We start from the raw sequence: 72,089 nt of genomic DNA on the forward strand, positions 1-72,089 counted from the left end.
TAAGACGCTAAAGATTTGAACTCACTTGTGAACCTAGTTTATTTCACCACACACGTCTACGTGTCACCGACCTTTAACCGGATGACTCCATTTTTAAATAAGCGTCTTCATTCCCACAACAGTAAAGGGGCTACCCGTTTCGAAGATATGATTACATGCTCTAAATGTATCGCGATTAAAACGAATTGCCTACAGATCAGCGATCCGACAATAAACAAACCACATACTGGCGGACATACTCCAACTTCTATCCAAGGAAGGTGTGGAGCATTCTACTAAATTGTGAAAACACACTTTAATGTATTCATACGATAATCGATAGCTTTTTATACACACATATGAGAACGTGTCAATTACCAGTCAACGACTAGCGACTGCTCATATTTTACGTGAGTGTTCAATGCATTGAATTACAACAACATCAAGTGAAACATTTTGAAACATAAAACGTTCCAATCTATTTGGTAATTTGAATATATGCAGAACATGTATCTGCAGTAATTTGAGAATAATTGTCTTATATGACTGTTTTGTAAACAGGACCGTATGAGAAAATATAAGTATATGCTCCTTAATAATGCATAGGGTATTAACGTGTGAACCTTTCATTTGCATCTCGTGTTTAGGATAGGTGAAGGTTCAGTATATGTTAACATGGTGGAATATTTGGGAGAGTCGCTTTGAAATGGGATACGTACTCATCAAAATATGCACGCAATATACATCTCCGCTTCATTATGCTTCTTACATTGAAATGTACCTTTTTAACTTTATTGTAATTCATTTCTTTCAGCGTATTTCGTTCGTATTGAGGTTAAAATAACAAATAGCACGCCGTTTTCGGTATTTCCTTGCAAGATAAACATGCTTCCTCGTGTCTTTAGATGTCGGAACGCAATCAACCTATTTTTCTTATGCGCGTTGTACGACTACACATATGGAATACTATTCTCGTTCTGCACCAAAGTGTACATGAGAAGCTTGCACTACACATGTGCAAAAATCGCCATACAGTGTATTGGTTGTGCGTTATTAACTTCACGCATGCATTACCATGATTATTATTTGAATCAATTTTAAAATGATTATCTACCTAAATTTTATAAATGTTCTCTTCAATTTCCACTTTCCTCTCCAATTTGTATGTGTGTATACGTGCTAAGGAGTGAACGACAAATGCGCATCATAACGCAAGTACATGCATTGTTTGAGTATATTTATAAAAAGACACACTTTTTCTAGTGTTGAATACTCGTTAAATGTCTGCGATATCACGTTTAAAAATGTTTTGTACGTGTGGGAATTCAAGAAAGAACACGTGGGATGTAAATACATGTACACACATTTATGGTTTTATCATTCAGGTAAACGAGTATAGGTTTTTTTAGTTAGGGTGAGTTTTTTAATTGACATATTGACCCTATCCTATTGAAAGGAAACATTCATAACGCACGAAAAATACATTAGACTAAATGCACCAGAATGTGGTACCTATTCACGAAATTTGGTCGCTTTTGTCGTAAATTTGGTTCGATGGAAAAACTATTATATCATGTGAACGATAATATTCATCACTGTACCACTTGTAAGGGGCGTTATGACTTATATTTTATATATACAATATTAACAAAACGTAATCAACAAAGTCGCAGATATGCTATATTAATAAATCTAAAATTGTAAGAGCCGCTGTTAAACACAGGATTTATACTGAAAGGGAATGACGAACCAAATATGGTAAAACATTTTCACACAGCTTACAATTGCGTAAGTTCGATGTTATACCAAAACCATTCCTTTACTAGCGTGCGGTTAGAGCGGCTGCCTTTGAATTAAAATGCTTAATGTATCCGATTTGTTCAACCACTTGATAAATAACATAGAGTCGTAATAAAAACCTACTATCATATTAAAAGACGTTTGAATAGTTAAATGATAATGCAGTTTTTGTTGTTATTTTGATATAAAGTTGTACACATTAGAAACAACTTATATGTTATAAGTATGACCTAAGCGACACAGTGTTTTAGTTATTGGACATGATTTATTTCAAGTATATTAGATAAAAGTGAACACGTATCCACTAAATGTAGGTGCATACGTGGGTTAAAACTGTTAAATGTAGGCTATACTCAATATTTTAATAGCATTTTGTAAAAATAAGTGCATTTAAAAGCAATGAAAATACATATATCAGATTTCTTACCTATGAACCGAGGGGTTAATGGTACAACGTTAATTATGGCTAGAGAACCGGATTTGGTGCTCACGTTAATCTCTTGCATATTCTGGGTTCTTTGCACAAAATTACCATATAGAAGATGCAATACGTACTAGAACATTTCATTTAATTTGCAAATTCGTTTTAACTTCATTTGTTGAATGATATTCGTGGTAACCCTAACCCCAGTTAAATAGCTTTGTGTAACTGTACGTAGATCATGTGTTGTTTGTATCATACCACTGTATGTTGTAGTAACCTAATTACATAGTTGTTAGAGCAATATTCGTGGTAAAGACGCAACCAATCGAACAAGCATGGAAACATATTCACGATTTACCTGTTTGAAATAATTATACCAAATGCATGCGTTATCAATCTTAATTTAATTAAACAGACAGAAACATACATGTGTCGTTCCTCTGACTTTTATCGCTCTCAATGCTCCGACTTAAGAATGGACAAAACACAAGCAACCATACATACACATACTCTTTTAACAACCGACTATCGTAATAGTCTATATCAAAAGTTACTTATTCATTGTTCTGTTAAAATAAGAAAACAGCCAGACTTATGCTATAACATTTTAAAGATGTAAAAAGCGGGATCAACTGTAGATGATTGTATATACCTAAAATGCATTCATCTGAACACATTATTTGCTATTTTAATACTTTCCGTTGTGACACTAATTATTTGGCAAACCGCAGTGTTTGACGGTTAATATATACTCTACTTAGCTAACCACATCAAGCGATTTAAATTTACAGAGCATGCTTTGCAAATCAGTATGTGCTTAGCTAGCTTAGCTACGCTCAGGACTGTAACTCACTATCCTAGGAACGATTACCGCTGCCTGTCTGCACTGCAGACGACGAATGCTTAGGAGCGTCTGCTATACTACTGCAGTGGGTGTATTTACCTGCTTGTAAGTCGACATTGGCCAGTCTAGTGTTTATCATTGAAATCTGTACATATTGGCTGCTTTCAGAGAATAAAATGGTCTTAATGCATGTCAAATAGATTAGCCTGTGCACACTGATTAGCCTGTGCAATGCGCACAAGCTAATCAAGGACGACAACAGCGAACAACTTCAGTGCCTTCAGCGCTTTGATTTGATTAAGCAACCGTTGGGGATCCATTCTTTACGTTCTTTACGGTTAGATATACAAATATCCCAAGTTGAATTGTCTATCGCGTTTTCAAACGGTTTGGTGAACGTTTATCAATACATTTCATATATAACAATACAATAACCGTTTTTGGCAAAATGTTATACGACGTATATATGTAATTATATACAATCTGAATGACATGAACAACTGATTGTTGCTATTTGTATTTAGCTCATGGAAACTAATGTTTTTAGAATTGTGATTGCACTTGCAGAACAACACGCCACACAATCATGTAATCAAATGATGTGTAACATGCATCCGAAATGGTCCTGGTTCATTACATATACGATCGTATGTGTGAGTGAAAAATTGCAATACAAAATATTGCTTTTTAGAAGCATAACACAAATACAAACCTTAGATTGAACAAAAAATGCCTCTAAATATACGCTAATGAGGATTTTAATATATGTGTTAATAGGCAACCGCCCCAATTAAGCGACACACAATGTTTATGCAGAAATACTGCAAAGTTATCTAATATCTTATAATGTATACCACAGTCGTATAACGATTAATGAAACCAACTGAAGCCACGTGCGTGTAAAGTAGATTATGCTTACTAAAGAATGTAACTAGATCGAGTTCTTAACAACTTATCAACAGTCAGGTAACGGTCCCGCGCTATGTCTTTTTATTCAGTATTTCCGTAATAAAAATAACACACAATATTGTCAATACATAATATATGTTGCATAATTATTTAAACAACAAACGCTCCTTAAAGTTTTTAATAAATATGTTCCAGTCAAACATATAGTTCGGTGTGTTTGCCGTGAAATACTTTTAAATGTTATATTGAGTGACCATGAATACCATGACACAAATTCGAACCGCAAAACGTACTCAAAAAGTAAACGTAAACAGTAAATCATTCGTGTAAGTTTGCATTAGCTTAAACATATCAATTTCTACTATTATAATTTCATTCATATTTCCGTTGCAAATAATAACGAATAAAATCATATACAACTTAGAGACCGGTAAGCCTGTAAGGAAAACAGGTTATGAAAATGTATCATACAAACAGCGATTGTATAAACTTGGAAAATTTAATTCGAAGATAATAATGACACTCAAGGATACACGGGGGGGGGGGGGGGCGAATTAACGTTTCTCGAGTGCGTAACCATTATTTTAGAAACCATTCTTCGCCGAAGAGATATACAACATGCATGAGAAGTGACTGCTATTTGCGAGACATGTACTGTGGGCGTATCTCAACAGGTTTACATGTGATTTTAAACGCAAAGGTATCAGCACATTCTCGTATAGTAAACGTATTTGTATGTTCTCATTCTTCAGGACATGGCAAAACTGTGCGCGCAAAGGTCTCTGCAATAAACACATTTATTCTAGGCTTAACATACGCAGTTTTGAAGTTTCTTATACTTTTTCGATTTTAAAGTCAATTGCAATCAATATTCTATCCTTTATATCATTTGATGTTTGCGGATACTGTAAATCAGTTAAACAATTGCGAAAATCTGCTGGCACATCCATAACATACAAGTATGAGACATCGGTTATTCAAAATTTGATTTTCTTACGGCATATTTGTTTACTCTAGTCAAACGTCGGAAAAGCTTATTCGCTTTCATCGTTCCATAGCATAACGAATCAGTAAATCTACCGATTAACGTTATGTAAAAGTTGTTGAAAAAACTGACACTAAAGAAAAATATATCGGCAGTAATAGTATCATCTGCGGTTTTTGTTTTATTTAAGGAAAATGAATAATTGTATGTGCAAATAAAAGTATACAATGACAAATTACATGTCATCATTCGATTAAATCTGGGATCATTTATTTTGACAGACCAATACAATGTATGTTTTGTTTTAACGTGTTAAATCGGAGAATTTAAACAGCAATATTTGGTTTTAAAATATGCTCCAATACCGTGTCCACAAACAACATCACTGATTTTGTAAGACAATGCATCGGGCAGCACTCGGTTATATATTTTATTAGAATTGTATTATATAATTGTGAATGTTTGCTCTTTTCATTTTACAAAGTTAAGTGCACGAACCATTATACCTTACACGTATTGCATGCTTTTTATATGACTAACATGAAAACATGCGACTGCGTTGTTAATGAATTAATACAATAATAATTTCGTCTAGGCGGTACATAGCATTGATATACGCGTTATGATAAATCATTTCATGTGGTCTTCTTTATAATTGCTTCATCTGTTATCATATTGAGACTTGAATGGTCTGTCAACGGGATTCAAATCGTGTGAATACCTTACTACTTTCAACATTGTCGTGCAAAAGTATTAAGTAGGCGTTCAAAGTTTCTTTGACAGTAACATCAACCTCTGAATGCCATTAAACATACAGACGCAAACCCGATTCATCATTTTAATATGATATAAATTATGCATTTTTATAACGGTCTGGCTAAATATTTACACATGGTTTTCGTAACTGTATCTATGTTGTTTGAAGTAGGAACCCACTTGATGACCTTTTTTAATTCAATATAAGACATACAATGTATACATGTATATGATCTTAAAACAAAGTGATACCATGTAGGAGCAATAATATTCAAAAACATGTTATACAATATATGCTAATATATAGTTTTTTGACCTTGTGGTTTCCTTTTGATTAAAAAAGGGTTAATATGTATTTTTTCTTTTGTTGTTTGTTATAGGTGTTAAAAAAAGGAGAAACACATAATAGTTTTGAATAAGGATGAGTTTCATAAAGAAGGTAGAAAGCATACTGGACTTGTTTATGAAAGTTTAATGTGTTTCCATTTTTGTTCGAATATATGAAGTGTATTATTGTGTAGGGCTTTCAATTTGAATCTGCGGTTTTAAATAATTGATAAAACAGTTCATTGTTGGTGTTTGTTTTCTGTATTTCATGCTGAAAATAAAACAAATCATTAATATAATTATGTTATTCACAGCGTTATTAACCTATCTAATCCCTAAACTGATGTCTGAGACAGATAGTTTAACATTCAATTATTGTTTTTCTAGAAAGGTTGTCAATTGATTCCATAGAAATTGAATATGTTAACACTTCCAGAAAAGGTGTTCAATTGTTTCAATATGTTCACTACACATATCACATAGATTTGTGTTGGATAGGTTGCACTCAAAAATATATTTATTGGTAGCTATGATTCTATGGATGTATTTATATTGAAAATTTCTCAGTGTGCTATCAGTAGTTGATTTATATGGCATGACAAATATTTGTTTCCAATTAATTTTTTGGTCTCCAAGAAGGTTTTGCCATTTAGTTTAAGCTTTAGAGATTTCGGCAGGGTTTTTAATTTGAAGTGTGTCAAATATTTTGTTCATTTTTTTTGCAATTATGTTTTCTACGAATGTTTTTTAAGGGCATGGAGTGTTATTTGTATTTGTAACAGCTTTAATATATATGAGTATACTTTTGATCAATGTGTATTACATCAGGAAATTACTTGTAGGTATTCCGAATATGTAGCATAAGTTATCAAGAGAATAGAAGTCGTTTATTCTGTAGTCATACAATTGATCAACATATTTTATGTTTTGTTCGAACCAGTTTTTATAGAAAAACGTTTTATTGTTAATAGTTATGTCTTTATTGTTCCATTAAATGATTTTACTGTTTATTTTGGTTTCTAAATTATGAGTTACTCTACACCATGCCGATAGAACATTCATTTTTGGATGAAATTTCATCTATAATATTATTGTCGATATTACATTCTAAAAGTAAGGAGTCATCATATGTTTTAAGAATTTTCTGGTAGAATTATTTCCATTTACTGGTATTGGTTATATCTAAATATCTTTTAACCCAACTGCATTTGATTGTATTCAGGAATGAATCTATATCCGTTAATTTGATACATCCATATTCTACTGGTTGAATAAATTGAGTTCGCTTAATTTTATCAGGTTTACCGTCCCATATGAAATTACATATTTCTGATTTTATCTCTTCAATAATATCATTTGGTGGGTTTGGAAGAACTGTTAGTGTATACATTATTTTAAGGAGTGCAAACGTTTTCAACACGGTATTTTTACCGATTAGTGTAAGTTGACGATGAGGCCATGATTTTAAACAATTTTTTAATTTGTGTAGTTTAGGCAATATGTTTTATAGAATTATTTCATTTTCATTGTTTGTAAAGGTTATTCCTAACGTGTTGCTTCATCTGATGTCCAGTTGAATTAAAACTTTTTTTAAATTGACCTTTGCGTAGCACAGTGCTTATACTTTTGATTAGTTTAAGACCCGATGCCATTCCAAAAAGAGTTAGCGATTCTATAAGATTATTGAATGAGTCACTACTGTCATTTAAAAAAGAAGTTGCATCGTCAGCAAAAAAGGGACTGTTTAATTTCTTCGTCAGGTTCTAGCGATATTCCCTGTATATGTTTATTGCATTGGATATAGTGTGATAGATACTCGATGCATATAATAAATAGCGTGGATGAAAGTGGACATCCTTGTCTTACCCCTCGTTGAAAAAGCCATTGTTAATAATTATACTGTTAATATCGGTATACAATAGTTCAACCCATTTAATTAGACTTTCACCGAAATTCATATTTTCTAAGCAAGATAACATAAACGAACGGTCTAGTGAATCGAAAGCTTTTTCGAAGTCTGCAAAGAAAACTAGGCCAGAATTGTTTGGTCGGTTGACATAATTTATGCATTCTTGTATCAGACGTACGTTTTCACCAATGTAGCAACCTTTAATGAAACCAGATTCCGATCTTGAGATGATTGATGGTAATATGTTTTTAATTCTGTTTGATATGCTTTTAGTTAGTTGCAATTTGATAATCATTGTTCAGTAAACTAATCGAGCGCCAGTTTGATAAGGATTCCAATTTTTTTCCAGGCTTTGGAATGAGTGATATTATACCTTGTTATTGTAGCGTAGTTAAGTTTTCGTTGTTAAATAAATAGTTAAGTGAATTAATTAAATGTGTTTTAATATCATTCCAGAATATTTTATAAATTCGATTGTGATGCCATCAGATCCTGGGCTTTTGTTATTTTGCATTTCTTTAAGTGCTAATCCACATTCATATTCATTAAGTAATCCGTCGCACAGTAGTTTTTCTTCTTGATTTAAAGCATGATTTGTATGTTTAAAAAGGGTATTATTTTCAACATGTTTTCGTTTATAGAGGGCTTCGAAAAATAAACGTTGTTCTTCTAGTATTTGAGTTCTGTTTGTTATATCTTCGCCATTGACTACCAATGTGTGTACAGTTTGTGTTCACTTCTACGTTTTTCGATGTTTGCGAAGTATTTTGTATTTGTTTCATTGTGTTCAACATGCTGTGCAAGTGCTCGTAGTATTATTCCATTGAGATGCGTATGATAAATTCCTTCTAATACTAGTTTTTTATGTTATTTCATTTTCAATGGCTTTGGTATCGTTTGTGTTTGTTTTATGTAATTGTTTTTAAAGTGTTTCAATTATTTTGATGGTTTCAGTTTCAAGTTTGTGTGTTTCTTATTGTTTAAATGATGTGTATCTAATTGTTGTGTTACGTATATTTCCTTTAATCACTTCCCATAAGGTGGTTGGGTTCGCATCTTTATTATTTTGAACTGTATTGACTATTTCTTGTTTTATTTGCGTTTTATATTGTGTATGTTATAAGATGCTGTTATGAATTTTAAAGTATCCTGGGCCTCTTTCAGGTTGTATTTTGTGCAGTTTAAGTTCAACTAGAGAGTGGTCAGTCATTAATCCTGGTTTTATGCTACATGTGTCAATAATGTTGCATAATGACTCAGATATTTAAAAAAAGTATAATCTGCAAAATATTGCTGGTTTTATTTTTATCATTTATTTTATTAGATATAATTATTATTTGTACGCAATTACAGATTGTTCAGTTTTATTGAAAAAGTACATGTTATATAATGGTGAATGAAATCAAAACAAGGCCAGTGACCCTATGTTTTTATTTTATTTTTCATATAGTATTTGTATATATATCTCAAATGTAAATTTTGGACAAAATCATTTAGATTGAAAAAAAAATAGCTAAACTGCAGCAACACCCCTAAACAATAAATTATTCAAATAATCTGCTTTCGGACCATTAGCCAAATAACACGATTTTCAAACATGTACGATTAACCGGCATCTGCCGTTTGCTTGTAAATTCTTAAAGTATTTTTTTGGCTATTTTTTTTATAACGGTTCTTTTATAAATGTTTAAAAAGATAGTTTTTATTAGGTCATTTGAAATATAAAATACTCAAATTATAAAAATAATTTGTATATACATATTTTAATTTTCAGAACTCTACCGAAGGAATTTATAAATAATGAGGAAAAACAATTATTTAATCAGAGCATATTTAATAAATCTGAGTTTTCTAACAGGAAATGCTTTTTAAAACCACGAGTGACTTCACCACTTCAGAATAAATGCACCATATACCGATAATAGTGAGTATTACATTTTTGAAGCATTTGTCACAATAGCTTTATTGTAAATTATCAATAAACACACACATAGGAATATCGTCATAGCGTTTCATTCATAAAATGCATTAGTAAAAATACAACAGAGCTCTAAATGTCAATTAATTGTATTCTCAGCGTTTTTAGCATTCCTTTTGAATTTTACCATATTGTTGATGTACGACAAGACCAATTCGTTTTTGACCAATCTTCTTTGCGTTGTTCAGTTTTGTTTCCTTTTATTTGAATATCCAGATTCGACTGTCTCGGTCTACACTGGTATTAAACATGTGTAATTCGTGTTATATATATATTTAAGAAATAGTAAACCCCACTAAGGTCCATATGGCATTATAGTGACCAGCCAGGCAGCCACAAACCGTATATGGACCGAAGCCGTAGACCGAAGTGGAATTTACTATTTCTTATATTACACCGAAGAGTGTCCCCTGTATCAATGTACAGTGCCAACGTTAATCCAATGTTTATAACAATAAAGTCGAAACGATATTCACTTCCATGTTCTATTCTTCCATTTATCGAAACTTATTTTAAATCACACAATTGTATTGTATTCCTATCGAAGTTTACATTATGTATGATAAACACACAATCCGAAATACGTTTTGCATTCGTTCGATGCCTTTAACAAATAACTAACTGTTAAACAACACCACGTCCGACATTTCTTTAACATACAGAGAATTTAGCTCCAACTGGAATGTTTCGTCAGAGAAACTACGCCACACGATATACGTCATCGATTGCGCATTCAGTTGCACGAAAATTAAAAGTACGGAAAGCCGGAACAACACTGTAAAATCCAATATAAAGGTACATTGTTTCGTAATTTCCCTGCTCTTTTTGGAGATGCATAACTGTTATACCACAACAAAGAGATAAATACGGATTGAGTTAAAGTTATACTGAAGATACCTAGAGGTATCGTATATATCTGGTGTTTAGTGCAAATAGTGCTTGTAATTTTTATTTTCTAAGTGACCCCAAGATTTTAAACATGAATCATCATATCAAGAAAGCAATCTAAATATGCATGAACGCCTGATGAAATTATCTGCAAAACTCACAAACAGAATAATTATTCAACAACAAGCCTGTCAATAAGTATTAAACAAGATAGACAGCATGCCTACTGGCAATGTGTATAATGATATTCAATTCGACACATACCATATGCCACTCGTCTTGCCTTCTTGCAAAACATGAACGACACAAATGATTTCGAATCCAGAATCCAAAGCTGCATGCATTTAGCTGGTTTGTTCCGTAGTCGCTTTGCAAATCATAGTGCATCACCAACAAAATAAATCAAGAACCTACAAATAAAACGAATGAGTTTAATGATCGAGCACAAGCCAGTTATCTTTTTCCATCAATTATTATCCGTACAATATCAGCTCCATGATTCATGAAAAAGCAGAAATTCGATTGACAATCCACAGTTCGTAAGTTCAATGTTCAAGTTTAAACGAGATCGTACACCTTGACATTGTTTAATAGACGCGTTTTTTAATAATGAGTGCCATTATTACTAAATGCGGTTCTATTTGACACATTAAATGGTGCATTATCGAGCTGTCAAATATTGCGGTCGTCGCTCACTGAATTGAGCAATCATCAACGCGTTACTGAATGACATTTTAATAGTGTTAAACATGAACTATTGACCCGTTGATTGTTTGTAGTTCATGCATCGGAAATATAATGCACCGTTATCAATAGCGCCTACACAGGTAGTTCATAAAAATGGATAATGATGAAAATTTTCACAATCAATAGACGTTTTCTACTGTATACTTTGTGCGTGATTATAAACAGGTTGTCTTGCTGTGGCATTCATTGAATAATTCATGCTGTTGTCTAATTAGATAATACACGTTGTTTCAAATTGTCACACATGTGTTTAGTAAGGTTTTTGTCACAATTTGCGCAAACTTATGTATAAAGAGGCATACTCTATTATGTATCCGTGTAAAACCTGACGGACTTGGGCAAACTTATGATCAACCGTTCTTTATATTGGTAGATTTTGTTCATGCGAGACGTATACTACTGTATGGTAAAGTTAATATCGGGTACCTAGTGTGTTTTTGTTTTATAGATAAGTTTTCAAATTTATGTTTACCAACACTAAACTGGTGAAGGATAGTATATAATCACAAATACTTACTTGAAAGGGAGAGTCATTACTTTATTTTTGAAGTATTGATATTACTTACACTATCGAATAGTTTTGCCTACCGAAGATATATACATATCACCCATAGAAACTTAGTACGGTGTAGACATAAATGTCAACTACATGTCTTAAATTGAGAACACACGTGCGGTTTTGTGCATGCAATTGTGCACATCAATTTTTGTAATTACATACACATTATTAAATAATATCTCCGATTTCACAAATCAGTTACACAATATTGATCAGCAACATAAGACATCAGCTGTGAACAGCTTGCATTCGAACTTGGCTTACATGACAAAATATCAACAGCACAGATTTTAAAATCATAAAGCAATTTATAAAGTCCAGTTTGTCAAATTATATGCGCACTCTACAAACATATGTGCCAAACGTGACCACTAAAAGTGTATGACCTTACTCATGTTTCGTACTAGTCTTATCATATAATGCCGTTTTAACACTGTAGCCATTCCTGTACCAGCCGGCGATATTACTATGACTTGACCGCAATAATGACACTATGGCGTTTAAACCGAGCATGCAACACTTTAAAGTCGAACTATTGTAACAATAATAGGGTCCAATTTCAAAGCACTCGGACAAAAACATTTTACATTTGAGGTCGAGTAGATACAATTCGTACATATGCTTTACTGAATGTCATTACATTTCACTTAAACTCACTTCTTGCAGCAGTTTAGCAATTGAGCAAATGTGGTAGTCATGCTGACTCAGCTGAACAAAAATGCTACTTGTTGTGTTTTTAATTTGTTCATACACACCGTTTCCAGTGTTCTTATAAACATATTACACATAGAGAAACAACAACAACACGAACGTGGATTGCGTGGGCAAATATCGAATAGCTTCTATCGAAACATGTTCTACGTCGTGTTAACTGTAAATGTGTTCATTATGGTTGCTGTATTAGATATGTTGATTCAAACATTGTCAAATAAATGACTAATCTAACAATAGGACAATGTCAAACGTTCTTATACATATCTAGGAGCATTACACAAAACATTAGGTTACAGCATTTATAGTACCAAAACACGTTTAACATATTAATTATTTAAATAAGATGCAAATAATGAAATTGTTAACATCATCAACGTCTTTAAATATCAACATTCTTCAAAACAACATACATTTCAAACTTTATCAGATAATCACGACACAAAACATAGTTCAGTTACGGGGATTATTTATGGAGTTCTATGTGCAGCGATTCACAGCATCATTGTCTTGTTTTTTTAAGTACATAATTACCTTAAAATGAATGCACAGTCCTACCTTATACTTATTATTAGGACAATAACAATTACAAATACACACATGACGCATTTTATAGAAAATCAGTATTTGTAAATTAAAATGAAATAAATTTAATAACAGTTTTCTTGAACCCTTGTGTATTCTTATAATTGAATGCAACTATTCTTTCACTGGTGGAACTCATCACACAATTTAGGTAAAAACAAGCTGAACACTTGAGGCTTCTTAATCGAAGCATACGACACCATACTAGCCTAATTAGTATCAATAGTTTATGTCCAGGGATGTACAGTTTTAGATATTATTCATTGTTCGAAAGCAATCAATTTAATATAACGTAGCATAAAGAAACAACGTATCATCGTATCGTATATACACATTTTGTATTATGTCGCTAAAATGCAACGAAGTAATAGTAAGAGGTAACTCGAAAAGTATGGACGTCGTTTAAATAAACCGTGAGATAAGTGTATTCGCAAAGGTCATAGTCGATGATGTATAATTAAACTATGTGATTGCCCCAATCATGATGGCGTATTGAAGTGGGAATTTCTCATCGTGTGCACACTCATTCACAGCCACACCAATCATAGCTTCTTAATGGATCACGTGGGTTTGGAGGTAAGTGTATATCTGTTTCAATAGCAACACGCTCTTCACTCTTCAGTCGCAAGTTCAAATGCAACAAGCTGTTACAACGGCCACCGGAAAAACTTTGCGAAGCCGAAATTTCGCAAACTTAAGTACCCTTTTTCTTGAAGGTTTGCTTATTTGTGATAAAGTATAAGATAAAAGTCTAACTTGTGATTAATAATTGGTTATTTTTGCTTGTTAAATGCGTTTTCTTCACTATGAACTTTATTTGCAAAGTTGGGGTTCCCATGGGATTTTTGTAATAACCCATGGGATTTTTCATTATCCCATGGGAATTTTGGTTTCTCCCATGGGATTTTTCTCCAGCTTTTTTTATGGGAGAAAAAATCCCATGGGATTTTCAAAAACATAAAACACGTTTGTGTGTGCTTAGTTATCGATTTTAAGCATTGTTAAAGCATTTGTGCTTATTTTCGTTCAATTTACTTTGATAGAAAAAAAATCCCATTTTTTATGGGAAAAAAAAATCCCATGGGATTTTTTTCTGATTTTTAGAGATTTATTCATGTAACCTTCAGAAACACTACCTTTTAACAAATGATGAGCATTTCTCGCGATTTCAACGCGTTATATCGTGTTTTAATATAATAAAAAAATCCCATGGGATTTTTTTGTCCCATGGGATTTTTTGTCCCATGGGATTTTTTTTCTAATGGGATTTTTTTAAGGTATAAGTTTCTAAAAGCTATATAATAATAATAATTATTATAATAATAATAATAATAATAATAATAATAATAATAATAATAATAATAATAATCGTGCTCAATATGATGAATTTGTACTTTTAAGCGACTAACATTTTTATTCGAGCCGATCGTCGAGTCCGAATGGTGAGTATAAGAGCAATTTACCAGTACAAATAAATCTCACTTGTGAAGAGAACGCTACCGTACTATAAAATAATCTTGATAATAAGTCATATCATTTCTCGACAGAAAATGAAAACAGTATCCATATTGATGTCAGCAATGTCCCCTGCTATGATAAATATTGACAAAATGAAAAACCTTGACAATAATTCCGTGTCGAATACGCATTAGATTATAGCAATCAAATTCATATAAGCATTGATAAGATAATTTGCGAAAATTGGTCTTATGTCAAATACGGCAAGCGTAGCTCCATTCCATAATGTCCGGTATAAGGTCACGTCAAGTTTCGTGGTCGAATTATAGCATAATAATCATTTTCACATTACGCGAATCATATGAGTTTCCCTACATATATTGTGTTAAAATTTATGTTACACTAATGTGCGATGATGAAAAGGGGATTTCGGTAATTCTACATTCGCCCGCCTAGTACCGAAATCCCCATATTTACGCCTTAAAGGGTCAATAGGTCATCGGTATGAATGGTTTTTGACTTCACATGAATGTTAAGGTGCAAAAAAATGATATTAATTTTAATTATTAAGCACTCTTGACAGCATTAAGTTGCCTCTCAGTGGGGATTTCGGTAATTCTACACTAGAACTTAAACGCGCGCCGGTACCGAAATCCTGCTGTACAAACCTTCAAGTGTCAACAAAATTATTATAGTGTTTTTTTTCATTAGCAACCAGTGACATGTATTATCTCCCATTCGGTTACTTCTTTTGGAAAATAATTAGCGGGGATTTCGGTACTGCTACATTCGTACGCCCAGAGCCGAAATCACCCATGTTTACGCCAATCCCCCATATTACGCCTTAAAGGGTCTATATGTCATTATGTTTGGGTTTTGGCTTTGCATTAATGTTGATTTGTACACAATCATATTAGTGTTAATCATTTAAACACTCTTATCAGAATATTTTTTCCATTATTAAATAGTTTATTAATGTGAAAAATGTGTAAACGAATGTAAAAAAGGTAAAATGTACATTTAAAACATTGGTTACACAAAAGTATATGTAAATATAACATGACATAGTAATAATAAGTCTTCAGAAAGTAATTTCCAAACAAATCTGATGAAACAAATGATATCGTACTACCTTATTTACAATATGCTATACACTTTTGCAATTTAGTTATCAATGTTTAATCAAAGCATAAATCAGGATAATATGTTGCCTCTTAGCGGGGATTTCGGTAATTCTTAACAAGCACATAAACCCGCGCCGGTACCGAAATCCCCGCTGTACAAACCTTCAAGTGTAAAAAAATACTGATTTAGGTTTAAATAAAGGGAACAATAGTATTTTTGGCCACCAAAAAGCACTTCCGCGTCAACAAAACGATTGAAATTATGTCAGAAACCCAGCTTTTCATTGTATATATTGCAATACACCATCGGCCGCCGAGAGCGGAATACTGCGCCTGGCCGCTAAACAATGTGGATTGCATCAAATTAAATGTCAATTTTCGATTTTATTACAAAAATAAACACTGCCTTTTTATAAATATGTCAAGCACGTACACTTAACAAAAAAATCGATATATCTTTATGTAATGTAGAAAAGTAAAGCGCTTTATATATAACAATGTTTTATAATGTCTCTCTGGTTGAGAAAAAAAACTAAACAAAACCATGTAGAACATATATGTTTTCATAATTAAAAAAAAAAATTTAATGATGCACGTGATGTTTTATAATTGATATAAGTTCACGTGTCATTGAACGAGTTAAGGGAGAGATGCGAATTAAATTACACATAATTAAAAAATGATACTATACTGTCAGCTTGATTTATAAATTGTGTTCCATCGCGCCAATATATTCATTGTTCCATGAAATTGTGTATAAAAGCAAAACGATTGAAATTATGTCAGAATTCCTGCTTTTCACATGAAATGATCTTTAACACTTTATTTATTCCAATCAGGTAATTAACAATAATAGGGGAAGTCTATACTGTGTATTAGAAACTTGTTGTGGTGATCCCTATCTTATCCGCTCAATACACATCCACCTGGCTACTGTACAGAAAAAATTAGATTTACTTCCAAAATAACTGATTTCATTAATTGCTAACTTGTTGTCTACATTTTAAATTAACAACGATAATGGATCAACATCACCGTTGCACAATTATTAAGTTCACAGTAATCTGTACTTTAAATAGATAGCCTAATTAAAGACGGTGCTAATAAAGAACAAAGCGTGAATGTGGATATTAAGAAATTAGATCCTTTTTTGCATGACACTGGCAGTATATCATTTTATCTTATATAAATAAGCCACATTTAAGACATGGACACAATTAAAATAAGACACATTTGCATCTTTCATTTCTTGAAAAAAAAATAAGCACGCAGTCACATATAAATAAGATACATTGAAGACACAGAAAAAAATAAATAAGACACATTTGCATCTTTCACTAAATTTTCTTAAAAAAACATGTAAAACTGAAGAAAAACATTTATTACTGACACATTATTCTAAAAGTCGACTGACAACTTAAGTTCAAAGAGGGATTTACAATTAAATAAGATCCATTTTCGCATGATGCTGGTTGTAGAGCAAGCAATACATTTCTTACTGACACATTATTCTAAAAGTCGACAGGCAACATAAATTCAAAGAGGGAACCACAATTAAATAAGATCAATTTTCGCATGATACTGGTTGTATAGCATGTAGTCACATATTAATTACAGCTTGCATTAGTTGCAATAATTTTGTTAAGTGCGCGTGCTTCTGAACGTTGCGTTAAGCGAGAGTGTTGTCATTTTGTTAGTTTTATATTTTGGTATTATGTATGATTATTGCTTGTTTTGAATTTGAAATAAACGCTTTCTGGCAAATAAGCATCGTCTTAATTTTAATACAAATAATGAACATTTGACATACAAAATGTCCAATAACATACCGGCAATAACATTATATATATGTTAATTTCTGTGCATGTTTATACCGAAATTATAGCCGACATCGGCAGTTAGGGAAATTTAGTGACACACTTTAACACATCAAACATGCATGATAGTTCTTTTTTCATATGATATTCCCCTGGTTGCTTACCGGTGTATTGGTGCAGTTGATAACCCCGCCGGGACTACAGTAGGGTGCTAATACACACGTGTATCGTGTTCAATACAATCGTCTTAATTTTAATACAAATAATGAACATTTGACATACAAAATGTCCAATAACATATCGGCATTAACATTATATATATGTTAATTTCTTTGCATGTTTATACCGAAATTATAGCCGACATCGGCAGTTAGGGAAATTTTGTGACACACTTTAACAAATCAAACATGCATGATAGTTCTTTTTTCATATGATATTCCCCTGGTTGCTTACCGGTGTATTGGTGCAGTTGATAACCCCGCCGGGACTACAGTAGGGTGCTAATACACCCGTGTATCGTGTTAAATACCCGATCCATGCTACAACGTGTAAGAACGGGAATTTCGGTAATTCTAACTTTTTAAGCTTGCGCACCTCTAATGGGCACATATCCAAATATAATTTAATTAATTATTTTCCTAATCAGCATCATTTCACTAAACTACATGCAAATTTGTAGGTAGCTTTCCATGCTTAAAAAAAATAAACCGATTTTTTCAAAACCACCCTCACGCTCGGCTTTTGTCCAGTTTATTTTCACCCCTGGGGTATATAAAAGTTCCATAATTCATTCAAATTTCCAAATATGGGCATGCAGTTGGTGTGTACAGATGCAGTAAAGGTGTTTAAAGTTTAAACAAGATGAAATAAGTATTCTTTTACAGACATTTATTTTTTACAAATTTTAATCTATGGAATAGCGCCATGAAATGTAAGTGATTTCAGCCAAGTAAAAATTGGGTCGGTTAAAAACAAAGTGTCATAAAATTCAAAATAGTATCATTTAAGTTATATTTTAAATTAAGTTTTTATAGAAACACTATATACAGCAAAAATACCAAAAAATAGACAGATTTACCGTTTACTTTTTGAAATAAAAATAAAAATGCAAAATGCATCATTCGTATTTTCAGCAGTAAATTAATCAATTTAGCCATAACGTTGTTTTAATTTTAAAATTGAAGGATGTGCATACAATTTTCAACATATTTAACAATAAACATAGCTTATGTGCTATATTAAATCAAATTACGTTAGAAAAGAAATAAAACGCGTCGCAAAAAGTATGCGATGTCGGCAGGAATCGAACCTGCGCGGGAAAATCCCAAAAGATTTCAATTTCATCGCCTTACCCACTCGGCCACGACAACTTTACATCTGTGTAACCTTAAATTAGAAATATATAAGTAAACAGGTAAAAAGGCTCGCTCGATCTTTGAAGAAATCGCGAAATCGTATTTTTCAGATGATAATTGGATCAAAGTCAATATTTATAGTGAAAATAATGTAATCTAAATGAATAAGTTAAACATATATCAAAATTCGAAGTTTGAAAAAAATAAAATGCATCTCTCGGAAATAAGCGATCATTGAAGATCGGCAATGGCTTATGTATGAAGTGAAAGGACAGTTGAAAGTTTCCATTTTGCACGTTAATGATTCTGATAATATGGTGACAAAGGCAGCAGTCCTATGCAGTATTGTGTTTGACCGGAGAGTAGCGTGATCTGTGTCGGTGTTGGGCGCTCTGAGGGCGCAATCCGGCTACATAGGTACATAGAAACCTCTTGTGGCTATAGTCCATGGATCGGGTTCGGCAGACAGGGAACATGTAAATTTTTATATGTATGTTTTATATCTTAATTACCTAAACGTATATTTATCCTGGTTACTTATTTACTGAGGTATGAGTTAGTCGCAATGATTGTAGATACGTTGTACTATATTTAGTAAGTATTTGGAGGACGAGTGGCACGGGCACGCGCTTTATTATCACTTATGCAAGGAACGCGTTTTGTTTATATACGTATTTTTGATATTCCGATAGGCTTAAGGGAGGTAACTTATTCAAGTAAAACGCGATATTTTTTGCAATGCCTTTTTATAACTCTTGTTTAATTAATTACATACGAATATACAGCTAAATTTAAGATGATTTTTACCAGAAAAAAATTCGGAGAAAGATATATTGAGATTTTGATATTCCATAGAATGCGAGTCACCATATATATTTTCTATTGCAGGGGAGGTAATTTAAAATTTTTAAAGTCTCCGAATTGGTCTTTGTTGTATCTATTTACGTTTATTTTCAAGCTTATGGCGATTAAAAATTAATTATTATTAGTATATGCTCACATGGATATTGGTACGGATATATCGTGTTCATATAACTGTTACTACATCCATTTCATTCATCATTCAGGTCGGGCTACACAAATCTCGTGAAGAGGCCAGTAGGACCTGTAAACAAACTCTCATACACACACTCTTCACTCATCGTGGCGCTCTCGCATGTCTGAGGCGATATATAAGATCGATGTCATATATAATACTGTATTCGCTGGTATTTTCGGTTGATATGTTTGATTGCTTAGGACGCAATGAATATAGTGTATTTATATTTAATCGAAGTGAGCTCATTGTTGTTTCTGGCGGTATTCAATTTCTGGTAATAGTTTCGCGATTAAAGACGTCGGTTCTCGGTTAGGTGTGTAATGTTCTTATTTGTTAATGTGCCAAGTGCTTAAAGGCGGTTTATCGCACTTTATTAGTCGGCGTTTCAAGAGAATGGGTAATAAATGCAAATCAGTAGGTGCTTAGAAGACTTAAGTACGGCAAGAACCACAACTCACTCTGCTAGGAACGATTACCACTGCCTGTCTGCAGCAGACGACAAATGATTCTGCTCTAGCAGTGAATGTATATACCAGCTTGTAAACGCCATTGGCCAGTCTAGTGTTTATCATTAAAATATGCACATATTGGCTGCTTTCATGGAAAACGAGGCTTAATGCACGTCAAATAAGATTAGCCTGTGCACAATGATAAGCATATGCAATGCGAACAAGCTAATCAAGGACGACAACAGCGAACAACTAAAGTGCCTTCAGCGCTTTGATTTATAATATACATTATGTCCTATGTTATATGGCGTATAGCTACTAATATATGTGTGTATAAAATATGTTAACCGTCTTTATTTTTTAAATAAATGAAATCATACTGAAACTCTACGAATTGAGGATTTACATGTTTTTATGAGCTGTCAAAGATTATTACAAACAACAATTATTATCTTTTTTAATGCAGACACTTTAAAAGACTGTGGGTGCGGACCCAGGATCCTGCGATAAATCAAACGGAAAGGTACTTTAGGTACTTAAGCTACGTTGAAGAAACTCGGACTTGTTGACGCCCTGTCTTCAATAAATACTGTTTTTGAGTGAGGTTAAACTTACAAATGTATTTGTTAGCCAATTGACGTGTATCGTGGTATTTTGAAATTATTTTTAAAATAACTGGGCTAAGCATTGGTTTCGGTAGAAAAGTACTGCAACAATTTCGCTAGATTTGAACACATTTTAACACTCCGCATTATGATATTTTGATTCAATTTTTCATATTTATACCAAGTGAGTTTTCATTTGACCGCCTTGCGGATACAGATCCATTAGCATGTGCTTGTGTATTATAATAACCATTAATGAGTTAATTTACTACTTACAGTATCGTTATTTTCATCAACATCATCGTTATCAACGTTATCATGATCATCATCATCAACATAATCATCATCTCATCATTATCATCATCATCATCATTATCATCATCATCATCATCATCATCATCATCATCATCATCATCATCATCATCATCATCATCATCATCATCATCATCATCATCATCATCATCATCATCATCATCATCATCATCATCATCATCGTCATCATCATCGTCATCATCATCATCATCATCATCATCATCATCATCATCATCATCATCATCGTCGTCGTTGTCGTCGTCGTCGTCGTCGTCGTCGTCGTCGCCCTCGTCCTCGTCCTCGTCCTGCTCCTCCGTCTCCACCGCATCATCAGCAGCAGCATCGTCATCAGCAACAGCAGCAGCATTATCGTCACTATCACCAACAACATCGTTATGGTCGTCATCGTCGTGATCATCATCATCAGTGTCATCATCATCATCATCATCGTCATTGTTATCGTCGTTTTTCTCCGCCTCGTCGTCGTCATCGTCATCATCGTCGTCATCGTCATTCTCATCATGAACAATTTCAACAACTGTAAAACCTATCGCTCATCTCATTTTTGCAGTGAATTCGGATGTTATATCAAATCTTTTTGATTAATAGAGTTTGCTGCTTAATGTATTAATAACTAAATAATAATGTTGATAATATTGAAAATAAATGGTTTCAATTTTATTTATCCGTTTAAGATGCAGTATTTGACCAAGTCAATTTGTCGCTAAAAGTAGTCATTACACATTCAATCCAAAAAGCGTTACGAGTTGCTATTGAAACTATAATCGCATTCCGATAAAAATGGTGTCTGTATTAGGGCCTGTTTAATTTCTACGCTTAATTGCAATTCATAAAAATATTTTTAAGGGTACCGGTATATCTAGACACACTCTGTTATCCAAACAATTCTTGTGATCATAAACAAATAAACAATGAAATATAAATAAAATTAGATGATAAAAAATGGTATCTTCCTTTTTGCTGTTGCTAGTTATCAACAGAGTAGCAAAACTTTTAAATATAAATTATATTCAATTCATAGCACGCTTAAAGATTTGAAGTTTATCTAAATCTATAAGCACAAACATATTTATGTTTGTTAATACAAAGCTGTAGCAGTTTTCTGATTGCGCTTGAAAAGATGTGAGTGTTGTTGTTGCATTAATAGTATCATTAGTTTGTATTTCCAGATTAGGTATTCCACCATACATTTTGTTTTTAATCAGATGTCTTATAATTGGCATTGCAATATTTCAATAACGAGTAATCAACACAATTGACTTTATGTATTTTTAATTGTTTATCCATATTATCATTAACACTTGAGGGAAAAATAAGCTGTGTCATTTTTTATTTTTTATTTTACTTATGGTTCAGACAACTCTGCTTTTGCTATATGCCGTAATAATTATAAGTTTCCGTTCACTTAAAGATATTGTTTTTCGTGTTGGAAAATTTAAATACGAAAAATATTTAGAGACAAGAGTGTTATGTTTGTTTGTCAATTATTTAATTGAAGTAGAAATAATACATCAGTGTACATAATTTTATTGTGTTGTTCCCTTCGTTCTTTACTTTAAAAATGCAACTTAACAGCTTTGCAATCAACTGAAATAATATATAAAAAGTAAAAACAATAAACGTTTGGCTTTCTTAATACGATATCATTTCAAACGCTGTTGGAAGGAACCATTGCTTATTAGAGGTTTACAAGGTAATTTACCCAAGTACGCAAATGTAATGGTCGATTGCCCTTAGGCATGATTCTGTTTTATTACTTTAATCCGGTTGTAAAAATGCATGACCGAAGGGTCATCAGATAAGCAAAAACGGGGTCAAAATCTGATAAAATAGCGCTGTTTAACTGACTGTACGAAAATCCGTATGTCCGAAAATTTAGAATCATGAAAACATAAATATTTTGGCTTAAAAAGGAAATGTAAGAAAATTTAGAATGTAAGAGAAAATACGGTGGTTTTATGGTGTTTAAATCGATTAGAAATAGCAAAACCTAAAGACATTATCTCAAGTGTGATTTTCAAAAGATTTTATATGAATGTACACACACGGTAAAACTAGTCTATTAAAATGAAATACCTTCATTGGTTCTCATGTTTTTAATATTTATTAAACATAGGTATTTGTGAACACTTGTTGTTATATAATATTGAAATGTACACGCATACTGAACATACAATCATTAGCATAACGGCTAAGTTGGTTTTTACTAAGATTGCAATAGTGTTTATTTTATTATTATGAATCTTATGAGGATAATTTTGAAAGTATGACACAGAGTATCTGAAGAAGATATATACATAATCACATATGTTGTTGTTGTTGTGGTTATTGTTTCAATATTTTTATGAGTATCATACATTCAATGACGAATAGCTATTAATTTGTCATACAAACACCATAATTATTATTGGATTGCGGAGATGAAACAAATCGATTCCCTAGTAACTGATATAACTGATACATTTTTTGAGCGACAATTTGAAACTAAATCTAGTATTATTTAAATTTGATTATTTTAATTGCAGACTTTTTTTATTAACCCCAATTATTGTGTACGCAACGTTTCTTTTATTTAAATCGCTGAGTACGAAGCATCAAGCTATTTTTTAATTAATTGACAGTTTTCTTTAATGTATGTCATAATATAAATTGAAATCAATCTTAATTAAAGCTTGAGCGGTTGGTTTGTAATAAGTTTTGTAAATGTTGATGTAGGATATGTATGCACAATAAATACTAACGCTCTGGCATATTGTGATGGTGATATGATTATATATTGCACAATGAATATGTGATGATGTTCTTGTGATAATATTGAGGCTATAATTAGTTTTTGAATTAAGCTAGCTAATTTCAAATAAGATACAAACACATCCCAATCCTAAAATTATCAGTAAGTTATAGTATTGTTTGCCTCTAGGCGCATAATTAATTGAAGGCCTAGTTTATCTGTTAATCCTCGCCCCATGTGGTGTCCCAGTGGGTACACTGATATTAATACACGATGTATTGGTCCACAATTAAATCTCTTATAAAAACATGTCTCTCAGGTGACTGAAAAATGGCTGTGTAGATACAACAAATACTACTACAACGGAGACTAATATAACACATGTTACAATTAATTTGTCTTCCTTGCGTTCTTCTTATACGACAAACACTTCTAAAACAAAAAAGCAAAAAGCCGCTACTGCTACTGCTTCGGCTACTCTGCCGCTGCCACTGCCGCGGCCACTGCCACTGCCGCTGCCACTGCCGCTGCCAGTGCTGCTGCTGCTGCTACTGATAGTGCTACTGCTACTGCCAATGCTACTGCCACTGCTACTGCCACTGCTACTGCCACTGCTACTGCCACTGCCACTGCCGCTGCCACTGCCGCTGCTGCTGTTGCTTCTGATAGTGCTACTGCTACTGCTGCTGCTGCTGCTTCTGCTGCTGTTGCTGCTGCTACTGTTACTGCTACTGATACGGCTACTGATACTGCTACTTCTACTGCTAGTGCTACTGCTACTGCTACTGCTACTGCTACTGCTACTGATTCTGCTACTGCTACTGCTGCTGCTGCTACTGCTGCTGCTGCTGCTGCTACTGCTACTATTGATAATAATTCTCCTTCTACTTCTCTTTCTAATATTGCTAGCGATGCTTCATAATTTATTTTTAAATGTATCATTTTGTTAAAACAGGAAAGAACTGTTATATATATTTTCTTAAAGGGATCTTTTCACGCTTTGGTAAATTGACAAAATTGAAAAAAGTTGTTTCAGACTCGTAAGTTTTCGTTTTAGTTATGATATTTGTGAGGAAACAGTAATACTGAAATTAACCATGCTCTAATATAGCCATTATATGCATCTTTTGACGATTTTAAAACCTAAAAATTATAAAGCGTTGCAACGCGAAACGATTGAATAATTTGGAGAGTTCTGTTTTTGTCGTTAAATTTTGTGAAACTACGAAGATTGCTTATATAAGGTATAAAATACGTCGAGAATGTGTACTCGGTGGAATAGCTCAGTAGGCATAAGCGTTTATACTACAGGACTCTGCCAGGACTCCAGGGGTAACTGGTTCGAACCCTGCTCCGGGCAATGTACATTTCCTTTTTTTTTTTCTTGATTTTTTACTGGAGCTTTTATGATCCAATGTTTACATTTATCAATATAAAGCATTTAATGAATAAGTTAAAAAAAATGCCAAAATCTGTGAAAAGGCCCCTTTAAAGGTGTAAAGAATCTAAACTTTTCTGCGATTAAAGTTTTATTTAACTGGATTAGTATAGGCCACATAACAGACGCTATTGTACTGATTTGTACTAAACAACATTTTGTCATAATCAACAGTTTTAACATGCCGCAGTTTCCTTGGAAGTTGACCTTTGATTGGAGTTATGTATAAAACATTAACAAGGTATTTGTTGACAGTTTGTCCTGTCACAATTATATATTAGTTGAGCCAAACGTGTGATAAAGATCCCTTTTGGGGTGGCGATAAATACTATTTATATTGTTCAACAGTGGGAGACTGAGAAAACATATGTTACAATTAATTTGTCTACTTTGTCTGCTTCTTCTTTATATATTTTTCTTGCTAATCGTTTAAGTTTAGTTTTAGTTAAGTAGGTATATCAATTTACATTTTTTGATAGATATTTATTTGGATAGTAATAGTATGTTTTATTTGACTTGACATCATTGAACCGGTTTATTCATTGATAAGATCGGGATCTCCACAGGTGTTTAATCTCGATTGTTAGGTGGGGAGAAGGGTCCGAATGATAATGTTGTCGTCGGCTTACGAATCACATTTCACAAGTTTTAGACAAATATGCATACGTTATAAACCTAATTTAAGTATTACATAGATAATAACTTATCTTTATTTTGATGAACTACGTTTAAGGTATAAAACTATAATTATCAATGTGTTGTGTGCCGCATACATACCATCTTGCTTTTTTAAATTTGATCACAACGGTCCGAAGTCATAAACATTCATTATGCATGGTTGCTAAAGCACAGTGTATACTAACTAACCTATGTTTATTGTTGTTTGCTAGGGTTATTATTATTATGTTTTATTTTTTTTTATTTTGGGGGGGGGGGGTGGGAGGGCTTTTATAGAAGATTTCAACTAGTCCTTTAATTAACGAAAAAAAAATATTGGTATAGGAAATATAAAAGAGTAATAGACAGCTTCATTCATGCTGTTCTATTATGGTGTTTTAACGCATATAATTATGTATGGTTGATGAAGCACATTGTATGCTACCGATGTTTATTGTTGTTTGATGATGATGTTAAGTTGGTGTTGCTGTTGTTGTTAATGATGATGAGGAGGAGGAGGAGGAGGAAGAAGAAGAAGAAGAAGATGATGATGATGATGATGATGGTGGTGGTGGTAGTAGTTACGACGACGACGATGATGATGATTTTGATTATGATAATGAGATTTGAATTAAATTAATGCGCAAAGATTTTTCTTTTTAGCGGCCAAATGCAGATATCTGCGCTCGGCCGCTGTAAGGGTTATGTAATATTTGCAATTTGCATAGGAGTCAATAGCAGATACCAAGCACCATATGCTTATGAGAAACAAAAGCAAAATATTGGCAATCGCTGAAATCTCGAATATGACTTAATCATTTTATTAAATGAAAACCGGTAACTATTTTAAACGGTTATTATATTGCAACAACTTAGCGGTGTTTATCCAAAAGACCATTGTTATAATTACAGGGACGTCAATAGGCCAAACTATTCAGGAAATATGATTTGAGTCGTCAAGGATAGATTTTGAGATCAATGTACGTCCGATGAGATTTAAAGGGAGTTGGAGGCGTAGGGACAGATTCGTTCGAGTACGCGATCATTTGAGAACAAATTATGTTGAAGCTTTATCGGAATTCCGGAAATTTGCGATCGGTACCGATTTTTCCTGGTTCTTTTTTATTGATTCTGATAAGTTAGCGGCCGGCACGGACATGAATATTAACTGACGAAAACCTCTTCGCTACTTTCCGAAAATCTTCGACATGTTGCAAATATCCGTAATATTCCGCATTGTACTCACCAGAAATTGCAACTAGAAAGACTACAATAAATCAGTTAGCTACGGCTCGGGCGGGGATTTACCTTTTATCCCTGTAAGGGACCTAATGCCCCAGACTACCGGCTATTTTTTCCGGAATTCGAACTTGATACACTTGATATCCCTGAATTAAATATTTATATCCGCAATTTTGATCTCTAGAGTGCTGACTGTTAGTATTGTATTTGACTGGAATGACTGTCGATTATGTGTTTTTAAGATTAAAACAAGCTTACGAAGAACTTTGTGTTTGCTTTTTTGTACGCTTTCTTTTTAAAAATGTATTGTCCGCCACGGACGCAACAATTGACCAAATGTACCAGATTGTGGTCTCTTTAAAGTGCTATGTTTTTACTGCCGTGATATCTTTAACAAACTACGCATTATTGATCGTGGACGTTTTATACTCTTATTGAATTTGTTTCCCCCAAAATATGCTCTTCTATTAGTAGATATTTAGGTGACGATGTTCTAATTATAGATCTTACACGGCCAAGAAACACTAGATAGGTCTTTGCAAAGAGAGCTGTTGGATATCGTGAATGCGTTCAATGTGGCCTGTTTATTTCAGAAAGCTATGTGCAATGTTTTATGGGGATTTCTATCAAATTGCCAATTGCAAAATTTGATTTAATTCATTCGGACCTACAAGCGGGAAACTTCTTCATTAAAATTCAATGGGCTTTTAAGAAGTTCGTTGAAAGGCCAAATTTGACGTTAAACAGCAACGCCGAAAAAATTGCTACTCAGTCTTATTTATCACTTTTTTTGTAAGATTTACCAGTAGACGTTCTTCAGTGAAATTAAGCAAACACACAGTGCCGACAAATATGGAAGGGTATTTAGGTAAAAATTACATCCTTCTTTGTGACTGTGTCATGATTCTTGATGGTACTTTCAATTAGTATGTAGGCACCTTTTCATGCTTGATGACACTTACATCTTGCCTGATGTCCAATGTCTATTTACATTCTGCTTAATGGTATCATGCATGTGTACAGATGCAACATTCTTGTTCGTTAATTGCATGCTGCATATGTGTATGTTGGTTTGTGCAGAGAGACTTGTGCAATAGGCGCAGTGCATAATGAAATCAAATATTAATGCGTTTAATAAATTAACGCGATGGTAAGATGTGAGTTTCACCCAAGCACAAAGCAACATACTATCATGCATGATACAATGATGTCAATTGACAGTCATTCCGAAATGCTACGGAGGACTACGGAAATTTACGGCGTATAACGGAAATTTTATGTTATAGGAGAAGTTGCGCACCTTTGTAAGATATTTGCTACTGAACCGAAATTAACCGCGTGTTTGTAGACTTAACTTTTTTTTGGTTAATGACTAACCATAATTTTTGTACAGTAATTTACCTTCAATAACCAAAGAAAGTCTATGGATATATTTCAATATATGCTACTAATGCATGTATGCAGAGCTCCAGATAAGACGCTTAAAGTCGTAAAAAATTGAATTAAATTTAGTAAAAAAGTAGACTTAAATTCTGTGCGTACGGTTACACATTGGAAAAATAAAATAAGAATTCAAAATGTGTGATCATGCGTAAAACTCAATATCAATGCATATAATGTAAACATTTTATCAATGAGTTCCCACTCGTCTAGGCCCTCATTACAATTATGAAATCAACAGCACTTTAACGTTATTATGAATAACAGACCATCTTTACAACAGTCGAAAAGCCGAACGTTTTCCATTATCTGGTTCTTTTATCGCAAAAAGTCTGCTGTAACCCGGCAATTGTCATTAGCTCTTCTTAGACTATAAACCTAAATGCGGATGTGCCAAAAATTATATTTACCTGAAAAAAAAGAATTAATAATAGACTTTAAGGCTGGATTATTATAGAGTGTAAACCAAGATTTTGCTGAAAAAGTTATCTGGAACTTTGCATGTATGTTGAGAGGAAATCGATTACATAATTTCAAATTTACTAGAGTACTTTTATATTGCACCACATAAAATGCTTTAAAACTATAATATTGAAGTGCACATATAAACTTTATTATAGATGGGTAGGTATTTCGTGTCAATTTCTTTCACATATGAAAGAGCTGTTGGTCATGCTGCTTTAAGTACATATAGATGCATGACACAATTTAGATTAAGCAAAATAAAACACTAGGTATTTGCCAAGAGTCAAATATATACGAGCAGTAAGAGCGTAATCGTGCACAGCGAGACTTACTCATGTAGAATTGAAACTCTTATTGCTTTCTTTCGAAATAATTTCATGTGTCCGATCTAATATGCAATATGCCCGGTGTTTTTTTTGCGGATTAATGTTCCGTTTTAGATCCATAATTAACGAATTCCTCAATATTTTCAAAAATTAACACCGGAATAATGTTCACCGACATTTTTTCATACAGATTGGATATAAATATTATAGAGCTTAACAAAAAATACATTAAGCCCTGTTCTCCCGGCACACGTGCTGGACACACAGGTGGTTAGCGTGTGGCTATGATAATAATTAGTGAAAACATCTTTTTGAATGATAAATAATCATATTAAAACAAAAAATCAAATTTTCTATATAAAAAAAAAATCACTACCGTTTTATATATAACAAGGTATCCAACTCGAAATCATCCGAAAACGGGGTGCATCGTTTTGAGCAGCCATTACTAAATTAATTTTGCAGCGATTTTCATGACCCGGTCTTATTCAACGCAGAAATGAATTTCCTTTTAGGAAATGTATATATATATTGTTATATTTCTACTTATGCTGGGTCAAATTTTAAGAAATAAAGCTATACATAATTCGCTTGACCCAGTTGTTATCGATCAGACCGTATTTATGAATGAAATCTCCAGTTGTAAAGACACAACTCCGCATTGGAGCAATGAAATCACTCTTGTGTTTAAAATGTCAGTTGGTTGAAATGTATGTAAACAAAGGTTTGAAAATGCGCTGGACAGTTAGTTTTGATGCATAATTCTACGGCAAGCACGGTAAGAATGTTTTTTCATACGTTTTATTGAATAATGGTATCGAGGTTCGTGAACTTTGCAGGGAAAATGCCCATTTCCCCGTGAAGATTTCAGTCATGAATACTGTCTGATCGATCACAGCTGGGTCACGCGAGTTGTGTATCGTGTTATTTTTTAAAAGTTGACCCAGTATTTGTAAAAATATTGCAAGACATATACATTTCCAGAAAGGAAATTTATTTCTGCGTTGAATAAGACCAAGATCGTGAAAATCGCTGCAAAATTGATGAAGTAATGGCTGTTTAAAACGATGCATCCCGTTTTCGGATGATTTCGAGTTGGATACCTTGTTAAATATATATTTAACTTATTTTTTTTAAGAAAAGTTGATTTTTCGTTATAATATGATTACTTATCATTCCAAAATATGTTTTCACTAACTAGTATTATAGCCACACGCTAACCACCTGTAGCTGGACACTTTTAAAAAACACTATACAAATTCAAGTACTTATGCACTTAATTGATTGTAAACAATGACGGTTGAAATCCGTGCGTGGGAATTTTTCTGGTAACCAAGAGCGACGTCAACGTTCATGACAAACCTGTTTATATGACATTTATTTATTGATTTTTTCCAACTTGATTGAAAATTATGTTTTATGATATTTTAATTCATGTAGATGAAGTAGTTGTTTTCTCAACGAGGAGTACAATAGTTGTACAGTACTAGACACGAGTACTTGTAACTTTCAGGTTTCTCTGTATACCACAGACATTATATAGTCATAACATGATAAATATGTGTTTATAGAAATTGTAATTATAGCATGGTAAATACACTAGAGAAATCTGAAAGTTTCACGCACAGGTCTGTGGCAATGGGGGTTTGGGCTACTTTATAAATATGAGGTCGATATGCAATGCACATCGGTAGATTATGTCTACTGTAATTATTTGGACTAGGGAAGGGCCACAATTCCAACACATCAGCCCCGTTATGTTCTGAATAAAATACATGTATAATTTCTTGAGTGCCAATTGCATCTTACAAATATCAAAAACATTCACGGCAGTCAATTCATTGTGTAAACTTACTGGTCTTCATGGCAATAATGAACGTATTTAGTTTAATGGAGATTATATAACGAAGGGAACTAATTCAGCTTATTCAGTTTACTAGTCAAAATGATTCGGATGTTTTCGCTTTTTTTTCCGAAAAGTAATTTATTCAACATACGGAAAATAAACGCGCGCCACCTGATGTCATAATTTAGTAACTTGCATTCTGCTTACTGCCTGTTGCTAACTGCCGTTGTTAATGACGCTTAGTGGCAAAACCGATTATGACTGGTTTCAGGAATAATGAACACACAAACATTGGATAGTCACCAAGCATGTTGAAACAATCATCAAGTATAACCGATAGAGAACAAGCATGTTGGAACTGTCATGAAGCATGTTAGAATAAACATCACGCATAATGTAAATATTATTCATGAATGATGTAATGTTGCAGCAATCATCAAGTATAAACGAATAGACAACAAGCATGTTGGAATTGTCATAAAGCAAATTAGAATAAGCATCAGTCATAATGTAAATATTCACCACAAATGATGTAACTTTTACCTAAATATCCTTCCATAGACATGTGTTGTTACTAAAATAGACATAGAGATTTGAGCATTGGGAGTGACCTAATCATACTGTGCTTTAGCAGTATTACGGAATACCGTTAGTGCCATCGTGGTTACACATTAAAATCCAGAGGGCAAGAACGCGAGAACGCGATAGTACGATGGCGACAATGTGACAATACGATGATGACATGGTGACAATACGATGGCGACAATGCGATAGTACGATGGCGACAATGCGAGAACGCGATAATACGATGACGACAATCAGACAGTGCGATGACGACAGTGCGACAATACGATGGCGACAGTGAGATAGTACGATGGCGACAATACTACAGTTCGATAGTGCGATAATACGATGACGACAGTGCGAAAATACGATGACGACAGTGCGACAATACGATGGCGATAGCCGACAGTGCGATAGTACGATGGTGCCAATGCGATAACGCGATAGTATGATGGCGGCAATTCGAAAATGCGATGGCGATAGTGCGACAATACGATGGCGACAATGCGATAGAACGATGGCGACATTGCGATGATACCACGGCGACAGTACGATATGACTATCGCATTGTCGCCCCCGTACTATCGCACTGCCGCCATTGTATTGTCGCACTGTCGCATTGTCGTCATCGTACTAGCGCGTTTTCGCAATCGTACGAACGCATTGTCGCCATCGTATTGTCGCACTGTCGTCATCGTACTTTCGCGTTCTCGCATTCTCGCCCTCTGGATTTTAATCAGTAACCACGGTGGCCCTAACGGTATTTTGTACAGTAAAGTGCGTAAAATCTGGTTTGGAATAACAATTTTTATGCCGAAAACAGATGTTGAAAACCCGACTTTGTTTTATAAGTAGTAGTCTAAATATACAATGAGTTTTCCGAGCATTAAATAAACATATCAAAATAAAATTCATGTTCGTATCAGTTGAAGTTCTTGTTAATAGTAGAAGCAAAGAACACAATAAAACGCTGATTGGGCTTACTAATTTGAGGCAAGAAAAAACACATCGCGCTATTATATATAACATATAACGCGCATCCGCAAAGTTCGAGCGCCCGTCTCGGTGCCGTCGTTTCCGGTGAAAGTTTCGCACAGGAGCTACCGAGTTTGGATATGAGACCACGAATCATGGCTTGACTTTATATATCAGTCAGCGTAGTACCTGACCAGACTGCGCGGTTGGACAAGCTAGGATGGACCAACTTCGGCCGCATATGACATAAGACCCATTTTCGCATGACGCGGGTCATCTGACCTTTATAATGTGTATATAGCTTTGAATGGAATTTGCACATAGTTTTTGGCATGGACTTATTGCTATGTTAATGTGTTGCACGCTTTCAAAAGCAGAGGGCATATATAAGATCAATTATACTACGGAGTTCATTTTCTGTTGCAAAATGAAATGCAATAAAGATTGTTACTCAGCGGTGTGTACAGTATGACAGCGTTGTCTGTCTGCGATGCATTTATACTGGTTCTAAGCTGGCATACTCACCAATTGGACTCAACCATCTGCTCGAACAAGAAATGATAAGTTCTACTAGCATAAACCTTTAATTGTAACTCATTTTAAAAATATTCATGTTATTTATATTATTCAATTTATTATTCAAAATTATAATTATTATTTCCTTTATTGTTGTTTTTCGCATTAAGAAACTTAATCGGCTTACGAAACTGAAAAATCCCATTGGAAAAAAATCCCATGGGAGAAAAAATCCCATGGGATTTAAAAATCCCATGGGATTTTTTTTTAAACACGACTAAACGCATTAAAATATCGTAGTTGTTCATCATTTCATAAAATATGATGTTTCTGAAAGTTTCATGAATAAATCTCCCAAAATAAGAAAAAATCCCATGGGATTTTTAAAATGGGATTTTTTTATTACTAAATATTTTTATATATAATTGGCATAAAACCAATATACAGTCCTTAAATAACGTTAAAATACTTGCAAACGCAAATAAAACACGTTTTTTAAAATGTTCAAAATCCCATGGGATTTTTCTCCCATTTGCAAATTATGGGAGAAAAAAAATCCCATGGGAGAAAAAATTCCCATGGGAAAATCGAAAATCCCATGGGAAAATGCAAAAATCCCATGGGAACCCCAACTTTGCTTATAAATTTCATAGTGAAGAAAACGCGTTTTTTGAGTGAAAATAACCAATTATTAATCAACGATAAGACTTTTATCGCATACTATGTCTCAAAGTAGCAAATCTTTAAGAAAAAGGGTACTTAAGTTTGCGAAATTTCGGTTTCGCAAAGTTTTTCCGGTGGCCGTTTTACGTGAAACTAGTTAACATTGATATAAAATATTAACTGAAATACATTGGAGATTAAAACGTAACTCTCAAGGTTAAATTAAGTGATATTTATTCAGGTATGTATTAACGCAGTTTACAGCGTGTATTTATTGACATTTATAAGTGTTTCAGGTGAACAAGATAAATGTTATTAAATATATTTTAATACTTTACATTTTAAAATTGATATGTGTGTACACATGTTGATGGGGAAGACGTATTTTATCTAGAATCTTTTAAACTTAAATTTATACTTTTTTGGGAGAAAAGTACGGGATATAAATACTTTTGAAAATATTGCAAATATCATAAAAGAAAAGCAATTGCAATACATCTAAAATATAAACATATTTCAGTGTTTGGTATTTGTTCTTGTTAAATTTAATATACATTCTGACCTGCTATTATTAAATATTATGTTTTTGTTAAAATAAAACCAAAGATCACTTATTTATTTACCAGCATCTCTAATGCGAATATACATTTGAGTTAATCTAGTTTTATAAAGTATCGCTTCATATCTGATTTTTGAAAATTACCTGTCTATATATATGATGAACACTTAATAATTTTATATTTCAGAAAACAGATTTTACCGTCAAAGTGAAATATATCAACAGTCGATATAATGGTGCCTACATCGACCATCGGAATTGTGCTGTATTTTTGTTGTATATGGGTTATGTTATTGAAAACACTGGATGTAAAAGGAATGGCTGTACACAAGGATGAGAATAATGATGTTAAAGTAGAACAAGACGATTCAAAAACGGATATTAACTTGGGCATGTTTTATCATGTTAACCCGTAAGTTCTATTTTCAAATTATGAAACATTTTGATCCTGTAGCATCCCTGAACATTAACATATTTCGAACACATATTATCATATAATCACATGAAGTATTGTATGTATATAATGATTGTAATAATCACTCTATATTAACACTTTTGTACTAGTCTGGATTCATTTTAATAGCTGAATGGGTAAATTGGGTAAACATCATAAATTGTGGTTAATAGTCACATACAGCATCGTATTATATAAACTTCATATAATCAAATTTTACATATTTCACAGGACCGTTCATCATTTTTCTCGTCATGGTCTCTGTAACCACGTACACGGAAAGATTAAATTCTACAGAGCGTTGGAGCAACACTTTGTCAACATTTCAGGTATGCCGTTAAATTTATTCGTTTATTGACCTTATATGGCTATTCATTAAATACACTGGCGTGTTTCGTTTAATAAACACAATATGTATTGTGTATGCCTTTATTTTGATGTGTTGTTGTTTCAACAAAACAAAGCGAACACATATTTGTCATTGTGTTGAAACATATTGTTTAGATCTGTTAGTTTGGGGTCATATCCAATCAAAATGATCATTACACAAACACTTATCATACTACATTATACATGGTTCAACATTAGTCGTTAATTCTAGTAGCAATGCAGTGTGTATGATTTTTAAGATTTTAATATGCTATTAAGGGTTATTATAAATAACATCTTCAGGGTTCAGAATTACACTTACTATATAGGCATCTATTTAAAAATAAACCAATACACGCGTTGGTTCATTCTGATGTATCTTTTCTCATTACAGACGATATGAAAATCCAGTTTATCTTAGACATATGTGAGAGACGAGATCATATGCTCGACAAGTGGGTCAAAGAAATATTCGACATAAATAGTAAGTGTTTATGTACATAATATATCATGATTGAGGTTAATTGTCGAAGTAACAATGTATTTCCTGTTGAAAGGCTGTTTCAAATAATTTCACTTGTGCGTTGACAATTTTTTTTGTAAATGTAGATAAATTTCTTGATTGTGCACACATGATACATACACGTTACATGCTTATGTGCATTACGTACATTGTATAAGTAGCTTTGTTAAGACTGTATTGATTAATGGCATGATTTTTGTTGTAGATGACGGCTACATTTCCCACTTTGAAAAGCAACGAATTGAATATCGATAAAGATTGACATTCTGTCTGACCGAAAACAGGACTACTGAATATTATTGGACATCGCATATGTTTATATTGTTAACCAGTTATTAGGGTACTATGCTGGCTGACGTTTACTAAATAATGCCAGTGAAATAACTTTGTGAGAATGATTGTTGGATTTTGAGATTATACTAGACACTTATGTTGGTGTTTATTGAATTATTTAGTGCTGTGAACATTCGGATTCGTCTCAAGTTCGGGTGCTTACTGTATTTTTTTATTGTACATACATTAATTTATTAATTGTGTTGATTATATATGTTGACTTGCCTGTGATATTACATCATATATATTTTATACGTCTGCCAAAAATTGTGTATAAACTGCAGTCTGTGATATAACAATGGATAAGTGTTACATAGTTGTGTGTGTATAACATTCCTCGAAATGGCCTCTCATCAGCATTCATACCGTTCGGTAATTGATTTATTTATGATAATAATTTTTATGTGCTTTTCTCTGTGAATTGGTTCACACTCCCTATTAAATATTGAGTTGTTGCATTTTTCTAATGGAAAAACTGTATTTGTTCATAGATATGTTGTAGTGTAAATTATACTTTGATTTATTTATACCAACAAGTGTTCTTGGTTTCATCCAATAATAAAACTGTAATTAATTATGTAATATGTTGAAATTATTTTTAAGCGAGATCATTAGTAAATTTTATTTAATTTATTTATTTATTGATTCATTAACTTATCTATTTATTCTTTCGTTCACGTATTCACTAATTCGTTTGGTATATATTCATTATTTTATAAATTTGTATAGGTTTTTTATTTGTTTTATGTGTTCGCAAATATACTATTTCAATAAAAGTACAAATCGAAATATGGGTTAACTTAACTTATATTGTTAAGCGCAGTTAGATTTTCCGAGATATGCTTACATTTTATTTCTTTTAATACGTGTCACCCATTTTTAAAATATGGTCTTACAACTTTCTTTCCTTTGTCATGAAGCGTAAATATCACTAAGTTGTTTTGTATCGCATTGCCTTGTCATAATGCTCGCTATTCTAAATTATGTTTATCGTCGCATAATAAAAGCATTATGGTTAAGATTTATTTTCGACTCTGATATTAATTTGATGAATTATTACACACAACTTAAGTTATAATGCCTATTTAATTTAAATAAGATGTTCATTTTATGAGGAACACACACTTTGCAGCCCGTCGAAAACTGGATTGAGACCGGATCATTCATTAATAAAATAAACGCTTAAACGTTAATTTCAAAAAGTGTTCTTTCTCCAATTTCTACGCATGCTTGCATTGTGGTAAGGACAGCGAGGTATAAATGACACGCAGCTGTCTACCACAGCATAAGAATTTCTTAATTGGGTTCATTTGGATAAATGATATGTAACTGTTCGCATATATAATGCATGTACCAATGGTAAGACTACCTTAGCAGGTAACATGAACTTAAATAAACCTATTTAGTCATAACAATGTTTTTTGGTCTCGATTACAAAGATTGAATATTGGTATGTCCTTACAGCTGAGTGAATTACTTGCAACTCTAATCTTTGTCAGATCGGGCAGCAATATACTGATAAAATGTTACGCTATTTAAATCGATTTATCCCAAAAATGATTTTCGCTTAAAATTAAGTATGGTGCGCACATGTGAAAATATATTATTTTTGTGTCGACATATAGAGGTGTTGGAGTTAATATATAAGTTCTGAATGAGGAGAGCTATACCAGAGAAATATACTGATTGTAAAGATATCATCTTAACCGATACCATGTTTAAAACAGCGGATCGCATTACTGTGATAATAACCAACAGCCATATATGCGATTGTGCAGATATATTTGATGCAATTTTGTAGTGAAATGTAATTAACCTGAACGCAAAAGCTAGGTGTTGAACTTTATACTATAACTTATAGACACTGATCAATAAAATGTGTCAACATCGCTATTGTACACACCACTATAATACTATAAAATGCGAAAATACTCAATCATTATCAATTAAGAACCGCCTTCACTCCATCACAAAGACAACGAATTTATTTGCCATATCGTATCTCTAAACCGATTCATGAATCTCTATTTAATCAACAGAAAATACCTCAGTTCGAAAAATGAATTTTAAATAAACATATCTATAACGTACACATAATTTAGCATCCGGTTTGCTTAATTTTAATGCGCGTTCTTATAACGAAAAAGCTATTGTGTTTTACCTTTATCTGCGACAATAGAAGTGGTTCTTTTGTCATATTGACACCTGTATCATTGTTTCACGTTTAACTTTAAACATGAAAATTGTACGCTGCTTGTTTTGACGGTCTTCACACAACTAAGCTCAAAACACAACTCGTTTTGCATTGTTCAATACTTGCAATCAGTTTATTGGCAACATACATCCACGAATAATACATTTTAGTAATATATAACAATCAAGTATATACTTAGAATAACATGACAGTACAACTTTGATCTATACATTTAATAACACAGTACAACGATAATTTGTATACATCACTTCTATTCTTGATCCTTAAATGGTTTTTTAAAGGCCATGGTAAAAACCAGAGATAAAACTTCATCAGAAATCATCCGATGCCCAATGTAAAATAACTCTGGAAAGTTGTACCCGAAAACAACCAATATTAACATGTTACTCTGGACATTGTGTAACTCAAACATAACGGGTCATTTTAGCTAACTTATTAATGCGTTTCAAATTTAAAAAAGTAAAAGCTTACTGATCGAAATCTAGAATAGAACTGACCATGAAAACCCCGTGCACATTTCCGCCTATGTCCGCCTGAGTGACCATCACTCGCGTGACAACAATACGCATGAACGAACCGCACATATACCTGTTTTGTGAAGTGCGTTATGTTTAGACATACGTTCTGTGTTATACTCCGTAACGCACTTAACTGAAAATTCTAACTGCTTATGATGGGATTTCGAGCTAGATTTGTTTTCGATAATTACTTGCAGCGTGGATGTGAAAGTGTATTAGCGCATATTCTACTTTTTCAGGGAATACCAACTAACCATAATGGTGTACACAATGTAAACTATAACATCAGGGGATTGCAATGACATTGTTCTTGAAATAAATTGTTCATTCGCAGAAACAATTGATTAAGTTAATGAGTCTGCGAAATCGACAAAAGTATTAGCAAGAACTTGATTTGCTGAACAGTTATATTTAAATCTCTAACCAAACAGAACGTACACTTTGTGTTATATGAGATTGTATGCATTGGAATTTGCAATATTACAACAAATTGATTATATTTTAAAAAGGGATTTTCCACAGAATCCCTTTTAAAATGGTCATTTTAAAGGAAATTTCTTTTAAAAAAACCCACATTTTTCTCACTTTTTATAAGAAATTAAAAAAAATTTACGCTGACAGTACAACCCATCTTACATTCAGACAGGAAAATTGAACTGAAACTTAAATGTTATGCTGGCGGTACAACCTCCCAAAGGTTCAAAATAAAAACTGAATATTCTTTGAAAATGTTACGCCGGCAGTACAAACTCCCTAAGGTTCATAATCACATAGACAGATAATTGTTTGAAAATGTTACGCCGGCGGTACCAACTTCCAGCAAGGTATAATCACACAGTAAAAATCACACTGAAAAAAAGGAAGATAAACCACTTTTAAATGTTCAAGTTCTTAGGTTCATAATCACAACAGATAATTCTTTGAAAATGTTACGCTGGCGGTACAAACTCTCAGAGGATCATAATCAAAATGTTACGCCGGCGGTACAAACTCCCTAAGGTACCAATAGTAAAAATCACACAAACCACTTTTAAATGTTTAAGTTCTTAATTTAATAGTAAATTATACAAGTAATGTAAGTACAGAACACACACAATGATATAACCCTTAAAATGTAACTGAAAATGTTACGCTGGCGGTACAACCTCATAAATGTTCATAATCACAACAGATAATTCTTTGAAAATGTTACGCTGGCGGTACTAACTCTCAAAATGTTCATAATCACAACAGATAATTCTTTGAAAATGTTACGCTGGCGGTACAAACTCTCAAAAAGTACACAATGACAGATAATTGTTTAAAAATGTTACGCCGGCGGTACAAACTTCCAAAAATGCATAATCACACAGAAAAAATCACACTGAAAAAAAGGAAGATAAACCACTTTTAAATGTTTAAGTTCTTAGGTTCATAATCACAACAGATAATTCTTTGAAAATGTTACGCTGGCGGTACAAACTCTCAGAGGATCATAATAACAACAGATAATTCTTGAAAATGTTACGCCGGCGGTACAAACTCCCTAAGGTACCAATAGTAAAAATCGCACAAACCACTTTTAAATGTTTAAGTTCTTAATTTAATAGTAAATTATACAAGTAATGTAAATACAGAACACACAAAATGATATAACCCTTAAAATTTAACTGAAAATGTTACGCTGGCGGTACAACCTCCCAAAGGTTCATAATCACAACAGATAATTCTTTGAAAATGTTACGCTGGCGGTACAAACTCTCAGAGGATCATAAACACAATGACAGATAATTGTTTAAAAATGTTACGCCGGCGGTACAAACTTCCAGAAATGCATAATCACACAGAAAAAATCACACTGAAAAAAAGGAAGGTAAACCACTTTTAAATGTATAAGTTCTTAAATTATTAGCAAATTATAAAACAAGTCATAACAAGGGCTGTTTGTAAAACATGCATGCCCCCCATATGGGCTCTCCGTTGTAGTGACAGCCATTGTGTGAATATGTTTTTTGTAACTGTGACCTTGACCTTTGACCTAGTGACCTGAAAATCAATAGGGGTCATTTGCAAGTCATGATCAATGTACTTATGAAGTTTCATGATCCTAGCCATAAGCGTTCTTGATTTATCATCCGGACACCATTTTACTATTTCGGGTCACCGTGAAATTGACCTTTGACCTAGTGGCCTGAGAATCAGTAGGGGTCATCTGCGAGTCATGATCAATCTACCTATCAAGTTTCATGTTCCTAGGAATAAGCGTTCTTCAGTTATCATCCAAAAAACATTTTACTATTTCGGGTCACCGTGAACTTGACCTTTGACCAAGTGACCACAAAATCGAACGGGGTCATCTGCGAGTCATGATCAGTGCACCTATGAAGTTTCATGATCCTAGGCATAAGCCTTCTTGAGTTATCATCCGGAAACCATTTTACTATTTCGTGTCACCATGACCTTGACCTTTGACCTCAAAATCAATAGGGGTCATCTGCAAGTCATGATCAATGTACCTATGAAGTTTCATGATCGTAGCCATTAGCGTTCTTGAGTTATCATCCGGAAACCATTTTACTATTTCAGGTCCCCGTGACCTTGACCTTTGATATAGTGACCTGAAAATCAATAAGGGTCAACTGCGAGTCATGATCAATCTACCTATCAAGTTTCATGATCCTAGGCATAAGCGTTATTGAGTTATCATACGGAAACCATTTTCCTATTTCGGGTCACCGTGACCTTGACCTTTGACCTAGTGACCTGAAAATCAATAGGGGTCATCTGCCAGCCATTATCAATCTACCTACGAAGTTTCAATGTTCCTAGGCATAAGCGTTCTTGAGTTATCATCCGGAAACCATTTTACTATTTCGGGTCACTGTGACCTTGACCTATGACCTAGTGACCTGCATATTAATAGGGGTCATCTGCGAGTTATGATCAATCTACATATCAAGTTTCATGATCCTAGGCCTAAGCGTTCTTGAGTTACCATACGGAAACCATTTTACTATTTCAGGTCACCGTGATCTTGACCTTTGATCTAGTGACCTCAAAATCAATGGGGGTCATCTGCGAGTCATGATCAATGTACCTATGAAGTTTCATGATCATAGGCCCAAGCGTTCTTGAGTTATCATCCGGAAACCACCTGATGGACAAACCGACCGACAGACCGACATGTGCAAAGCAATATACCCCCTCTTCTTCGAAGGGGGGCATAGTAAATACAGAACACACAAAATGTTGTGTAAATTTTCAATCAGTGAAATTTTCAAAATAAAAAACAATACCAGTATACTAATATGTACTCAATCCACCAGTCAGCAGGTCAGAAAATATATATTAAATAGTGGGAATGATTCCATATTATTTATGTCACACTTAAATTAGTTCTCAAAATATACTAGTATTAAAAAATGCTAAACATTTTTTTTTAACATGTGAAGTCATTATGAAAAATTAAATATTTAAATAAAACAATCTTTACCGCTATTACATGTATAACCATTCAAAGTTCTTTAACAGGTGCAATTGCTGCAATTTGTATTTTCATTACTAAACAATTCTGTCACAATTTTAGTATGTATTGTAAGGGCAGAACTTTATTGTTTCTCTGAAATACTCAAACATCATATAGGACATACAAAATAAAACATTGGTAATCACAAATTAACAAAATCAATTTTAATTAAGCATATTAAAATGAAGACAAGTTCATACAAAGCATTTCTAAACCGAAATCGAAAAAATGTTAGAATAATGCACATGAACACATTCACAGTTACAATGGCTTACAAAGGCTGACTGAATACGAATTGTTCACCATTAGAACTTATTTTCTGTCTAGTTTCCCAAAAGATCTCAGGTTATTTTAAGATATTAAATTGATTGCAACAGTAAGAAACGTGAAATCTCTTTAATTAACTTTTGTTTATATAGCGAAAGAAATTCAAAAATAGTTTTATTTAAAATAATCTCATAAACCATTCTAACATATAAACTGTTATATACAAGTCCCATATTCTACTGACCGAAATGACATAAGAAGAATATGACCACCACCACTGAACAAAACCAATAATGAAAAAAGCATATACCTAAGTGAAAAGACAAGTTCTCATCAAGCATTTCAAAATGGAATTCAAACATTCTTTGGATAATGCACATAAACAAAAGTGCAGTAAAGAGAATCAAATTGTTGATTAGGGAATATTCAATTCCAACATTAAACTGAAGAAAAAGATATTGAATAATGCTTACACTTGAAATATGATCATCAGTGTGATGTAAAATTCATGTTGTTTTTTTTTACTTCAAAAAAAGGGCAATCATTTGCATGATTTGATAAAAAAAAATGAAGCTATCAGTCTCACAATTTGATAAAAATTATCTATGCATTTTTTTATAAAACAGAAATTTCACACCATAAAATTTAAGTTAATTCCATAACTTGACAGGGAAATGTCTTAGTATGAGAAACCTGACTTCAATCATTCAGAAAAATAACATGAAGTGCCTTAATATGTACTCTGGTTGCATATATTGATAACAACATTTATTTTAAGTTCATGACATTTTTAGTCTTGAGAAAATAGGTATAGCTTCTAGATGTGGCAATAGGATGACCTTACATCTGTCCCACCTCTCTCACCCATGAGGACCTCACTCTACTAACTCCATCAGAGTACTGGACTGAACACTCTCCTGAATAAAAGACATCTTGAAATGTAAGAATTTGAATGCTGTTATACAGCCAGGCGATATGATAATCATATGGTTATTAATTATGTCTTTTAAATTATAGCATTAGTACTCATAGCAATTGATACTGCAGAGTTAAATGTACAATGTTTTGCTGGAAAACTATAGTTTGGTACTCACAATGCGATATATAAAGAAACTGCATAAATATACCATTCATGTTTTCATAGCCAGAAATAACCAATATGATTGTCAATTTGAAATATCAAACACAGTTGTTGTGTGATGTGAAATGTCTTTGCATGTTTAAATTGTCACTTACATAATTGAAGGGTGTCTGACAGACAAATCCCTGCTATAGGTTCAATGAGTGAACGGGAAAAAATTGCCAAAACAAGATGGACTACAGCAATTCATGAATATCTGTTTAAGTTGAAATGGTACAATTCACTGCTTATGAATAAATTGTACAGCAATATGGATAAGTAACATAAAATCTACACAAAATAATAACTCTCTTTAATTAATTTCAATCGCCAACCCTCACGATATGAGTGGCAGTTCTTGATGATAATCATTCTGTATTTTTATGTTTAATGAATGAGAAATGAATAAGGAGTTGCACAACAAAAAAGTGTGACAGACATTACTGCAATACCAAACGCCTGTGGTGGGGTATAATAAAGCAGTTAGTTATTAATAAAGTTATGTAATATATATATATATATTTCACTATGATTCTAAAAGTGTACCTTTCAAGCAAGGTGTTTTTAAAACTAACAGTCACTTTACTAGTTGAAAATATGCATGCTGTCAGCTTTTGACAAACAGACAAGAACAGAAAAAAGGGTTTATATGTTGAGTTTCACAATATAAACAAGATTATCATTGCATGCAATGCACAATTCCCCTACTGGTCAAAATACCATTACAAAATTGTCAGCAACATTGTCAGTGTTGTTTTGATATATCCTATAGTTCCCTCTGGGCATACCGGTAGGGAACTTACAACTGATAATTTATTCACAGTAATTAAAGCTTAATTTTGTACATGGTCAGTATCATATGGGATTTTGTTCATCTCACTTGAAAATTGTACATTATTCGTAAAATATTTTATTATGTTTAAAATTACCGTTAGCATATTTTCGGATCAATTTGGCCGGCAACCATTCCTCTCGTCCGTCTTCAAATCTCCAGAATGCTTCAATTTCTTTGTCCTTTGATGAATTTTCCTTGGACTTCGAGCAATCTGTTTTCAGATAGAATAAAAGACCCTGAACTGAATTGATGAACTACCAACCATGAGCCATCTGCAGACAGTGTCATCCACTTGTCCGAGTGTTGGGTAGAGAAGAGGAAATCATTAGTAATAGTATTACGGTTAACTGTCCATGTAAAGTAAATGTTACCAGTGACACTCCAACACTCAATGTTCAAAATGGGGCACACATTTAGCAAAATAATATCAAGGTTTATCTGCCATTGATATATATGTTCACTTTGTGACAATAAACAAGAATACTTGACTATGACCAAATATCTATTTCCATTTTTTATAGAAATTGTCCTCAACAATAAACATAATGAAATTTACAACATGAAAATGGGCCATAATTATGAGAACAGGTTATAAAACTAAAACTTTAACCCATTCTCCCAAGTGTGTTCTTATCTTTATGAGCCCAGCTCAAGTTTTAGGGCCCATGGCTACTGGACTCTCGCTAATTCATAGCCCTAATGATTCAATTTAGGCTTATTTGCCCTTGAGAACTGAGATGCATTTTTAATTGGTAAACATGAATACCTAAGTTGAACCAAATGTCTTTGACAGTCTCTGAGAAATGGACCATACAAAATGATCATCTTGATAGTACAACTATTCATGGTTTTATTTGGGACAGGTGACAAGTTGAGCAGACCACCGTGTCGTCATCATTTTAGCACATTTTTTAAAATTATACCCAAATTATGTATTTCAATGGGTGAATAAACAGTAAACGGTAGATAAATTGTGAAAACTGTTGTTTATGTCTAAATCTTAGGATAATTGTGGGAAAGAATACTTCTATTAGCATTAACTTGACAATTGAATAACCAGAAAAATTTAATAGAAATATATTACAGAACATGTAAAAACAAGTGCTGTTTGTAAAACACGCATGCTCTCCAAATGGGCAGTTCATTGTAGTGGCAGCCAGGCCATTGTGACCTTTAACTTTGACCTAGTGACCTGAAAATCAATACCGGTCATCTGCCAGTCATGATCAATGTACCAATGAAGTTTCATGATCAAGGCCTAAGCATTCTTGAGTTATCATCCCGAACCACTGTGACCTTGACCTAGTGACCTGAAAACAATAGGGGTCCTCTGCCAGATGGACCGACAAACCGAACAACAAACAGACCGACTGACATGTGCAAAACAATATTCCCCCTCTTCTCCGAAGGGGTGCATAAAAATATTTATTACATATAAATCAGGATAACTCACTTTTGATCAAGTGTCAATGTATGTCAACTTATATCTGATCAACTGTCACTGGTGTCTCAAACAGGGTCTTAATGAGGTTATTTGGTACTTGAAGCCTGGACATTTGTGTCTATGCCTAATAACTAAAACTGCATATTCAGGTTTAAAAACATTGAAATATTAGGCAAATTAATGGGGTTGGCATAAGAAGATGTGTGTTCACTCAAAGTGGTCTTAAACCAGTTTTTGTGAATTATTCTAAACTCTGTAAGTCAAGAAATAGTTATCATTTATAAAAAAGATCCATTCATTAAGTGTTCAAGAATATTATAAGAAATATATGCACTTACGCTCTGTCAGTTGACGCCTCAATTCTGAGTTTTCCGTTTCCAGTTTGGAACATTTGTCCTTCATCATTTGAAGCTCATCAACTACCTTGCTGTACTTATCCTAGAAGTACAAGTTAATATATTGATCTATGAGCAGACCCTTTTTCTGCCGATTTTAATAGTAGTTTCATGTTCCCCCCCAAAAAAAAATTCTGAATTTTTTTTTTTTTTGCCATGCAAAAAAACTTTTTTTATTCTCACAAGGAAAACTGAAGCACAACTTCCCAATTTCACAGGTAATGTTCTCAAAATGCTTTTTCAGGCTATTTAAAAGATCAAATACTTTTTCATTTTAACATCATTTACCTGATTTCCAATCAAACACAAGGCCTTTCTTAATACTTGCATTATTTATTTATTTAATTGCTCATGTTTCTGTTACACAAAAAAGGAAATTAATTAACTTACAAGGAGTCCCTCAGAAGTGTTTGAACATTCCTCATTGGCATCATCTTCCAGGTCAGTTTGCTTTCTTTTTTTTGTAAGTGGTCTGGATCCCAAAAATTCCTTTCTAAAAAATAATCAAAAATTAACTTCAAATATATACAACACCAACATGTTTTACATTGTCTGTGGCTTCAGGGCTTTTTTTCTTTCTTTGGGACCCACGGTAAAATGGCCCTTTCCCCTCGGATTTTTTTCCCCTCAGCAGGCAAATTTTCCCCCAGACTTGATTTTTTCCCTTAAATTTTTATTTTTTTTAAACTTTAAATTCATAAGTTAACCTGATCCAGTGTAGAAATTAAAACATATTGCATAATTAAATTATCTGTTGCCTTGAATTTGTTATAAAAACAGCAAAATATGTTAAATTGATTATTTAAGACTTTCCTTATTTCCGCCAAAATCCGGTGTTTTGCGTGATTTTTTCCCCAAATTCAGCATTTCGCACGATTATTTTTCCCCTCAAAAAAGGCCAGGCCCTTTCCCCAAAGTAAGATAAAAACCCCTGGGCTTTAAAATGTCCCGCGACACAGGTGCCTCAACATGCTTGTGAAATTATAAAAATGAAAACAGAGCAAATATAACAACCCCTTTTTTAAAAGGTACATAAAGGACATACAGAGAAAATACTTATTAAAACACTGTTTGGGGTTAACCAATCAAGCAATGTAAGAAAAAACTTACATACACAGTACATAGTACTGTAAAAGCGTTTGAGCACCTGTCCCAAATTAGAATTAGTAGTATTCATAACTCGCACAAAAAAAAATCATTATTTATAATTCTACCATGGCAACTTCTTTGCTATTGACATATTAGGAAGTTTTGTGGTTGATTCTGCAACAAAACACTTACGGCTTTGAATGCTTTGAAAGTAGGTTTATAAATAACCCAACATTTTATTTAAATTGTAATGGCATATTCATGTATATATTTAATCCGCTGAAATGGAGGATGGGGGCTTATATAAAAGTTCTCATTTATTACCTTGAAATACAGGTTAATTATAAATACAAACCGGTAAGTATTTAAATAATCAACAATGAATTGTTCTTAATTTGGGTTACACAAACAGTGTGTTGTTCTGTTGTTGCAATCAAGCCACTCATGCAGCACCGTAAGGGTTTAATGTCTTTGCATCATTACTGCAATAACTAATGCCTACCAGTCTATTATTTCTTTAAAAAAATTAATATTCACATTTACAATCTTTCCTATAATAATTCAAATAAGATGATACCCTTCAGCTAAAGACATTGAGTTTAAATAAAATGCAGTAAATTTGGTTGATTTTTGACAAAGCCACTGTCAAATTATTTGATATTGTGCCTACTAATGACAGAGTAGCTCTCTAGACAAGCATTGTCCGGATTAACAGCACAAAAACATCAAACAATCATTGTGACAAATATGTCAAGATCACACAAGGCAGGTCTGACAAAATTATGCCTGAAAATCATCAATTGATAAATAAATAAGCTTGTTCCCATGACACCACTCCCACTTGCGTTATAAGAAATACAATGAAAATTTTAAAGTCTGTTACAGTTTTGTAAATTCACAATTAATTCTTACATTTTGTTGTTATATTCAGCTAATCCTTTGCTTCGCAGAATGTTCAGACACGACTCAATATCCTCGGTTGATTGAATTTTCAAGAGTGGTCTGAAGAATTTTTCAGTGATCTTCACTGAATCACCCGAAACTTCCTCCACAATGGCCCAAACTCTCTGTTCAAGCCGAGCCATCTTCATATGCAGTCCATACGAATTCTGGAATCTTCTGATGTCCTGTAAATCATGAATAATGATAACCATTCAGTATACAAAACTATAAATAATAACGCTTTGCATAATCACCTTAGAGGACTGTCCAATGTAAAATATTGGATATATTTTTTTTATAAACAACTGGTAGCAAGATGAGTTGCAGATAATTGGTCAGTAACCACATTTTAACTAACTCTTTTGACCTGTTAATTCTTTCAACAGTGAACAATGCCCATTATATTACTCCAAATATTGTACACAATTGGATAGCAGAAAAGTCAAATTTGAACAAGAGTGCCAAACTGTCACAAGATACGCCCGTTTGTAGGTTTTGGTCACCATGCTCAATGCTTGAAATGCAGTAAGTGACCTCTAGACCTATTTATTGACCCGGCATGACCCTTTTTTGAACTTTACCTAGATATCATTTAGATGCAACATCTGACTAAATTTGATGAAGATCAGATGAAAACTACTTCAATTAGAGAGCGGACACCATACACATGAAATGCACTATGTGACCTTGTGACCTCATTTTTGACCCAGCATGACCCATATCCGAACTTGACTTGCATATCATCTAGACACAACTTCTGACTAAATTTGGTGAAGATCAGATGAAATCTACTTCAATTAGAGAGCGGACATCATGCTTAATCCTTGAAATGCACTAAGTGACCCGGTGACCTATTTTTTGACCCGACATGACCCATATTCGAACTTGACCTAGATATTGTCTAGACACAACTTCTGACCAAGTTTGGTGAAGATCGGATGAAAACTATTTCAATTAGAGAGCGGACACTGCTGTGGATGCCGCCCGCCAAGGGTTAAACTATTATAAAGTCTCTCAACGTGCTTGCTTTAAACATAGGATTGGTATTGCTTTTTGCAGACAATTTTAATGTGCACCAACTATGTTAAGATTATAATATTGTCAATGCCTACATAAGTACTTTTCATCAAAATGGTGTTTATTTATATTTATTAAATGTCAAATCATTCAACAGTCATTCATAAGTTAGCAGGTAGTCAAATGCCAATCCAACTGATGCCTCTGTTCATTGATTCAAATCTAAATAATTCAAAGAAAAACTGTTTAAAAGTGTCTTGGTCAAACCATACTATATAAGCATGAGAATGCACATTTCAGACCCTTCCATTATATAAGTGTAACTATACCTTCACATGAAAGATGGAAGACAGAGTTTCTTTCCAAGCCTTCATATCCGTTGGTGACATGTGCATTGATGGGCGAACTTGTCTCATAAGCCTCACCTTGTCAATGAAGCTTAGAGGCTTTTGCTTCTCCTGCAAGCAAACATTGTGCTGCCAACCCACCGTCAAGGCTGTGCATGTTGACAGGGCTGAATAAATATTCATTTTGACTGTGGTTATAGTTGCGAGACCACGCCTTAGAAGACCCTGAAGGGCTTCCCTTGTGTGATTCCCTCCAAGGGTCTCAACCTGTCCGGCACCTGCAATTCCATGATATCATTGTAAGTTGACAAAATGCAATGTACTAGTTTAACAGAATAAGATCACCAAGCAGCATTTAGAATAAAAAAAAATCATTATTTCACCGGTCTCTAATAGTTAAATACTGTCTTAAATCTGCTCATCATAAGTATATCTCTATTTTTATATTTAACCCTCTATAACGCTCAAAATCAACAAAAATTAGTAAAGTATTTTGTAAAACCAAAACAATCAGTGTTCCTTTAAGCAATAGCCAAAATTCAACTCTAGATGTGGTATAATTACATAGATCTTTGAAGAAACAAAATGCTTGTTCTTATTTATTTGTGACACAATTTATTCCTTTTTTATTTTACTGCAAATAGATCTATTCATAGGAAACAGAAACACTTAAATGGTACCCTGTTAGTGTTTATGTGCGTATGAATAATACATATTGTTGTGGGAAATGAAGATGGCATTATATATGCAAAATAATAATAAAAACGAGCATCTATTTTACCAGACCACATCTGGCATTGAAAATTCGGCAATTGTCTAAAGTAAAAATGAACACTATGTTTCGTTGTTTATTATACGTTATTTTACGAAATATTATACAAAATGTTCGTTCATTTTCAGTAGTAATGGGACTGTAAGTCCATGGAAGTTACTAATCTACTCTTCAATTTTGATAAATAAAGGGGGAAAAAATCTGGAAGTACCAAGGCTATCCCAACATAATTGTATGTGCACTATTGCAGTATATCACATATCATTACTATAAATAGTAACAAAATGACTTCGCGACAGGGCCGTTATTCATCTCTAGCGGGCCAATATAAATTATATCAGCCCGCTGAGCCGGGCTGATTTTTCATATCAGAAAAGAATGGAATCGCGCGACTTTTACTGAACAAAATGGCGTCCAGATTCAGCCTTAGCCAACAGTGATCAATAAAATCGAGATTCAACAAAGCTGTTATGTCGACGGCGGGCCGATTATAGACGTCCAGCCCAGCTCTGTCGTGTGCTATTGTCTAAATAATACACATTTATTTTAAGTTTCGTAAAATTACATCCAATATTTAAACAGAAACAGCTCTGGACACAAAAAAAAAGGTTTTCAAAATTTATTGATTATATTGATTAAAGTCACAGAAGGGGGCATAACGCTGAAGTTATCAGGACAATCTTTACAAACTTTACACATGCAAAACTGCAGTACAATGTATGATGATAGACATTGATTTAAAAGCTTAAGGAAATTGGATGCAATATTATAGTTATTGAAATATCAGCTCTGGACGGCAAAAAGTTGACAAAAATAGATAAGTTTCAGTAAAATTATGGGGCATAACTCTGGAATTACAAGGTAAATCCCAAAACACATCTGATGAAAGACAAAGACTTGTCACAATAACTCACACTGTGAACTTTGTACTGTGGTGAGCTAAATATATAAAATAGTGCTCTAATATATACCTTTCATCTTTAATTTCGACGGGTCACAATCGTCAGGGACCATTCCCACCAGTATTGTAAGTTGTTGAAAAACTCCACTTTGAAAAGAGTCCATTAAAAACTTCACGTGTTCAAGGTCCAGCAGTCTTGATGCTCTTTTTGGCGAAGGTGGGATGAGATTTTCAATATGGACATCAAATATTCCTAAAAAAATGTTGATGAACAGTAAATTCAAACAAGACATTCATGATTGCATTGTCACTTGCCTGTAGTGGTGCAACATTTAATTGATTTATCGATAAATCATGATCTTAATTCCTCAGATAACAATGCATCTATAGCAAACTCATCTATTTATCACTGGCAGTTTGCTAGACATTTATTTTTAAGTATCATGAAATTCCATACAAAAGTTACTGAGAACAGCTAAGAAAAGTGTGACAGACCCCAGTTCAGACAGTCAGAATAATGGACGGAATGAAAATACCAAACAATATCATTATCACAAGCTCACTCCAACATTATATATGTTATATACATTAATTGTTCTTACCCAAAAACATCTTTTGTGCTTCATTCTCATAAGTGTCTGAAACAAAGTAGTACTTGTTAGTGTTACTTATTGTTTTTCAGCAAATTGTCATTGTTCATTGCCTAACAAGTTGAAATATAAATTACAAGTAAACACAGCATTGTCGAGATTTCAGAAACTTGATCTTACAAACTTTTCAATAGCCAGATTATGTATGGTAGAGACAGAAGCTAGTGTTATTTTTCCTTCTATGGACAGATACGGTAAACGGACTTGTTCCAAATGACCTATGGACCCGTTCCCAAAATGAACCAGACCCCTCCCAATTTCAAAAAAAACTGCAACAAAATCGAGTAAACAATTCCCCGAAATCGCCAACTTGACGTATTTCGAGACTGTTTCAACTTGCTGCCCATTTTACTTCTCAATCATTGACTGGTTTAAACATTTAACGTTAAATTTGCACATTAAATACGTGTATGCTATGGCAATATATAAACCCGTCTGAATTTTCTGACGCTTTCGACAATATTCGCCATGAGTCGCAATATATAAGAGAACAAAATTTAAAAGCCTAGATAAGTCAAAAGCAACTTGCTTAGCGCTTTTTGCTTCGTAAAAAGTTAAGCGTCTGTTTAGTCCACCTTTTCCCCTCAGTACACTGCAAAAAATTTGTCGAAGATGACAGTAGTCTAGTGATGAGGCTATGAAGCCTGGGGGTGTCTGGACTCTCATCAGCCCAGAAAGATGCCAGCTTGATATATTTAAAGCAAATAAAGCAGAGAACTATGTCTGTAACAATCTGTGTTTTGGTCGAATGTTGTTTGTGCAAGACTGTGAATAAAAGTTTATGTAGCTTTCCTGTGTTAATAAAAGCTGCCAAAAGTTAAACAAGTTAAACAAAGTAAAAAAAAAACATTCTTCAATTGTTACAATTCACAACTTGATTTTACCCAATTTGGTGATTTCAGGGCGCGAAAATTTCCGAATGGCAACGGACATGTTCCCAATTGGGTGAAAAAAATAACTTGATTCACAAAATTATCTTTCTGCCCAATTAAGGAAGCTCTGATTGAGTGTATAAATCCCAATAGTTATTTAATTGCAGTAAATACGGGTCTTAATAGATCAATTTCTTTTAAACAACGGTGATTTTTGGGCTGAACTGATTTGGTAATCAGATTTTCTTTGATTAAAAGAAATTAAAAAAAATCTAGTGCTACAATGCAAAATCTATATTATTACTGGTACCTTTCGTAGAAGAATCCTGTGCCTTTATCAACGTCTCAACTCCATCATCCAAAGAAAGCTCTGGCACATCAGTTAAAGACTCTGTTTAACAAACTATAGAATGAATACCCATTCACTTTACGCCCCCTCACACCATTCATGCATTTTTGTTTATTTCGCTCGCTAGTTTTATTTTTTGAGGACAAATATTCAATTTTTTTGTATCTTTATGGAGCAGACAAAATATTTTTTAAATGCAACTGTGTGGGGTTTTTTGCATACATTTATGTGCTTGAAAAATCCAGCACAACATTATGGATGGTATGAATACAAACTGTTAAAATAAAGCAATTTTGAAGCACACTTCTTTATAAATTTAAAACTATCTGCAATGACACATGTGGTCAAATCATGGGTCACCATTAAACATATGCTTTATTCTTGCAAAAAAAACATTAAGTTCATTTAGCAGTTCCTTTGTTTGTAAATTGAAAAATTATAAAAATAAATAATTCAGTGTAAATAAAAGAATTCAGGCTTTGTTCAGCTGATTTTATAGCCACTATTAGCAATATTATCAATAGCAAAACTCATTTTTTCCCAAATCCCCCACACAAAATATCCCAATAGGTTGATTTGAAAAAGTTTAGAAAATATGAGACTTCCAGTGTATATAAAGGACTTACATGTTGAAATTACCAATAAAATCATTTATCAAAAACAATTTATCCATCAATTCATTTAGTTTTACTAATATTTTCCCAATTTGGGGTAAATTGACACTGGAATTATCAATTTTAAAGGGTAAAGAACATGTTTCCAAAGTTGCTAAAAAAAGCCCTGAAATTATAAAGCATACCAGTGAAGGAATCATCACTACTTGGCATATTGTCCTCTGAATCTGATGTTGTTGACTGAACTGCAATAAAAACATTTTATTGTAAACTACAGAGCCAGATATTGTGATTTTATCATATTTTGTGAAGGAGTTCATTTAAAATTGAGTTGTTTAAGTCTGAACAACTGAACCTGTACACGGACACTCACTGCATATAAAATAACTGAAAAATGGAACTTCATTTGGTTGGAATATTTTTTAATATGATTCCCACATTTTTCCAATTGTTTTTGATAAACAACTAAGAACATATATTTTCAACGAGGTATGTGTCTTTCAGAATCAACCAACAACAGTTGACAAGTTTTTTTTTCCTTCTTTGTGACCCGCCGAAAATTGGCCCTTTCCCCTCCAATTTCGTAAACAAGCCTTATTTCACAATTTTCTCAAATTCAAGGGGAGTTAATTCTGGACTTTTTACTCTGATGTAACCCATTTTCGATAGGGTTAGAGTCCTCATTAATATCAACACACTGGACAAGTTTGAAAAGAATCGGATGAAAAATGTGGACTTTATCAGATAAACAAGAGAAAGTCTAACGCGCACACAGACAGACAGAAACCATGCCATCCCATAAGCTCTTCTGGCCTATGGCGAGTAGAGCTAAAAATACAAAATAACGTTTTATTGTACAATTTTTTAATGTTACTGTAACCATGAAGCCATTAATATGATTAATAGGCTGATAGCTTTGTAAACTTTTGTTTGAAAAGAATGAAAAATATTTTACCATAGCTGGACCATCTTTTTAAGAAAGCCGAACAAGTTTTCTTTCCTTCATTGGTGTTATCTTCCAAAGAGAGAAGAAAGCAAGCTGTTCCTACTTTCACCTGAAATAGAATTCAGTCAAAATCTTTTTTTCTTACAATTTTGGCGACATGTCATACCAATGAACTTTATGCTTGAATATCCTATTTCATAGGAATTTTTTTTTATAGGTATTTCTATGGTTCAAAAGTTGAATCAAAGATGAATGTATGTGTCTTTTATTTTCTCCTCGTGTTAAGTAGCAATAACTTTACTCTTGACTTGTTCTTTTTTGTCACAAGATTCATAAGGCATTTTAATGAAAATTTTGTACAATGTTAAGTTAAGAAAGGTAAGGTTGTTAACTCTTGGCAAATCTTAAGGTTCGTTTTCCTTCTGAAACATACATATCAGGGATGGAAATTAGTGGTTGCCTGGGAGCCCAGGGCCAGTACATTTTGTCCTGGGCAACACAAATTCAAAAGTTAGTAGTCTGGATGGGCAACTTGCTTTTTTTAGCTTTAAACAATTCAGTGCAATTAAACATTTAATGAAATTGGCTACTGTGAGTTAATCATTCAGGGTTTTTTATCTGATTTTGGGGAAAGGGTCTGGCCTTTTTTGAGGGGAAAAAAATCACGCGAAACATCGAATTTTGGGGGGGAAAAAATGTGCGAAAAGCTGGATTTGGGGAAAATAAGCAAAGTCTAAAATAATCAATTTAACATATTTTACTGTTTTTAAAACAAATTCAAGGCAACAGATAATTTAATTATGCAAGATTTTTCTAGGAAAGGGCCGATTTTCGGCGGGTCCCAAAGAAGGGAAAAAAAACCTGTCATTAATTCGTCAATTAAGCAAAGTTGTTGTTTAGTTATCTTTTATTATATTTCAAAGAAGTCCTGCATACATATGACACTACATAAACATCATACTGGGCTTGTGAGTCTTTGCTGGGCAACCTAAATACTAAAGATGGTTGCCAGTGTTGGCAATCAATTTATCTATTCTGCTCTTTGCATATCGAGAAAAACAGCGATGTGACAGACTTTCTTGAAATGCGAATCTCCCGAGATTTCACGGTCATTTGACGTAATTTCTATTTTTAGTAACATACAATGTGCTCAGGTGTTTTCAAATTCAGAATGACATTTCCCGGTATTTTAGATTATTCTGGCTTGTTTTGTTAACAAATGGTAGTGAAAATACAAAGTGCATATTACTTAAAACTACCTGATTCACACTGAAATCAGTCTTATAATCCACCAGACGTAAGTTGTTAATCAAAAATAATAGATTTCAGAAAACGAAAGTAATGTTTACAATTTAAGCAAAAAAATGTCAAGGTCGATCCGAAAGTATCCAAATGAAAACTCGTCACGTGACAAAGCGACAATGGCGTCAAAATTGTGAATTTCAGACTGATGGCAGTTATTTTCATCTACTGTAAGATGCATTTGAAACATTTGAACCTTAAAATATTCCCCGATGCAGTAATTTAATATTCATTCACCAATATTTGTAGAAATGTATCCAAGAAAATGAGCTTTCTTTGATTTATAGCGTGACATAAATATGTTACGACTCTGGTTGACTTTCGATACGGGGTTCGCTTCAGCGTACAGGTATGTCAATACTATATAAACTGTATGCTGAAGTTTCTTTAGCTAGCCTATCCTATGAAAATTCATTATCTAATCCATTCGCAGCACAAGTTTCTAAAGCTAATACAACCATAGGGACCGTTAAGTAAAAATATTCTATTATACTACATATATATACAAGGGATACAACTGTGAAAATTCCTGCTCACAACCATGGTGTAAACAATAGCGAAAAATTTGCTTCCAAACGCAATAAATACACCAATTAAAATGTATTACAACATCCAAGACATTTATCTTTCAGAAAATAATACACTTGGCAATAAAGTACAAGCTTTTCATTGAACTAAGAGAGAAAGTTTCATTCAAAATGCTCAAAAATCCTTACTTGGACACAGGTGTGCACAGCTGAAAACTGAGAATTCTAGAAGTAATTTTCGTATTCCTTTGTTATAAAGCTCTTTTGCTGGTACATATTCCTTGGATAGTTTTTTTTTCATAGTAAAATAGAACATAATTACTATTTAGTAAGCATATTTTGCTAGAAATTCATATCAATCTGCTTCAATTTCACAATGACAATGTTTTACTTTCATTTTGGATAGTTCACATGTATTTCTAACATGCGATTTGATTGGTTTAAATTCCGCTGCAGTAATAAATCCAGCCATTTTCGTTCCACGTAACATAACCTGACAAATTGCATACAAATCCTTGAAGATAGTAGAAATGTAAACAAATTTAATATTAACGGTGTTTTACATATATGCAGTTACATGCAATTATGGAAGGTGTCTACTTTGATTAATAAAGTGTCTATGGATAATAAAACAAGGTAAAATTTGCTCAACTTCTCTGTAATTATTAAATTATGAAACAAAATGTGTCAAAGTGGGTGTGCACACCTGTGTCGCATTTCGAAAATTTTACCGTTTTTCATGAAACTTTCGTTTCAAACACAACTATGAACACTTTTACTGCTATGAACATAGTTATTATCTGATAGATAAATGTCTGAGCTATTGTTATACAGTTTTTTTTGGTGTAATTATTGCTTTTGGAAGCGATTTTTTTGCTATTGTTCAGACCATGATGTTGTGCAAAAAATTTGACAGTTGTATCCCTTGTATATATGTATATACTATAGTATAATAGAGTATTTTTTACCTAAAGATCCCTGTGAATACAACAGCCAGGACAGATTTTGAGGGCGCGCAAAGAATTTAGAGGGATTTAATAAAGGCTATATTATAAGGAACCAAATATTACCAATATTAAAGGTAGCTTTATTAGTTATATTTTTAAACATGTTGGACTAGAATCTAGACAGACTCAGACTGTCAGAGACGAGCAAAATTCTCTATCGATAAATCTTCCACCATTTTGTTTTAGTCTTTCCCCGGTTGAACGCCCCAATGTAAAAAGTTACTCAAATATGCATCAAGCGAAAACGTGTTATATTTAGTGTTACCTTTCCTTCGATTTTTATCCATTTCAAATGTTATGTTTTATTAAACAAGTTCATGATTGCTCTTTTTTAAATGGCGTCCCAAAGATATTGATTGGTCGCTTAAAGGTTACTCAACACGAATAGTTAAACGAAACCCCTGACCATTCTCCTAGCAGATTTGTCGTTCGTCCCCTAATTCACCGCTGTGAAAGAGAGTGACCCCTGGCATTACGTTCTACACTTAAGCTTATATTTTTTAGTAACAAACCACATGATAATAAGTTTCACTATAGACAAATATATTCACATATTAAATACTACATATTCAAGTAATATACGAAAATTAAGCTGGCACACAATAGTAAACAAACTGACATGCTAAGTACAAGAGATAGAGATTATCATGCATTTTTAAAAGTAAACCATGCGTGTTTAAGTCAAAGAAAGTAAGATATAGAAGGAAAATATAATTACTAATTTAAGTAATAAAATTTAAAAGATTATTCAATCATGTATATTTCACACATAAAAAATTATAATGAAAGTATATTTTACTTAATAATGATATAAGTTACATATTAAATAATTTCCTTAGATGGAAAAATAGCAGGATAAAAACTTATTAAATTGGGACCGGGAGGGTGTAGGACATTATGCGCAAATGTCTTAATGAGCTCCCTCTTCATAGTTCCACTTTTGGAACGTTGTGCGCTCTGTTTGGTACATTGTGCGAAATACAAGGGAATGTGTGAAGCGGTGGTTTGGGGTGTTAAATACATGTATATTTTAATAAGCAGCGTTATCTGTGGTTAATTAACACATGCCACACTACACCCAATACCCAAACTGTGATATATACTGGTATGATTTATCAAGCAAATTCAATATTGATTTTTAAATATTTTTTATTCATACTAAGAAAACGTAATTATATCGTTGAAAACAATGGAGGAATATTACTGTATTATAATAAAATGTCAATATATTTCTAGAACAAATAAAAATTTTATTAGTTCAGCATTGTATAATTTAATTTCTAGAACAAATAAAACTGAATTTGATCAGCCAGCAAGTATATAATTCTATTACAGTTACAAATGTGGCCCAATAGAACGTAGTTTACTCACTTTAATCATTCATTTACTTTTGTTTGGCAAAGGTGACAGAACTTTTTTAATATGTTATTAGGAGATCAAGCTATACAACATACCTTCAGCTGTGAAATACTGTTCCTTGCAGCCTTCAGTCCAGATATGATGCCTTTCACTTCCTCGTTGACTATCAACAGCAAAGTCATCGCACTCAAGCGAACAGACCACTCCATATTTACCAATTATAATAGCAATGCTTATAAGTTATTTTATAACAGCACGAACTGAAACTGTAATTAAGATACTAGTATGTTGGATTTATAATGTGTTGTGACGATTATGTATTATATCATATCAGTTGACGAGTGATGTAACGCGCACCTGCAAAGTTTATACTCCGCCCACAGGTTGGCAAAAATAGATGGGATTCGTATAAGCTCCGCCCATATAAAGACGGTGAACATAATCCTCGATCTTAATGATAATCATGCACTATATCAAATATAATTATAAATTATGTCTGAATAAAACATAAGCTTGCAAGTAAATGCATTTTAGTAACGAATATACTGTAGTAATTATTTGTTATTATTACTTTAAACGAACTCGGGAGTAGAATTCAATCTAACGGCTCGGTATATGTGGTAACCACAAAGATCTCCTAACTTAATTAGCACATCATTTGAGATATAAAAAAAATCTCAGAAATGCATATTCTTTCAGAATTAATTTAATCTAATAAAAAATCACTATTAATGTTGACAACAAACAACATATATATATATATATATATATATATATATATATCGAATTTATTTACGCAACAAATAGTTCTGATTTGAACATTAATATGTCTTTAAAAACTTACAATGTAACACATTAAATAAATTCTCTCGCTAAAAGCTATTGTTTTTATTTGAAAATATAAGTTTTGCAACGGACAAGCTATAGAAAACGAGTACCACTTTCTTCTTGTTTGCCCCCTATATTGAGAAATTAGAAAGGAACATTTAAAACCATAGATGACGTTAAATACATTTGACATTCTAATGCAGTCGGTAAATACAAAAAAAGACATTATAAACCTTGCTTATATATTTTAACTGCTAATGTAATGCGTATTAATATGGACAATCAGTTATAATTAATAACAAGATTATAGCCATGTTAAATGATATTTGTCATTGAATATGTTTGTATAATTTAATAAAATCTACAATTTCCACGAGTTACAGTTGAAGATATAATTGTATTGATTACTGCTGTTATACTGTTGTTGTTTTTAACATAATTAATTCTCTTATTGAATCAATTTATTGATATAATTATACACACTGCGTAACTTTCTGTTTTGTTGCAAAAAAGCATTGTGTTATCATATATGCAAATAAAGGTTGTTGTTGGTATTTAATTGTTCACACCAATTGTGAGACTGTTTGTTTCATCATGTTTAACCCGGTGTTAAATTGCACATTACAATTCGTTCATCTCAAACCGATTATCATGTTATGATCGTTTATTGTCCAGACAGCTACAAAGTAAACATGGTGTCATAAAATTAGGGACCTATACTTGGGGCGCCTGCATAAACCACATGTGGCAGATGATTATATGGCCATTAAACACAATTTATGATAACCCCTATGTCATCTCTTGGCATATTGAGCAGTCATTTAAGCCAAACTTTAAAGCCAAAATAGAAAACAGTTGTTTAAATAATATACGTCACATATTTAAAAAAAGAACATATTAGTCCGAAATGGATAAGCAGGATTAAGTGTATATATATTAGCCAGTTTTATTATAATATACAATGTCTAAGAATTATTACTAAAAAATGTTGTTGAATTTAACTGCTACACAAGTAATGTATTTAACGATTAGTGGCAAATATATAATCGGCTATTACGTGTAACCATTGTACGTTACAGCAGTGCACAAAACATCATCATGAAAACAAGCAATCCAAAATACTTGCGTAAAACATATTAAATATATAGTTTTATTAATCATAAAATGCTTGATTGTTACAAATATCAATCGATCCTTGTCTCTAGTAAAGAGATTTGAATATACACGCAAAGACAGTTAAATTTGCACGATAAATATATAAATAAATAAATAAATAAATAAATAAATAAATAAATAAATAAATAAATAAATAAATAAATAAATGAATAAATGAATGAATGAATGAATGAATGAATGAATGAATTAATGAATGAATTAATTAATGAATGAATTAATTAATTAAGAACTAATTAAGGAGGAGGGAGGGGAGGGAGGGAGGGAGGGAGGGGAGGGAGGGAGGGAGGGAGGGAGGGAGAAGGGAGGGATTTCTTTCTCTTTTCTTTTCTTGGGAGGCGAGGGAGGAGGGAGGGAGGGGGGAGGGAGGGAGGGAGGGAGGGAGGGGGGAGGAGGGAGGAGGGAGGGAGGGAGGTGGGTGAGTGAGTGAGTGAGTGAGACTGAGTGACTGAGTGACTGAGTGACTGAGTGACTGAATGAGTGAGTGAAGAAAATTAACAACATTTAACAATTGTTATGTATTCCGCTTTTGAGGGCTTTATTTTATAATTGATTGCATGAACCTCAAGCTTACACTTTCGATCGCTGATGAACAATAACAACATCCACACCACTTATAATTATGATCAAATAAATAAATGTGTTATTATTGTTTAACTATCATTTATATAAGAAAAAAAAAACGGCTTATTTATGTGTTTTGTGGGATTTTCAGTATCAGAGACGTAGATAGATATATAACGTGTTATCTACGTCTCTGTCAGTATATATATGTAGTCTTCCGATCACGTTTACTCTGATGCTAATAACTTATTTGTATTTTTATAAAGAAGAAAATATATTTATGAATAAAAAAAATATTGATACTAAAAATGATATATATTTGCGCTATTATTTAAGAGATTTGATGTTTATTGCGGATTATTTTATCGTTTTATTGACTAAACAAAAGTCCTTTATACATGTTTTACGTTAATTACTGTAACCATGGCAGTGTTTTTTGCCATTTAGTCAGTGCGCATGCGCTGAAAAGATTGGTCAGCCACAAATGGGCGTGAACCTTATAGGACAAGCGCAATATGCCCTGTTTTTTGGTTTATCGTTTTGCGCCAAAATCTGTCATTGGTTGATGTAAAATCACCACAGCGTGATAAAAGAAGAATTAACTGAAATCACGTCGCTAACGATAATACAGATTATATGTGTTGATCCAAGCTGTTCCTATCGAGCTCAACTGCAGCAATGGGGTTGCTGTCAACTACTCAAGTTTTCTTCTTATTTGTGAGTATTAGTGAGGAATGTTTGGGAAATAACAATATAAATAGGTTTCGATTATTATGAAACTATAATTTCAAACTTGAAGGTCACCCCTTTTTAGTCGTTGGCATAAAATATCATCAGGCGAATAAAGTGGTTTATTCCCAATAACTCGACCAAGACCATTTAATATGGTGACCAATAACTAATATTCTTTGCTATATTTGATACTATTTTATACAATAAGTTTTTTTTTCATGTGTCTCAACGTTGGCTGTCTGTTTTTTTGTCTAATGAAATAAGGGTTCAAGTATATACCGTAACATATTCTTTTTAATTATCAACATTAAAAAATCACATTCAAATTTGTGTATATTTGTTTCACTTTAAATTGTTGTTTCCAAAATTCACTTTAGAAAAGATGACAATTATCAAAACAATCTATTCGAAGCTGGTGATACAGATTTGTCGGGGACAGCATGTTCATATTATCTTAATGATTAAGATAATTCAACATCTTTAAATTTAGTGAATCTAGTAGTAGAAGTAGTAGTAGTAGAAGTAGTAGTAGTAGTAGTAGTAGTAGTAGTAGTAGTAGTAGTAGTAGTAGTAGTAGTAGTAGTGGTAGTGGTAGTAGTAGTAGTCAGTAGTAGTAGTAGTGGTGGTGGTGGTAGTGGTAGGAGTAGTAGTAGTAGTAGTAGTAGAAGTACTAGTAGTAGTAGTAGTAGTAGTAGTAGTACTAGTAGTAGTACTAGTAGTAGTAGTAGTAGTAGTAGTAGTAGTAGTAGTAGTAGTAGTAGTAGTAGTAGTCGTAGTAGTAGTAGTAGTGGCGGTGGTGGTGTAAGCGGTAGTGTTAGCGGAATTACTCAGTAGAAACTATAATGACAATAGTCACAAATCACTTTTATCACCATAATCCAAAGAAGTATAGTTCTTGTTTTAATAAGAGAACACATTTTATTGACGATAAAGTGATCATTAATTTATAATAAATTTCTGAGTAAACAATTGAACGCATACATACGAACTAAAATCGAATTTACTTATAAACGAGGAAGTATTAAGTGTGGTAGCGTGATTTGTTGAATACCTCGTCGTCAGTAGTAGTAGCAGCAACGACAACAGCATCAGCAGTAGTAGTTGTGGTGCTGCCTGGTGGTGGTGGACGTGATAGTTGTAGAGGTAGCAGTAGTGGTAGAGAAGTTGCATATACGTAGATGTTTCAGATTACATTTACTGTGAGTGCCTTTATTACAGTAAATTAAAGTATTCGAAGTGATCATTTTAATTGAAATGAACCGTTTCATATAGGTCTAAATTTATTTTATTTTTTTCCACCGTATTTTTGATAGCGTCTCCTTCCTTGTTGTTTATATTATATCTCATGAAGCTTTACAAATGTAATTATATGCCTATGCTTATTTTTTTCATCATCAATTAAGATATCTTATTACATCTAAGTAAGTCGGTAAGCCACGGGAGTCCTATTATAAACAGCGATTAAAATTTCATACTTGATAATTTTGACGCTCAGACAGGTCCATTTATTGGGGTTCTAATATACAGGATATAAACAAAGATAACAATCGCTCTTTTTCTGAGTTCAAAGCATTCTTTAAGGACACATGTGGTTCCATTCGGAGATTAGCGCTTTATACCACCCCCACACCAAAACAAAAGAAAACATAATTACACGCTAAAATGATAATTTTGTCGAAAGACTCAAATGAATTTTTATTCACGCGAAAACGTTTTCCCTTACATCGCATAAATATGATTTTTATTCCGAATTTGCAAATTCAAAAAGGTGTAACCGTTGTCGCTTGTTTTAATCAATTACAAGCGTGAATCGATTTAAAATTAAAATTAAACCGGATTTTCAATGATATCCTCAATAAAAACAAAATTTCTTACGATTCTGTCCACATATATAGCTATGAGCGGGGACTTTAAATAGGGTGTCGTTTGTCCGGGTATACAATTCAATCGGGTGCCGATTGTCCGGGTCGAAAAATTACAGGGCGCCGACTTCCGCGTATGCAAAATACACTGGGTGCCGATTGTCCGGGTGCCGTTTGGCCTACAATCAGTAGTAGTAGTAGTAGTAGAAGTAGTAGTAGTAGTAGTAGTAGTAGTAGTAGTAGTAGTGGTAGTAGTAGAAGTAATAGTAGTGGCGGTGGTGGTGGTGGTGGAAGTGGTAGTGTAATTACTCAGTACAAACACGGAGTACTGTGCAGTAACATTGTTTCGGTATGAAATAGCGTGCGTATGGCATAACAAGTAACACAACAGTAGCGCCGACCTTCTTCCATATTTTCTTTCGGTGTTAGTGTAAACAAACTTACTTTGTTGCCTGATTATTGCAGCGTTTATAATTAGGTCCAGAAGTTGCGATGTAAAGCAGCCGTGTGCAGTTTGTTGGAATCACAATTAATATTTAGTTGAATGTAACCTGTTGCAAAAAAGCAATGTGTATATTTCAGTAATATTTTGCACAATAATATTATTTATGTTATTTTTAGGAAATATCTGTCACCGATTTATTTTACAAAATGATTTGTAGAATTAGTTTTTCGAAACGCGATTATGTTATGAGAAAAACTGGCTGATTGTTGAGATTCCTGACAACCAATGAAATTATTTGCTACAAAATGGCGGGTGTTTTTATTTGAAGAAAAGTGTCGATATGTGTTTATATAAAATTCTTGTGTTTATAATGTATTTTAAAGAAGTGCTGACTATTTGTTTAACTTCTTTTACGATGAAAGTAAGGTTAATGTCGATTTAGCGAAGGAAACGTCTTCTGTTCGTTGAGATAAGGTAAACTAGGTTACTGGTTTAGTATGTAAATTCGGACAGTACGTAAGTCGGACACACGTAATAACTCACTCAATTCCGATGAAATTTGACAATTTTTGGTGAAAAGGCGAGTACATTCATTGATACATTTTTAATGGTGTTGCATCATTTAAGCGCTTTATTTGCATGTGTCCGACTTTATAATTTTAGAACAGGAAATCCACAGTTTTTTTTTAATGGAAATGCTCATCAAGTGTCCAATGTTTATTACTCGACTACTCGTAGGGTGAATCCGTGAAAAGTCGGACAGTTGACAGTAAAACACATAATAAACTATCCAATTACAGACTTGAAATCCCCAGTAACACGCATTTAGCGACACATAGCCATTCACTTTGAACAAATACATTTGTACAGTATGTACATGGACACCGTTTACGTAAACACAAAATCAATGATGTACTGGTACTTTTTGTTCTTTTTAGAGCACACATGGCTGTTTTCTAGTAAGAGTAGGCTAATTTATTGCCATTTTTGTCATTTGGTAGTGGAAACTTCAAGTGTGTATACAAATGACTGTAGTTTACCATCCCTTTAAATTATCTTAGAGGATATTACCTTGTAGTTTACAATTTGAGTCATTGTTTTTCTCATGGCCTTTGATTGAAGTGGCACATTTTATAGTCTTTAAATTGGCGCACAGTTCATTTCTGCAATCTGCGATTGCATTCTGCAGTTTAATTATTTAGCCAGGGCTCAACACTAACAGTGGTCTGTTGACCCGGGGTCAGTAAAAAATAGGGAGGACCAGTGAAACTAGAAATTTGGTTGATCCGTCGGACCAGTTAAAAATCCTGGCCGGCTTATTGTTAAATACTGGTGGAAAGCCGTTTTCATTAATAAAACAACTTTATTTGTTCATAATAAACCGATAATTTCATCATATTTTTTGGGCCTACTCGAGACTGGGATGAAAAATAGCAACATATTGGAAATTCCAATTTTCCTAGATGCCCCAATGACAAAAACCTGTTGTCGGATCAAAAAATCGATTTGCATTCCGCAAATGTCTCTGGACTTCGCCGTGATCGATACAAAATTCAAAGCGTTTGGATTGAGAAATTAACAAAATGGTATTTATTATTTTGAAAAAGCAGCAATCAGTCTTCGAAATTAGCACACGCCTTGCCCGTGGCGAGTAAAATTACTGCCGGGCACATACAAAAATTCACGTTTGTGGCCCGCCGGGCATGTAAATTATTGAAGCCGATTGACAGTTTATAAAAAAAATCGTAAGCGGTTCTTGATATTTGCAGATCTATTTTTCAATTTTGCGAACAAACACCTTGCCGTAAGTTGTAAAACAATGAAATTCGATTGGTTTAACAACACGCACCTGCTTGCACACGTCATCGTTGTTGTTTTTGACCGATGCAGTTCGGTCACATTCGGTTCTTATCGACGGTTTCTCTAGACATTAATCGAGAAGATGCTTTTTGAATCGATCATTTCAATCAAGTAATACGCTTCCGTTTTTGTCAATGTAAACAAAAAATTAATGTCATTGTCGACATAGAGGCTATGCAGTATCTTAGGTATGTTGATGGGGCTAAACCCGATAAAGCACTTCCAAAATAATAATTTGACAATGATTTGAGAAAAAGGAAGCCAAGAAAGGATGCGAGGACACCAGAGAACGCTCTTTTCAAGAGCACTGGTGTAACGATCGACCGTCTTAATTTTAGTGACTGATTAGATGTAATTGTATTCACTACGATTGAAACAAATGTTCTGCTTTACTATGTGTAGCATGTAAGTGTTAAAATGTTTTGATTTGTTATAATTTTGGTTAAAAAAGTTTGGGCATGTAAAAAATATGTTGGGCATGTAAAAATTCTTAAGTTACTGGCCCGACTGGCATGTAACTTTTCAAAGCTTATTTCGAAGACTGAGCAATAATCAGCATGTATTGATCTTAGTACCATCAGAATATACTTTGTTTACCGTGCAAATTTACACTGGAGAGCGCCGAATAATGTTTTGATATTGCCGGAGAATAAATGTGCGTATTTTCAAGATAACAAATTTTCACGATGTGGAATTTCATTCTGGGGGTGGTTGAACCTGTTACCTCCGCCTAAAAACCCTAAAACTAATGAAGAGAAGCTTGAAGTACAGCAATTTTGAAAAGGACGAGAGATATTTCAGTAGATAGTATAGTTTTCTTTTTATAAATGCACAATACATTGTGGATAGTCCGGAAAGTTAATTGAAATGTAGGTAAAATAACATAGATATTGTCGGACCACTTAAAATCTTGGAGGACCAGTAATTTCTGAAAGCTGGTGGTCCTTTGGGTCAGTAGGTAAAAAGTAAGTGTCAAGCCCTGATTGCTGTGTGTTCAACGCTAACAAAAACAAGTATGAACTATTTTTCGAAAACCCATGCGCTCGAGTTAGCAAATCGACCAATCATAAAAAAAATTTAAGTTAACATCGCTCAGTGATCTATTTTTAGAAAGGTATAGTGACAAATTGTAAACAGAATAAACTTGCGTCATAAATTAAACATTTTAATTCAAGATTAAAATTTGCCAATTGGCATTTTATTTACAGTTGGCTTTCGGTCAACTACTTACTTTTAAAATGGTTGTTCAATGAAAGGTTTGGTTGCCCGACCATTGGTTTTTATTATCATACAGTTTTTGCCTTGTTAGGCTGAAAGAAGGGTTTATGTCTGGGAGGGTTTTTTTCCGGATACCCAGTAACTTGTAAGGATGGGCAATTGAAATTGTGATTTTATATAATTATATTCCTAACAGGTTGTGAACAGTATTCATTCTTGTAACTTCACAAACAGTCTTCACGCTAACTATAAGCCCGACAGCCCAGGACTGGTTAAATGTTAATCGGGCTACTAGAAATTAATAATTTATATAGTCGGGCTATTGGATTCTGTTTCCAATAAAGCATCATAATTCGGGCTAGTGGTTAAAATATATTACCGTGATGACTGTTCACAAATAATTTATGGTGGAAACAGTTACAATTAAATTTTGTTTTTATTTCAGTGTTTGTGTGCGGTTGTATTCATGCAGCCAGAGCTAATCCAGGTAAACTGGAGTAGCGATGAAGAACTGGTACAAGTAAGGTGGTCAGACTCCGATTCTGGGGACCCAGTGAATTGTTCTATGACCACATTACAAGACATTACAGGATCTGCTGACTGTGCTGTGACAGATAGCGAACAAGTACAGCGCGATGAGGAATATTTAGACATTTGGGATAGTGATGAAAGCTTAATGTTTTTGTCTTCTACAGATTCTGAACATGACATCGAACAGGTTTTAGCTAAGCCGAAAAAGAAAACAGAAAACAAGTACATTCAAAGTAAGTACAGTACAACTTTGAGGGAAATTTTGCCAGGCTTTTTTGAAATTTTAGCATGTGCGTTTGTTTAATAGTGAATTTTGTCAATTTTTTACCAGTTTGGAGCTGTTTCTCAGTAACTATTGCATAGAAGGGGAAAATGTATGCTCACTTTGCGTTGTTTTTTCCCATTGTCAGTGTTGAATTCGACATCTAAGGCTTCCGAAATAGTAATGGGTCAGAAATTGGCATCGCTTAAGTAGTTGTTTTAACTTTTGATTTTGATGATTTTTGTTGCCCTAGTCCCTTAAAATTCAATAATTAATACTATCCCAATAAAAAACTAATAAAAATATGTTTCAGATTTAGACAAAAATGTGCCATAAACCCACACATTACAACGTTATTGCTAAAACTAATTTAAGGAACTTAAAAAAAAATTCTTAGCCTTTCTGTTTACATTCTAAAACACCAGTCTTAATGCTAGAAAATAACCATTTGTTATGCCTTGGTTTTAACATTTGTTTTCAGGTGAGGTAAAGTCAGAAGGAAGAATGAAATTAAAAGCATTGAAGTTTCTTAGTATTAAGACAGCGCTTACCACACCCTGCTATTGTGGAAAACGGTGTATTATGCAGTTGAATATTAATTCTGTCCGTGATATTCGTGAAAAATTCTGGCATAATCCAAAATTGACTAGGATAACACTGCTGAAAGCATCATATAAAAAATCTGAAAAAGTCGGAAAATACAGGTACTTTTCAGTACAGTCTAAAAAACAAGAAATACAATTATGTACAAAAGCATTTTTGGCTGCATTGAGAGTTAACAAGAATACATTAACTACAGTTGCTGATATGTGCATGAATAACAAGGAAGCTCCAACTGGGAAATCTCCACGTAACTGGGACAAGAGCACTCTACTTTTGATTGCTTGGCTGGAGGATTACTTCAGATTCATGGCGAAAGAATGCCTCACCGAAACGAGATTGTGATGCCATATGGAACAGTGAAAAGTCATATTTATGAACAATACAAAATGGATGTGGAAAATCCAGTGAGCAAAAGCCAGTTCTACAAGAAATGGATTGACAGCTTCCAGTTTGTTAAAACGAAAAAGGTAAAATAATGTGTTTTTGTGGGTTACAAACACTTTTATGCTGATATGACGTTTTTAAACTACAAAGTCATGTACCTGCGTTAGTTGTAATACATGTAATTTGGCATCGTCAAATTAGAATCTATAGCTATATGTGTTTTTATAACAGCTGTCACATAATGAATCTTGTGTTGAGTATATCCTTTGAATGTCTGCAGCATTTGTTACAAGGTGTAACACAATATACATGTAACCTTTTTTTTGTCAGTTACTAGATATAATAATATACAGTTGAATCAGATTCTCTCGAGGTCAACGACAAAGGTCAAATATATGGGGGACATAGTGTTTTACAAACACATCTGGTTAAAATTTAAAAATGAAAAAATATGCTACACAATCAAAAACTTAACTATATTACATTAAATATGTTTTAGAATGAGGCACACATGTACAATAGGCGAAAACGCATACATAGAAAGGATATTGCTTCAAAAAATTAACTAGAAAAAGTAGAATTTAAGATTTTCTCTAAAAACTTTCTGGAATGCCAGCCCTGGTGAAAACACCATTTCATTGCCTCTGTATCTTGAAAGAGCCTGGCCTTTCTTAATTCTTTCTCAGCTGTTAACCCTTACAATGCGGGAACCGAATTTTTAAGGCCTTTGCAAACAGTTTGGATCCAGATGAGACGCCACAGAACGTGGCGTCTCATCAGGATCCAAACTGTTTGCTATTCTGATAGTATTCTTTGAAAAAAAATCGAAGAAAATGCGAATTTTAGAAATTCAGCAGACGACATTTTAGCAGACGACAAATTTCCCAGCATGCAAAGGGTTAAACTGTTACAGTGTAAAACGACAATTTTCATGGACTTTTCTAAGACTTAAAACCTTCATTGTGATGTATCAGAAAGGATACTCCAAAAAGGCATTGGTAATTTATTTTCAGGAATTTATTTTTGAAATGGGTTGTAAACAACAACAAAAATGAATCAGTTATCTGGAGCTGTGTAACATAAGCAGTGATCGATGTATGTTTCAGACCAACAGCTTCAGCAAATGTACAACTTGTGTGACATTAGAAAGGCTAATGAGCAAAACCACCTCTTTCGAGATGCGTGCTTTCTACAAGAAAAAGAAAGAAGAGCATAATATTCGTCAAATGTAATTTATGTATTTTCATTTCTTTTATTTTTCATTTAATTTTGTAACCAAATCTTTAATGAATTACTCCCTTACAAACATGGTAAGAAGCATTTCTAAAGTTCAGAATGCAAATCAGACTGTGTATTATTAGGGGAAAGATTAATGACCAGAAAAATTTACTGGGTGCTGCTAGATTGAAAATTATAAAAAGGTTCACGGTGAAAATTTTGGACTAACATTGACAATTTCTTGCAGGGTGCAGCATCCTCCAATTTTGCTCTATATCTTTCCCTAAGGCTTATTTTATATAACCACTGGTAATTAGTAAAATTTATTCAGTTAATCAAGCTCATTGACTTTTATCTTAAATTGAAAGGACCTTTAAGCCCCATTAATCCTACATATGTATTGATATCCCAAATTCACCTTTACTTATTGAACATAAATATGTAGTTTTATAAATGTTTTTAAACATTCAAAGTGAAATAGGTAGAAAGGTGCTATATCCTGCATATTTTTGTTTCCTGCATACTGCCCATTAATGATGGTAAACAAAGAAATGATATACATCTTTCAAATTTAATTTAATTTTGCCTATTAAATGTTTGATGTCAAAAGAAACAGATGCACTTAAAACTATTAACTATTTGCAACTTCAAAGCTCTTATTTAATGATATCCAGGTTAGAAAGGAAGTACTATTACAACAAAAAAGACCAGGCACAACGCAATCCAAGCCAGCA

The 72,089-nt window shown here is 33.3% G+C and overlaps 3 protein-coding genes and 1 long non-coding RNA gene across 4 annotated transcripts in view; 2 read left to right on the forward strand and 2 right to left on the reverse strand.

The window, feature by feature from the left end:
• The first annotated feature begins 34,587 nt into the window (after window positions 1-34,587).
• On the forward strand, window positions 34,588-37,283 carry LOC127846931 (uncharacterized). Its single transcript, XM_052378356.1, has 5 exons — window positions 34,588-34,685; window positions 35,191-35,415; window positions 35,689-35,786; window positions 36,221-36,310; window positions 36,555-37,283. Exons 2-5 carry the CDS (start codon window positions 35,237-35,239, stop codon window positions 36,602-36,604), a joined length of 417 nt encoding a protein of 138 aa, XP_052234316.1. The 5' UTR covers window positions 34,588-34,685; window positions 35,191-35,236; the 3' UTR covers window positions 36,605-37,283.
• A 3,160-nt stretch (window positions 37,284-40,443) lies between these two features.
• LOC127848314 (uncharacterized) lies at window positions 40,444-47,024 on the reverse strand. The gene is made up of 3 exons (XR_008034450.1): window positions 46,925-47,024; window positions 45,237-45,353; window positions 40,444-44,104 (listed from the first exon to the last, which is right to left on the reverse strand). It is a non-coding gene; the product is annotated as an uncharacterized LOC127848314 (long non-coding RNA).
• A 138-nt stretch (window positions 47,025-47,162) lies between these two features.
• On the reverse strand, window positions 47,163-54,785 carry LOC127848360 (uncharacterized). Its single transcript, XM_052380782.1, has 7 exons — window positions 54,720-54,785; window positions 53,882-53,962; window positions 52,652-52,687; window positions 52,120-52,302; window positions 50,359-50,654; window positions 48,983-49,197; window positions 47,163-47,474 (listed from the first exon to the last, which is right to left on the reverse strand). Exons 1-7 carry the CDS (start codon window positions 54,745-54,747, stop codon window positions 47,363-47,365), a joined length of 951 nt encoding a protein of 316 aa, XP_052236742.1. The 5' UTR covers window positions 54,748-54,785; the 3' UTR covers window positions 47,163-47,362.
• Window positions 54,786-68,823: 14,038 nt separating this feature from the next.
• LOC127848953 (uncharacterized) overlaps window positions 68,824-72,089 on the forward strand; it is a 6,863-nt gene continuing 3,597 nt past the window's right edge. Inside the window, exons 1-5 of the mRNA XM_052381678.1 lie at window positions 68,824-69,121; window positions 69,632-69,636; window positions 70,056-70,220; window positions 71,244-71,365; window positions 72,030-72,089. The exon at window positions 72,030-72,089 is cut by the window's right edge and continues 32 nt beyond it. Of these exons, the coding sequence (XP_052237638.1) occupies window positions 68,824-69,121; window positions 69,632-69,636; window positions 70,056-70,220; window positions 71,244-71,365; window positions 72,030-72,089 (650 nt within the window). The remainder of the gene's footprint in view (window positions 69,122-69,631; window positions 69,637-70,055; window positions 70,221-71,243; window positions 71,366-72,029) is intronic.

This window comes from Dreissena polymorpha, chromosome 10 (assembly GCF_020536995.1).
Source record: "Dreissena polymorpha isolate Duluth1 chromosome 10, UMN_Dpol_1.0, whole genome shotgun sequence".
Taxonomy (NCBI): Eukaryota; Metazoa; Mollusca; class Bivalvia; order Myida; family Dreissenidae; genus Dreissena; species Dreissena polymorpha.

Coding starts and splice junctions, on each gene's coding strand:
- LOC127848360 (XM_052380782.1), bottom strand. CDS start 54,747: ATGCCAAGTAGTGATGATTCCTTCACTG. Junction 53,963..54,719: donor TAGTGATGATTCCTTCACTG/GTATGCTTTATA, acceptor TTTGTTAAACAG/AGTCTTTAACTGATGTGCCA. Junction 50,655..52,119: donor GTCGAAATTAAAGATGAAAG/GTATATATTAGA, acceptor ATGGAATTGCAG/GTGCCGGACAGGTTGAGACC.
- LOC127846931 (XM_052378356.1), top strand. CDS start 35,237: ATGGTGCCTACATCGACCATCGGAATTGTGCTGTATTTTTGTTGTATA. Junction 35,416..35,688: donor ATGTTTTATCATGTTAACCC/GTAAGTTCTATT, acceptor CATATTTCACAG/GACCGTTCATCATTTTTCTC. Junction 36,311..36,554: donor AGAAATATTCGACATAAATA/GTAAGTGTTTAT, acceptor TTTTTGTTGTAG/ATGACGGCTACATTTCCCAC.